Source organism: Amia ocellicauda, chromosome 6 (assembly GCF_036373705.1).
Source record: "Amia ocellicauda isolate fAmiCal2 chromosome 6, fAmiCal2.hap1, whole genome shotgun sequence".
Taxonomy (NCBI): Eukaryota; Metazoa; Chordata; class Actinopteri; order Amiiformes; family Amiidae; genus Amia; species Amia ocellicauda.
The window spans coordinates 35,269,371-35,341,459 of NC_089855.1; the positions used below are offsets into that span (position 1 = coordinate 35,269,371).

The following is a 72,089-nucleotide window of genomic DNA, read 5'->3' on the forward strand; positions in this document are numbered from 1 at the left end:
GACTACTCTATCTAAAATAGCATCCATCATCCCTTCCCTTACTTTGCGATCAAATTCATTAATGTTCACCAAACCATTAAATGCAAGAGCTGAGTAGAATAAATAAAGACATCAGAAAAATCTAACCAACTCTGCCATATACTAATACTTTTTCAAAAGTAAAAACACATTTGTCAAACCTGTCAATCTTTGCTGCTTGATTCCAACTGGAACAGTCCCAACAAAGGATAACGTTTTCTGCTCTGTAAAACAATTCTACAACACATTCTGTGTAACTGTTTATTCAAGTCATATTTTTAATTATTATAGTTCTGCTAAATTGGGGCAATTACTGGAAAACAAACAAAGGAAAAGTCAATAATTGAACACAATACTGAAAAAATCCTGCTTGGATTATAATTTTTTGTTTTCTCCGCCCATTTCACATTGTTTGATTTAGATGCCCCATGTAAATACCTGCTTTCATGGACCTCCATTAAAACATGTCTTTGACACCCCTACCTAAAATAACATTGATAAAAGTAAATACTTATTTCCCTCATTAACATGCAAATCAATTTATAACTTTTTTGAAATGCTTTTTTATTAAAAATTGTGTTTTTATTCTGTCTCTCACTGTTAAAATACACCTACCATTAAAATTATAGACTGATCATTTCTTTGTCAGTGGGCAAACGTACAAAATCAGCAGGGGATCAAATACTTTTTTCCCCCAGTGTATATATATATATATATATATATATATATATATATATATATATATATATATATATATATATATATATATTTTTTTTTTATTTTTATTTATTTATTTATTTATTTTAATCATTAGTAACCTTATAGAAACATCTTAGTTAATAAATATAATTCCAGTGTTTGAGTTTATCACTCCTGTAAGAAACAAAAGCTCACACACTCACAAAGTATACGAACAGTATAAACCCTTTCCTGGAATGGAATGGAACTTGCACAGAATAGTTATAAATTGACAGGGTACAAAAAAAGATGTTATGCTCTGGGCCTTTGGAGTTGGCTTCATACACCAGAGCCAACTCTATGCAAGGTGTCTGGTTTACAAATTTAATGTACCACACACAATACTTTACACTTTTACAGTATATGCATTTGTAATCAGCGGAGTGGCAAATTTGACACACCCTTGGCCTTAACTCAGTTCAGATAAAAAAAAAAAATATATATATATATATATATATATATATACACTCACCTAAAGGATTATTAGGAACACCATACTAATACTGTGTTTGACCCCCTTTCGCCTTCAGAACTGCCTTAATTCTACGTGGCATTGATTCAACAAGGTGCTGAAAGCATTCTTTAGAAATGTTGGCCCATATTGATAGGATAGCATCTTGCAGTTGATGGAGATTTGTGGGTACGAAGCTCCCGTTCCACCACATCCCAAAGATGCTCTATTGGGTTGAGATCTGGTGACTGTGGGGGCCAGTTTAGTACAGTAAACTCATTGTCATGTTCAAGAAACCAATTTGAAATGATTCGACCTTTGTGACATGGTGCATTATCCTGCTGGAAGTAGCCATCAGAGGATGGGTACATGGTGGTCATAAAGGGATGGACATGGTCAGAAACAATGCTCAGGTAGGCCGTGGCATTTAAACGATGCCCAATTGGCACTAAGGGGCCTAAAGTGTGCCAAGAAAACATCCCCCACACCATTACACCACCACCACCAGCCTGCACAGTGGTAACAAGGCATGATGGATCCATGTTCTCATTCTGTTTACGCCAAATTCTGACTCTGCCATCTGAATGTCTCAACAGAAATCGAGATTCATCAGACCAGGCAACATTTTTCCAGTCTTCAACTGTCCAATTTTAGTGAGCTTGTGCAAATTGTAGCCTCTTTTTCCTATTTGTAGTGGAGATGAGTGGTACCCGGTGAGGTCTTCTGCTGTTGTAGCCCATCCGCCTCAAGGTTGTACGTGTTGTGGCTTCACAAATGCTTTGCTGCATACCTCGGTTGTAACGAGTGGTTATTTCAGTCAAAGTTGCTCTTCTATCAGCTTGAATCAGTCGGTCCATTCTCCTCTGACCTCTAGCATCAACAAGGCATTTTCACCCACAGGACTGCCGCATACTGGATGTTTTTCCCTTTTCACACCATTCTTTGTAAACCCTAGAAATGGTTGTGCGTGAAAATCCCAGTAACTGAGCAGATTGTGAAATACTCAGACCGGCCCGTCTGGCACCAACAACCATGCCACGCTCAAAATTGCTTAAATCACCTTTCTTTCCCATTCAGACATTCAGTTTGGAGTTCAGGAGATTGTCTTGACCAGGACCACACCCCTAAATGCATTGAAGCAACTGCCATGTGATTGGTTGGTTAGATAATTGCATTAATGAGAAATTGAACAGGTGTTCCTAATAATCCTTTAGGTGAGTGTATATATATATATATATATATATACCAATCAGCCATAACTTTTTGACCACTGAGAGGTGAAGTGAATAACACTGATAATCTCGTTATCATGGCACCTGTCAGTGGGTGGGATATATTAGGCAGCAAGTGAACATTTTGTCCTCAAAGTTGATGTGTTAGAAGTAGGAAGAATGGGCAAGCATAAGGATCTGAGCGACTTTGACAAGGGCCAAATTGTGATGGCTAGATGACTGGGTCAGAGTATCTCCAATACTGCAGCTCTTGTGGGGTGTTCCCGGTCTGCAGTGGTCAGTACCTATCAAAAGTGGTCCAAGGAAGGAAAAGTGGTGAACCGGCGACAGGGTCATGGGCGGCCAAGGCTCATTGATGCACGTGGGGAGCGAAGGCTGGCCCGTGTGGTCCGATCCAACAGATGAGCTACTGTAGCTCAAATTGCTGAAAAAGTGAATGCTGGTTCTGATAGAAAGGTGTCAGAACACACAGTGCATCGCAGTTTGTTGCGTATGGGGCTGCGTAGCCGCAGACCAGTCAGGGTGCCCATGCTGACCTCTGTCCACTACAGAAAGCGCCTACAATGGGCACGTGAGCACCAGAACTGGATCACGGAACAATGGAAGAAGGTGGCCTGGTCTGATGAATCACAAGTTCAAGGTGTTGACTTGGCCTCCAAATTCCCCAGATCTCAATCCAATCGAGCATCTGTGGGATGTGTTGGCCAAACAAGTCCGATCCATGGAGGCCCCACCTCGCAACTTATGGGACTTAAAGGATCTGCTGCTAACGTCTTGGTGCCAGATACCACAGCACACCTTCAGAGGTCTAGTGGAGTCCATGCCTTGATGGGTCAGGGCTGTTTTGGCGGCAAAAGGGGGACCTACACAATATTAGGTAGGTGGTCATAATGTTATGACTGATCGGTGTATATTTGAACTATACCTATTTATCGATTATATATATATATATATATATATATATATATATAATCGATAAATAGGTATAGTTCAAATAACTCAGTGCACTTTGTATCAAATTGAAGGGTCTAACTTTATATAAATAGGGTTATTATAAAAGTAACATGCACCAAATGTGGTAAACTCTCATCATCCTATTTATGTCCCTATATATAAACATATAGGAAGCTATCAAATGGATCCCAAGAAATTAAAAAAGACCTAGAGGATTACATAAAAGAATAAAAAACTGCAGGCATGACAGAAAGAGGAAGCTAATGATGGAAGAAAGTGGAAACATCTTGGGGAGACCTTCATCCAGCAGTGGATCTATATAGGCTGCTGCTGATGTATATCTACATATACACTCACCTAAAGGATTATTAGGAACACCTGTTCAATTTCTCATTAATGCAATTATCTAACCAACTAATCACATGGCAGTTGCTTCAATGCATTTAGGGGTGTGGTCCTGGTCAAGACAATCTCCTGAACTCCAAACTGAATGTCTGAATGGGAAAGAAAGGTGATTTAAGCAATTTTGAGCGTGGCATGGTTGTTGGTGCCAGACGGGCCGGTCTGAGTATTTCACAATCTGCTCAGTTACTGGGATTTTCACGCACAACCATTTCTAGGGTTTACAAAGAATGGTGTGAAAAGGGAAAAACATCCAGTATGCGGCAGTCCTGTGGGCGAAAATGCCTTGTTGATGCTAGAGGTCAGAGGAGAATGGGCCGACTGATTCAAGCTGATAGAAGAGCAACTTTGACTGAAATAACCACTCGTTACAACCGAGGTATGCAGCAAAGCATTTGTGAAGCCACAACACGTACAACCTTGAGGCGGATGGGCTACAACAGCAGAAGACCCCACCGGGTACCACTCATCTCCACTACAAATAGGAAAAAGAGGCTACAATTTGCACAAGCTCACCATAATTGGACAGTTGAAGACTGGAAAAATGTTGCCTGGTCTGAGGAGTCTCGATTTCTGTTGAGACATTCAGATGGTAGAGTCAGAATTTGGCGTAAACAGAATGAGAACATGGATCCATCATGCCTTGTTACCACTGTGCAGGCTGGTGGTGGTGGTGTAATGGTGTGGGGGATGTTTTATTGGAACACTTTGGGCCCCTTAGTGCCAATTATGCATCGTTTAAATGCCACGGCCTACCTGAGCATTGTTTCTGACCATGTCCATCCCTTTATGACCACCATGTACCCATACTCTGATGGCTACTTCCAGCAGGATAATGCACCATGTCACAAAGGTCGAATCATTTCAAATTGGTTTCTTGAACATGACAATGAGTTCACTGTACTAAACTGGCCCTCACAGTCACCAGATCTCAACCCAATAGAGCATCTTTGGGATGTGGTGGAACGGGAGCTTCGTGCCCTGGATGTGCATCCCACAAATCTCCATCAACTGCAAGATGCTATCCTATCAATATGGGCCAACATTTCTAAAGAATGCTTTCAGCACCTTGTTGAATCAATGCCACGTAGAATTAAGGCAGTTCTGAAGGCGAAAGGGGGTCAAACACAGTATTAGTATGGTGTTCCTAATAATCCTTTAGGTGAGTGTACATTCATATAATAAAAACAGACAAGACAGAAACTCCTATATAAAAGGTTTATTTTTGTCATTTTAAATACAGAACATACAATTGTTTAGAAACAATATCACATTAATTATGAGCTGTTTTAATATTGCAAGTTATTAATATGATAGTGTAGACATTTGCAAATAGTACCTTAACACAAATATTCAGTTTCTCACATTTTCTTCAAATTTAAGTTAATGAAATAAGACATGAAACAAAGGCTCTTGAGTTTAAAAGATCAGGAAAGCAGACCTTAGGCAGGTCTGAATGTCTCTTAACTATTAACTACCACTATTGGATATAGATATCAGCAGCACAAAAAAGAAAAAAACTCCAACTTCTGACATGTCACTAACATTGTACAATTTGCCATTCCCTTAATCTATATTAGTAATTGAGAACTGTTCAGGCTCATGGACAAAAACAAATTATTTACAGCTGCGTATCAGGCATTTTAAGATGTGAAGTTCTCTTCAAGAAAAGGTGAGGTAAGACAACTTGTGAAACAGCTTTAGTGCGTGGCCTCATGTTCCTTGGTAAGCACCAAAACTAAAATATTGTCATGACAGCTCTTAATCTGTATCACCACTGCCTGTGTTTCTGACTAGTTTCTGTCAGGGTGTCCACATGACTCTGAAAACCGATTCTGTTCGATGCCAGCATCAGTATAAAATGTTGTAGTGCTTAATTACAGCAACACCAAACAGACTGTATGAGTCCAGGCCACTTGTGATGTGCTTGTCATCAGTACATCATACATCAAGTCCATTTAAAGATGTGTCATTTTCCCATTTGGTGTATTCTCTTCACTCTGAAATCCTCCATTCTTTGTTCCACATGATAGCTCCGGATTATCCTGAGGCGATTCTTTCTCACAGTCCTCCCACTGATCACTGCTGCAGCATTTTTTATACACCCGATAAGCTGGGGGAGAAAAGACACACACAAACCTGTTATTTCTAGCTCAAGTCTGTCTATGGTATCTTAACATTTAGGTTAAATGTAGTGCTTCTACTATGTGGAATTGGTTTCAGCGCATAAGCTCATCTGAGGCTTTGCTTCTTTCATACATTTTACTGTAGTTCTACTATGGTATATTAAATTAAGTTTTATAAAGGTTTGCAAATTATTTCCCCTTCCACATGTGATCTCTGAAGTATTTTATCAATTAGATATCTTTTTGAGGTTGATGGTTCAAAAGATTATTTTGACTCAAGGTACCCTACCTGTAACATAATTTGCAACCTGTAGAGAAGTTTAAATCCATCCAAGTAAATCAGTTAATCTGACCATTTAAGTAACTGGGAACTGGGCTGAAACAAAAGCCAGAAGATACTTTGGCCCTCCAGGATCTGAGATGGAGAGCCCTACACTATAATGTTAAGGTAATTTCCTTGCTACAATAAAAGACTCACCTCCAACAATACCGAAAGCAAACACCAGCTGGAAAATGCTGTAGATTAGAGGGAAGCTGAACATCACTTCAAGCTCCTCTGTAGTAAAAGACAGCTGGACAATTGTACTGCAAAGCTGCGCATTCTGGAAGCCTGTCTCCAAAGCAATTGTTCGACACCTGCCCAAAATGGTAAAACATTAGGTTTTTGCTTCAGTGTTCAAATGTTCTGTATAAGCAGTATGTTGTATGGCACTACATGTACTACTAAAAATAATAATACTATCACCATGACCCTGTACTGGACAAAGTGGTTATTGAAGATGGATGGAGGAATAATATCATTATTATGATGTCATTGTAAAGATCAAACAAAAACATGAAGAGAAATAAAACAGTGATTCTTACCTGTAGTAGGGCTGTCCGACAATACGAGCAAGAAGAAATCCAAGGATAAAGCCTACAGCTGGGTATATGGTTCCGATGATCCACAGAGAGGGAGCAATAACCCAGGAGGACTGATACAAGATGACTCCGACCACAGAGATGATGACAATCAGTAGTGTTCCCATAATGGCGCCAACCTGCAGGAAAACAAATGTAATTTTAATACTGAGAACCCTGTTCTGGTTCTGTAACAATGCATGCCTCCTAATGTATGTTGTATAGACTGTATTCAAGCAAAGTCTACCAACACGTGTTATTCTTAATTAGGATGAAAAAGCATGGAATGAGGAGAGCTATCATATATAACTTTCAGCAGTCTCATTTAAGTTCACAAAAATAAATCAAATACTTAAGAGATTTATTTTGTTTTTTAATATTTTTTTTTAAAGGGGGTTCGTTTACAGATGATGTTAAAGTTGTATGAGTTTATGAGCTCTACTTATTTATGTTCCAGTCACTGGCAGGATAAAAATCCTTTAATACATGCAACTCTAAACCCACTGAAATGTCATTAAGTCTTCTCATTCATACAAAAGAAATCCTCCCATTGTTCACTGACCTTTAGCATTTTCTTTGCTACCTTGGGCCACCTGTGCTTCACATAAATTCCAAGCCCCACAGGAATAAGAAGGGCCACCAATGTTATGCCTGGAGAAGAACATTGAGAAAGTGACAAGCAATTATTATCGCTCTTATGGGTATAATTCTTACATATATTGACATTTCTCAAAGTTTGAAATTGTTTGCAAACGCAAATATGAATGGTAATCAATTTTAATGTTTTTTGTGTGTGTACATATATGTGCATGTGTGAAGAGTGGCCATAGTAGTTATTAAGGACATGTTTTTTTAAAACAATATTTAAAAGTAAGATATTTAAAGTACTTTAAGCTCATAATTATCTGTCTCTCTGCTTCCATCTACACTACATAATTAAGCACTGAAAACAGTGGAACAGAGTATTTGAATGTATATTGCCTCGGTTCCACTGGCTTAAGCGTCCGTGTCGTGCCATGCCGTGCCGGACGCGTCCGTCCTGAGACGGTTTTTGCAAAATCAGGCCGCTGTGAAGTCCGTCCCTCTGATGGGAGGAGCAGCGACTGTGGGTTTGGTTTGTGTTTCGTTTTAAAAACAGAGACAGGAAACACTACGAGCGATACAGCCTGACGTGGAGAGGACCTTTGTGTCTGTTTTATTCTTTGTGCTTTACATGACTGTAAACAGCGTAATAAATACACGTTTCTGTTCAGAGATATTAGGAAGAGCTAAACGTGTAGAGAACATTATATTCAGACTAGCACGTCCCCATAAGAATACGTTTCCATGCGCAACAATAATACTAAATAGCAACTATGTATTATTATTATCGTCATCATTTGTGCTAGTATATATGTATTTTAAACAGCACAGCGTGACTCCCTTAATTTATTACTTACTACAGATTTGTAACTGCAAACGATACTATTTGCGTATTATTTATAATTTACTTATCAGACGTCCTTAACCTTGGCAAGTTAGTTGAAACAAAATACACACGTTTAACGATTAATTATCCAGCTACAATATAGCAGGTTTAATTTAACTAAAGTGTGCACGTCTCACTCATGGCGTTTATGGACGCATTTATTAAACCAGTCCTTATGTTTTAGAGGGAAACCCAGATGTGCTGTATTTATTTATTCATTCATTTATCTTGTAAATGGACACACGTTAACTGAATCATGTTCGCCTTCACACTGACTGTCTCTGCGGATTGTCCTGCACACCATTAATTAAACACAGCCCGAAACACCGTCCAGCTTTTCATACAATATTAATAACATCGGCTGCTACGATCCGATTATTATCCTTCAGTTTATTTTAACTAGTCACGGCACTGCACCGGTCCTGTGAAATCCAAGTGTTTAATGCACTCGGATATTAACTGTAAGCAGTCATTGTTTCTGTACGTGGATTTCACTCCATCTTCGTGATCGCACACGGCACTTGAGATTATATCTTCCGACACAATGCATCTGATCTCCTCCCTGTGTCTCAAGTCAAGCGCACACCTCCAATTCTGATAGTGAATCATGTCCTCAGTGGGGACGGACGCTTACGGACACGTCCAGCACCAGCAAGTTAACCGGCCACAAAACACGGACGCGTCCAGACGCTTAGCCAGTGGAAACACCCGTTTAAGCGTCCAGGGCCGGACGCGTCCGCCTGTGGAAACGGGGCATTTATACTACTGAGAACAGTACTTATTTTTCCTTTTCTGTAGAAGCAACAGCAATGGTTCTTAATCATCCACAATGACTGGCATTTGAGAAACGGTTACTTTTAGTAAAAACACAAGCAGGGGATTATAAATAAATAAACAGAACTCATGCAAGTACGGGACAGATCACACACAGTTGACTTGAAACACAGTCAAGGAGTAAATCAGCAATTTCTGGCCAATGTGCTTTTGGAACAGACATTTGCTGTTTGAATCAGTGAAGACTCCTATTGGATCTGATATGAGAATTGTTTTGTTAAATTCCAGCAGGTGAATGTTTTTAACACGTCTTACCAATGCTGTCGTAAGGTATCTGGACGGCGCTAGTTGAGGTCCACATTGTGGTGTAGATGAGAAGGCACAATGGCATCATTCCCATTGCCAGAATCGAGGAACAGGCGGTCATGCTTATGCTGCCATAAGGAAAATAACATATCAAGCGTCACACCAATACGCACCAAATATTCGTGAGTTAGTATATGGGTCCAAATATACATCTTCACTACAGTGTTGAAAGAAATTAGACAGGTTACTGTGGAAGATTGCTAGTAGCAAAATACAAACCAATACATATATACAAATGTGTTTTACACTTAATTAAGTCAATGCGATCGCGATACTAGTAAATGTAAACCGTTAAAGACAAATAAAATATCGATAAAGGATAGTTTATCAACATATTATATTTAATTGTGATGAATACTATGATGCTGAAAATCAATTTGACTGGGATAAGACAATCTTGTATTGTTTAATGAAGTATGTATTGTATTTCATTATGGCACAAAAAATTCGCTACATCCAGCAATGCAAAACCCCGATATTTTTTGGATTTCAACATTTTAGTTTGTAGTTTGGCACTAGAAAGTGTCCATTGTTTACTACCTATACCTATAATAAAAATATGCTGCATGTTAAATCCCACTGACTTTCGTGCAGCTTTCAATATCTAGTCTTTAGTTGTTATTGTGTTAAAATATGTGGTAATTGGCAACATGTTTCAATCCCAATTCAAGTCAACACATGTTTCTAAGTACATTTAAGGTATTTTATTTAAGTAAAAAAAAAAAACACACACCACAAAATTCCTTTAAAGTTACAGCTTCTGGCCGCAGACTTCACTTTAAACCTAAAATTTGGACCACTCAGTTATATTTGGTTGTTGTCCATAGTTTTTTAAATTTTAGAATTTGCTTTTGAAGAAATATATTATTATTATTATTATTATTATTATTATTATGCAGAAGCGCAAGTCTTTTACTGCATTTGGTAATGAATGTAAACCAGTTATTGAACAAGGTGATCCTACTACAATAGAACCATCATTTAAATATATCGTAGACGTTTTTATGAATTCATGCTTTGACTTCTAACTGTTATACTTTTTAGGCAATGATATGAAGTAGTCACAAAATAATTGAAATGCTTCTTACCTGAGGTCCATGTCCCCATCTAACCAGTAGGCTAAAATATTGGACCCAGAACCCCCAGGACAGCAGCCCATGACCAAGATCGCTACTGCCTGAATGGGCTGTACTTGGAAGGCGAGAGACAACAGAAACGCCACCATTGGCATGATACCGAACTGACAGAGAAAGCCGATGAAAATTCCCCAAGGCCTCTTGATGTGTCCCCACAGTTTTCTTGCCTCTACTGTACAGCCCATGGAGAACATCACTATTGCCAGCATTACTGTCAACACCGTGCTTAGAACCAGACTCAGAATCTCGTTAGCGTTGCTTGAAGGCTCCAGGCAAGACGTGCCACTGCAAACAGTGGCATTAGCCGAACAGTTCGGATAAGTCATTCTGACGACCACAGTAAACTGGAGCAACCAGATGTAACTGAATAGTTGCAATCAACCTTCATCCAAGGCGAATGCCTACAAACCGCCCGACGCTGCTCTTTTTAAACCGGCAATTCAAATTGATTAACTTGAACTTCTATTTTATGAGTCCAGCGTTCACAAATATTAAATGTCATTGTTAAAAAAAAAAAGAAAAAAAAAAGCCGCCAGGTACAATAAACATAATTGTTACTTCTTTGCTTTATCACCCTAGGTCTTAAATTTTATTGTCCTTTTAATGTATCACAGGTTAAAATGCATTTTTTTATAATGTCACACAAAGTGCGTCATGTCCAATGTGTTAATCAAAAAAGTCAGTAAAAAGATTATGAGAGTAGGTCAATCAAAAACATGTCATTGTAGGAACACGTGTAATTTACTTCCGTGTGTAATTCAAAGGCTCGGATTATCATGATTCCTACCAGATAAACTAAATTAAATTAAACAACAACAACAAGAAACAAACAAACAAACAAACGATCATACTACACAGAGTTGCTTCAGTGGTATTTTAGATTTAATCAATAACAACGACAGTTGTTTAGGTCAGAGATGTCACGATTAAACCAATGCTTTCACCTGCTTAAACAACTGGTGTCACCCTTGTTTGTGGTTTTCTTAAAATTGATTTCTTACATGGCTAATGTGGTAGTGCAGTATAACTTAGTTGTTGACATTCTGCAAAATACTATTGGTCAAGCTAACCACTTCTAAGTGCTAAATTTCTATTGTTTAATTAATTAAATGTTGGTCTGCAATTTTCTTATCCAAGCAAACATTGTGAGATACACACATTCAAACGCACACCAGTCTTGAAGTGTAACTAAAAGCCGATTTAGCATTAAAATGCAGGCATGCACTCAATATTTAAAGGTAACAATTAATATTAGAAAATGGCTGTGACTATCAACATTGCATGCTACATGTATTTCTAAATACATGATGTTAGTTAGACAGGTGGTGTTTCCTGTAGTGTAACAATATGTTTACCAACTTCTCATTAAAGTATTAAGGTCTGGAGATTGTGGTGGCCAAACATACACATAGCTTTTGTGCTAAATTAACCATCTGCTTGTAGACTTGGTTGTGTGCTGTATAGTCCATTTGGCACCAAGCTTGAGCTTCTTATCAGAGAGTGCAAGGCTGTTGGCTAAAATATCAGGGAATCCATTTGTCCCTCAATTTAACAAGGGAAACAGGACTGGAAAATGAAAAACAGCCAAATAGATGCTCTGCTTCACAGTGGGTATGACATTCTTCTTTAATTGTGCATCAAATAGACCATATAGATAATTTCAGCAACACTTCCTATGTAACAAAACATTATGAAAATAATAATTACTTTAGACATACTGTTGATCTCTTTTTAAAAATTACATAAGTTTTCTATATTACCTGAATTGCCATTTCAGCATTATTCTTGGGACCTCTCTTTAGCTCCAAATCATGGCATGAAACATGAACATATTGCAATTTAAAAGTTTTCACCTCATTGGAGACTTGAATCAGACTCATTGCTACATGGCTGTTGAATATATGATTTTTTTATTATGATTCAATTAATAAATATAGTGGTTTTGAGAGCAAAATCACATAAGAATATGCATACCTAAAACAACAGAGAGAGTACGAGACTTGTACACACTCAGCACATATCTGTAGCCTTCCTCTCTGAATCAGACGCCAGCTGGAGGTTTCCAGTCACATGGGCAATGAAACACCGGAGAAGATGTATCCCAGAATAGTGTGTTGAACTGGGAAATAAAAGCACAACACACAACGGTAAGTAATAGAACAAATAATTTGGCTTTGTTTGTATGAAAAGCCCTTTCTGATTTTGACTAAGAAAAGGCAGAACATTGCACCTTAAAAAACAACACATTTTAATCTGTATTAATTATTTCTTAGCAGGGTGTACAATGCTGTTCATCAGTAAAACAACATCCCAGACCTTCATCCTGTAGACCCTAGGTGGTCGCTTTTTCCACCTGAACACCCTGTACTCACCCTGTACTAAAATTACTCTACATTATATGGCATAACCCTCAAACTTTGCACAATGACTCTTTCACAATACTACAGTAAATTACTTGTATATTCCTATCCATTCATCAAGCACACAATGTGGTTTTAAAAGTTAAGTTGAAAGTGGGCTCATTCACATTACATTTTAAACGAGGAAAAAACAATGACATACTTTTCATACCTAGATATACTTTATTGCCTTAGAGAAGTCCTCATTAAATGTTACACAACTAAAGATTTGATAAAATATGCAATCTTGACAAGAACTTTCTCTTGTTCCCATTTGCTGTGACAACTGCCAATCTTTTGCTGTCAGGAATGGGGTGATGAAGTGACAATAATTGACCAGGAAAAAAAGAAGCCAACAGTTCTGTTGTAATAAAAAGTTAGACTATATGGAGCAGAGAATGTGTGTGACTAAGGGTGAAACTGGATTCAGTGGAAATGTATCCAGGGTTTGGTCTTGTAAGGTCTGAAAACAAACTATGTGATCAATTTTCTCTCAGTATACGTGCCTGGACAGAATTATTTGGCAGGTTTCCAGTTACTTTCTTTTTTCTAATTCACTGATGAAGGAAGAAGTCTGATACATCTCATTATCTCTTTGGTGGGAGTAAATTGGATTACACAATACTAGTAATTCCTCACTGACCAGTTATCACTAATATAGCTAAGAATTGGGATCAGGCCAACAGGACGCTCAACAGTCGCAAAAATATCACTCTCTAACCATAAATGTTGGAATATTTTATTCACCAGGAAGGGTTAAGCTGTTATTTGACTTCATTTCACCAACCAGTCTATTTCCTGGCATTGTATCTATGTCTACTTCACCTAATCTAATCAGCAAGGTTTTCTTAATTCTTAAGCAATGTTTAAGCACTCCTCTCTATTTCTTAATCAATGCTTATGCCTGTAGGAGATATTTACACAGTTTAGTCTAAAGTACGCACACACTTCATTTGAAAGAATTGTATTGTGTGATTGTTTTACTTTGAAATATTGTTAATTACACTATACTTATTTATGAATGCTATATTTTCAGTTTCTTGAGCACAGATTCAGCCTAGAGAAAACCATAAAATCCAGAAGACTGGAACTTTACATTGACTCTGTGTGACTTTGATTTGGAATCATTACAGTAAAGTGTCCTTCGTAAGTATAATTTATAAACAATATGTCTTAAACTAAATGAATCACAGAATAACTGTTTCATTTGAAGGATCTGAATGCTTTGGGATACAACAGGATTTGCCAAGAACAGTACACTGAGAAAATCTCCGCCATAACATACCTTACTAAAAAAGGCTGAGGAAAACATCCCGCTGTTTGTCTCTGGATGATGGCCTGCATCTCCAGGACTCGCTTCAGCAGCTCCCCTCGACTGCCCTTGTCAATCTTGGTCACCACCATCTGCACAAGACCAGTGATGAAACACACACTGAGGAAACAACACACACTGCAGAGAGGAACTGATGGCTGACTTGTTACTGTCACCTGCAGCATTTCATTTTAAATGCTTCTCAACCAAATACAATTCATTAGGACTTGACAGAATCAAACAAAACCCGTAGCTTAACAAATGGAATGGTGAGCTGTGGTGGCAGCTGCAGTAACAGCATGCAAAGCTTGATTTCAGTCTAAGACTTTTGCGTGTGTGTGTGTGTTTTTTGAAGCCAGATCACAATGGAATCATGCAACATTCCTGAAGGGCATATTCATTTTATTGCAGCTATGAGAACTTTTTCAGAAAAGTTCAGTTTGTTTTTCAGATAAAAGGTGTATTTTATAGGCTAGTACATCTACATCCATCCATTTTTGAAACCGCTTATCCTGGTGAGGGTCGCAGGGGAAGCCAGAACCGATTCCAGCAGGCATAGGGCGCAAGGCAGGAATACACCCAAGAAGGGACGCCAGTCCATCACTGGGCAACACACACACAGGGCAATTTAGAGAAGCCAATTAACCTAACCTGCATGTTTGTGCATGGTGGGAGGAAACCAGAGTGCCTGGAGAAAACCCATGCGGACACAAGGAGAACATGCAAAACTCCACACAGACAGGCACCCTGAGCCAGAACTCAAAATCTACATACACTCAATATTAATTTATGTTTTGGCAAAATGTGCTGAATATTTAGTTGAATACTGAATACTGATAACTTATTCATAATAATAATAATAATAATAATAATAATAATAATAATAATAATAATAATAATAATAATATAAGTGGGATTTCAGAACACAAATATATAAAAAAACATAATAAATAAATAGGATCCACATCTGTAATTTTAACAAAATGTATAAATTAATAAGTACAAAAGCAAATCATTAGCAGGATGCATTCAAGAAAGACAAATTGGGAAAATGTCTATGGGCTTTTTATGCCATCTACTGGACACTAATGAAATTACATAATACATACTGGAGTATACCAGGGTGAGCATCAACAATTTTTCCTGAATCTTTCTGGCAGGCTTCCCTGTCTCTTTGACGACCTGCTGAAGTATGATTCTGTTGACAAAATCTCAGCTATTATTAATGTGCCTAATAACCTGATAACATTAAATATTTAAGCAAAATGCATTAAACACAAGGCACTTCATGATTATTTCAAGAAGTAATATTTAGTCAGAATTGCAGAAGCCTTAAATAGTTCATAGTAAGTGCTGTTGTTAGACTGCAAGGCTGATTTGTATGGCATTCTGTACTTGGAGTCAACTTTGAGATATATTATAGAAAAACAGGCGGGGGGAAAGTTCTGAAATCGCTTCATCCACACAGAGATAGTACACTTCCCACATCTACCTTTCAGTTATCTCTAATTTGATTCAGTTGTATAGAAAATGTCAGAAAAACATGGTTAACATAAATATTAACATTTTAAAAACAAAACAGTATGCAACTTTGTCATATAAGAAAGCATACAATTTAAAAAAATATATTTTTAACATATAAACAGTTATCAAACACTAACTGAAGTTGAGATAAAGGACTTGTTGGAATAGTATTTATCTTAAAAGGCCAATTAGATAACTTATTGTTTCATGTTACTTACTACATATGGAAGCCCAAACTCTTCACACATCTCAATTGCTATTCTGTCTGCTTCTTGGAGCCCCACTGAGCCATCCACAAGGAGAAATGTCCTCTTCAAACTGGTGACAAAAATAATTCCATTAAAAGCTATTCATAAAACATTTGTAGATTCCCATTCATGTACATAGCTTTGCCAATACTTATTCTTCATTTCTATGGTTTACTATGCCTCTCAGTGATTTACCATTTCACTTTGTTTTCCCACGGTATGTTACATTAAACATTTATAAGGAATAACATAACATCAAGGTGATTATGCAGTGTGCAGTTCTGATGCTCACAGGCAGCTAATTCCACCACAGTGGCCACAAAGGTGAAAGAGTAAACCTTGGCAGTTGGACAATTGAGGGAAGGCAGGAATAATCAACCTCCTATGTCTGTCTGATGCCTCTATCCAAAGTAATTCACATTTAAAAATTGCACTATGGACTTAAAAGTCTTAAAACCTATATAAACCAAAACAATTGATACTATTGAGTGGTTTAACAAAAGGTAGAATATAACAAAATATAAGTCATGATACAGCAGTCATAGCAAATTATTATTATTAATTATTATTATTATTATTATTATTATTATTATTATTATTATTATTATATTTTGGCTGATTTAGTAATGGTTCAAATTAAATTAACTGTATAAAAGGTGATAGAGCAAACAAATCATTAATTGTTTTTTTTTTCCTTAAAGATATAAATGTTCAACACCCTACAAACTGGGTGTGTAAATATCTATGAGTGCAAGTGCTTAAAGTATACTAATCCAATATTCTGTAAAAACCATGTCAGCTTCTGGCTATGACTATCCATCTCAAAGTGTGCTTCTCCCATGAGAGATGTCAATGCTAACGCTCTTCAAAATAAATGCCTTTGAAGGAACACAAATACGTCAAACTCAGTTCTTACTTAGTTCTGGTTTCCAGATAGGATTCAACCATATCGACAAAATCTTTGGGGGCCTTATGTCCATAACCAGGCATGTCCACTAGAGTGAAAACTTTGCCAACAGAAAAGAAGTTCATTTTCTTGGTGTGCCCCTGTGTTAAACAAAAGACAACAAAACACAAGAGGACATAGTTTAGAGGATACTTTATTTAATTCCAGGAGTGATTAATGGCTTGTGCAGGGGTCTTTCTGTCAGCTTAAATAGGCTTTTATTTTATTTTAAATTCCACCAACATTGATATTATATCATGGCGGAATGTTATGTAAGATGAAAACTTTCCCCCCACTAAGGTGTAGTGTATGCCTTGGCTCAATTTAGGTTTAAGGTTTGGACAAGACTGATGAATGGACTGTTATGTTATGGTATATTATGGATATAGTTAATGGAAGGAATTTTACCATAACATGTAGGTTGTTTCTGAGTAATTCTTTTCAGTAGTTAAGCTGTGATTAAGATATAATTTGGTTTGGTGTATGGTGTAACATGTGCCAGTAAACGTTAACCTTCAAATAGGGGCAGAGATGCATTTCTAACAATTTCTTGAATTAACATGAATAGAGTTGTAGGACTGAACAAAGCTTCAAATTGTGAAGACAGCTTGTGTTAGGGCTGTGGTTAGGGATAATAATGTGGTAGGTACATAGTTACGTAGAATAACGCAGTGTTGCTGCAAATTACAATAAGGAGCTACCAATATAAAGTCAGTGGTTTCACTGTACTATACACAATTATAATAATTTGCATCTTTTACTTGCAAACAATATTTTTGTTCAGTCATTTACAGCATCTTAATTTTCTCTATATAGTCTAACAGCATCTGATTTTTTTCTAAATAGTCTAACTGTCTTTCAAATCATTTTTACTTACTGGCGTTTTGGAAATCCTGACTTCCACATCTGGGACCAAGGCAAACAATGCTTTTACTAAAGATGATTTCCCAACATTACTTCTGCCAATAAAGCACACCTAGTGACAGAGAAGGAATACTCAGTGTTTTTCCATACAAATGCATCAAAATGTAACAATATACCAACTCCTAAATACAATATATTCAAATTATTCATAAACATTTTAAATCCTCCTTTGCCTTTAATAACATGGATAAGGTACATCCTGTTGCCGTTTACACATAAATCACCATCATCATTTATTGATCCACTCCTGGATGAAGGCCACACCAAAATATTTCTACTTGTTAAGATATACAGCAACTCTTCCAGGTCATGCCATATATATACACCGATCAGCCATAACATTATGATCACCTGCCTAATATTGTGTAGGTCGCCCAGTTTTATTATTATTAATAATAATAATAATAATAATAATAATAATAATAATAATAATATTTTTATTTCTTGGCAGACGCCCTTATCCAGGGCGACTTACAACATAGTGCAATACAAAGTGCAAGAATACAGTACAAGGCATCAAACATTACAAATTCAAATTTACATTAAACATAGCAATTCAAAATAATACATTTTACAACTTCCAATTTACACAGTTAAGTACAGTAAGTGAGGTCATACATCCTGGAAAGTAAAAGCTAAGTGCTGTCAAAATGTAGGGTCACAGTCGAGGGCTACCGGAAAGGGAGCAAGGAAGAAATCAATCAATAACGCAAGAAGCATGATAAAACTCTGTGAAGTGCTATTTAACGGGGATAAAAGGACTCATTTGCCGGCAAAAGTCAACAGCCTTGACCAGTCGAGGCATGGACTCCACTAGACCTCTGAAGGTGTGCTGTGGTATCTGGCACCAAGACATTAGCAGCAGATCCTTTAAGTCCTGTAAGTTGCGAGGTGGGGCTTCCATGGATCGGACTCAATTGGATTGAGATCTGGGGAACTTGGAGGCCAAGTCAACACCTTGAACTCGTGATTCATCAGACCAGGCCACCTTCCTACATTGCTCCGTGGTCCAGTTCTGATGCTCACGTGCCCATTGTAGGCGCTTTCGGCAGTGGACAGGGGTCAGCATGGGCACCCTGACTGGTCTGCGGCTACACAACCCCATACACAACAAACTGCGATGCACTGTGTGTTCTGACACCTTTCTATCAGAACCAGCATTCACTTTTTCAGCAATTTGAGCTACAGTAGCTCAGGATCGGACCACGTGCATCAATGAGCCTTGGCCGCCCATGACCCTATCACCGGTTCACTGCTTTTCCTTCCTTGGACCACTTTTGATAGGTACTGACCACTGCAGACCGGGAACACCCCACAAGAGCTGCAGTTTTGGAGATGCTCTGACCCAGTCGTCTAGTCATCACAATCTGGCCCTTGTCAAAGTCGCTCGGATCCTTACGCTTGCCCATTTTTCCTGCTTTGAGGACAAAATGTTCACTTGCTGCATAATATTTCCCACCCACTGACAGGTGCCATGATAATGAGATTATCAGTGTTATTCACTTCACCTGTCAGTGGTCATAATGATATGGCTGATCGGTATGCATACATGTGTTTATTTTTAAGTAGGCCCTTTTATATCTTTTTGGTGGGAGAAAATTCTATATAGCCACATTATCTGTGCCTTCTTATGTCAGATCTTCTATCAGAAATCAGTCTGTGTAATCTGTACAACCCAAGGTATTGGAAGGCAAGTGCAGGGGTATCAATCTCTCCAGTCAGTAACACTTCACACTATTTGTACAAGGCTTTCTACAAGACCACATTGGCAAACAGGCACTTAAAATCAAGGCCATCGCAATGATTCAAAATTGTTTTTCTACACTGCTGATACTAGCAGACAGCCATAGCCACATCTTTTAGCTTTTTTCTATTGTGACCCTGGTTTGATATACACTCAGTATAATGCATCTGAGGAATACAGTAGGGATTTTTTCTCACTGACAGTTTGCAATTGTACTTGCTTGTTTGTCACGATCAACACGTAATTTACAGGGAGATGTCAAATCCAACAGGCTCTTATGAAGTGATCTAACAGCGCAGTTAGTTGGTAGCATTGCAATTCTTTAATCTCCAAAAGTCAATATAGGGTTTTAAGGTTTAATGAGTACCTAGTGCTCTTTCCACCAGGAATGCCTGTTAATAATAAATTATCCTTTTCAGGCAGGGGGATTAAATCACCAGTACAAGAAAACCCTGCTAAGCAGAACACCATTGAGACAGCTGATAATATGTATATTCTCCACTTCCTGCTGGAACAGTACAATCAATGCTGTGCTGCTTTCAAACCAGCTCCAGCCTGGAACAGACCTGGCATTTGAAGTCGCTGCTGAATCAGGAACACACTGGCAGTAACCATAAGTGAGGGGAGATGGGCAGCATCGCTTAGAAAACTTAGAAAGCAAAAATACAGTGTTAATGTGTTCTTATGTACTGACTACCTGTGTGACTACTTAAGTTCTCTAAATGGTTCATTATTGCATTGTAAAGAAATAGTGCTCCTTTAATGAAAACATGTAAGTCATTCTCAGTTGTCAATTCTACATATTCATTACTGAAGAAACAAAACCCTTAAGACACCACAAATGCTTTCACCACAATATATATATATATATATATAGTAGTATAGTCATCTGAAGCTGTCACAATTAAGGAACATAACTGGTGACTCTCCCTCACAATTATGATCCATTTGATACTGATACTGATAGTTGCAACTTCAAACACCAAGTCTTTTCCTGGCTGGAGGCTGTAGTTACAAAATTGGACAGAATTCCAGCAGGGGTACATTTTCACAGATGACTGAGCTTTATGGTTTTCACTGGTTTTGTACAGCTGGCACAATTTTCTTTAAATATACAGTATTTATAATAAAGAAAAGAAACATGAACCAAGACGAGAAGTGAGATAATACAAAAAAAAAAACACATGACCAAACTAAAACACAAAAACAAGTTTTTATTCTGCCAAATATTTTTTTTAGCACTGCCTTAAGGGTGCTGCTTTGTACCGTAATAACCATAAGATCCTACGACTTTTTTTTATTTAAAAAGAAAAGGAAACATGCCTTAATAGTGACACTGTCCGATTCCTCTCCTGCTTTTCCCAAGGCTTGCTGCTTGAGAAACTGGAAATGACTACAGTGGAAATTGCAGAAGGGGTAAGTATACCAACTGCAGGCCAAGCATACATTAACAACAACTAACAGCTGAAAAATTAAATCTTATTGAGTCTGAAGAACATCAGTTATATAAAAACCATTCAATTTTCATTTGGAACCAACAAAGTCATACTCTGTAATAAATGCAAGCAGAGAATATATTTTTTCCTTAAAAGCAGTCACATTACCAGACACAATTAATTACCCACTATCTTATGCATGAGAGTCCAGAGCTATTACTTGAGTTTAAGATATTTTTTTTTCTTCCACTGACCTCTGGTTGAGTTATTAATGGAGCGTGATCCATTCTTACAGCTGATGTGAAGTAATCAATCTTGTGTTTTCTGGAAGGGGAAAAGAGTGCCTCTGCCCTTTTAACGTCCTCCAGACTGGGCCAGAATAACTGGAAGTTTGTCTTGTTCACTCGGCTTGAGAGGTGATTCTCGAGCTCGCTGAAAGGGAAGACCAGGCCTCTGAGCTTCTTTTCAGGCATCTCCGGGGTCTGGAGAATGGAAGCCAGGGTGTGGGCACGGCGCTGGGAGACTCTCGCATACCCAGCCTTGGGTATTGTGGGCCACCCTCTGCTGTTGAGCAATCTGTGGAGTATCATTTTGTTTTTTTTCTGTAAAGACAAAGAATCACAAGAATGAAAAAAAAATACTGATAGGTGTTAAGCATTAATACATGATCTGATCAGAGGGAAAAATGTGTATGTGTTTGGCAGAGGGGAGGGGAGCCCAGTAACAGAGACAAGGTGTTGCAATGCTATTCTATACCAACACATTGATCATATTTTACCACAACTGGGACAAAACTGTAACTGTGAATAAATAATAATAATAATAATAATAATAATAATAATAATAATAATAATAATAATATGTAGCTACATAACTCCATTGACAGTCACTGACATGTGTAATAGTAGTAACTGAATTCAAAACGCACAATACAAACAAACAAAAAAATAAAACAATTACAATAAATGATTACTCTACAGTACATTTTTAAAGGGGAGTCACTTATCAGTTTGGGCACAAACAAACATTTATACTTGTGCTCTGAATATACTGGAAACAATTATAATCCCAGTGCTTTTGTAGCCTTGGTAGTTATAAGGGTTTAATATAAAACATCTGTAAACATACGATTTTTTTTTGACCACATGGTATCTTTGTGGATATTAACCAATGGTAAGTCATATTACACAATATTCTCTACAAACTACTGTACTGTAGAGGTATACTGATCAAACCTTCAGCACATCTTTCTAGTACTATTCACTATCCACGCAAAGCATTTGTAATTATCAAACAAAATATTCAGACGAGTTGCCAACAGTACTTTAATATCCCCCTTTACACCAATAGTCAAGTGTTTAATTCAGACAGCTGTAATCAGCTTCTGAAAAGCCGAAGTGACATTAAATAGCAAGATGTCACCTAAATTAGTTATTAATAATAATTTTTTAATTCTTATTTTTAATTCACCAGTTTGATTATGATTGATAGCGTTAACGCTCAGATTCGAATAGCCTACATTATTTTTTCTATAGCCTACATGTTTACTTTTGTTTGGGCTTTCCATTTACCTGGTACCGTATTACCTACAGCAATCTATGGCATTTTCTCATACCGTCCTAAGATTTCATTTTTATTTTTAAGCATGTAATGCAAATGTCACTAGACTACTGATGTTTTCCATAAGCATGTATCGCTTTGTCGTTAATCAAAGCATGAATGCTGTATACAGTATATATCGGAATTTATTTTACGTTTACATACCTGTGCAAAACTCAGTGGTATCAACTATTAATTACATTGCCACGATTGTACCTTATATGCAATGACTCCATTACACCCTCTGCAAATTCAAAACACTTCCCATGCTTTCGACCAGTGTACCCTTTAAGTGTGCTCTGCTGGAAACTGGAAATTGAAATATCAGTTCCGGTACAGTCCGATATTACAATAATGTAATGTACTCGTACTAAATTGTGGATTTTGGTATGTTTGTTAACTATGTACTATATTCTGTTATGCCATTAAACTTAAATAAAATGCACATCCCAGTGTATTTTTCTGTTGTCAATTCTTGTCATTGCAAAAAATATTGAACAAGATAGCTTAAACTGCCATAACATTTATTTTTAAAACCGGTCCTTTTAAATATCATGACATTAACTTTTCCAGTGAGTAGAAAAATACTTTATTTATTTTTTTAATCTGGCAACAAATATTTTTCCATGATTGATCTGGAAACAGTTTAAGTAACTAATGGTGGTTCAAAGTGTTAATACTGTATAGATTGTATTTTGATGTTGTGATTTTTTCTTCCACTATTTTCTATAGTCAGGTGCTTCCCAGACTTCGAATGTGATACAGTACATATTTGTTGAAGTTCTAAACACAACCTCCCAAGCTGAAAATGTGCAGCGTGATTCACAACCAGATAAGCAAAAACAACAGTGAATGTGCATGGAAAGAATGCATTGGAAATGAAAGATTGAGGCAGAGATGTCATTGACCTCAGCTTCATAGTGTCAATGAAGCGTTGAGGAGAAAAGCCTTCTAATCATGTTTGGAGGAAAGCCTGTTCATAGCTTTTCTTTTCTTTTCTTTTTTTGTAATAACAAAGGAATGGTTTTCCTGTCACACCTATGTGTAGGCTTACGTTTCTTATTCATATCAGATTTCTTTCAAGCTTTCTGTTCCTTAATGTGAACTGTCTGAACAATGCATGTTCCCAAAACTTGGGAAAGAGCAATACAGTATATTTTATATATATATTGATAGTCTACTATGGGTATTCATTTGGCATTAAAGTACCTTTGCATTTGTGCAGTGCTGTTGAGTACTAGTAGGCCTAACTATATAAAATATATTGTAATAAGTCATGTAGTACTAGTAAGCTAGTTTTGTGTATGCCTTTTATTCCTACCATAGCCAAACTGAATTGTTCAGGCAAATGTACAAATTAAAGTACATGAATTGGATAATATTTTCTTACACTCCTGAAGGTAATCATATATTAAAAGAAAAGGAAAATAAACTAGGCAGTTACTTGATCATGCTTCAATTGAATTCTCAAAGAGTGTTGAGACATTTTATATTATTTCTCAGTAGAGGATGGTGATATATATATACACTCACCTAAAGGATTATTAGGAACACCTGTTCAATTTCTCATTAATGCAATTATCTAACCAACCAATCACATGGCAGTTGCTTCAATGCATTTAGGGGTGTGGTCCTGGTCAAGACAATCTCCTGAACTCCAAACTGAATGTCTGAATGGGAAAGAAAGGTGATTTAAGCAATTTTGAGCGTGGCATGGTTGTTGGTGCCAGACGGGCCGGTCTGAGTATTTCACAATCTGCTCAGTTACTGGGATTTTCACGCACAACCATTTCTAGGGTTTACAAAGAATGGTGTGAAAAGGGAAAAACATCCAGTATGCGGCAGTCCTGTGGGCGAAAATGCCTTGTTGATGCTAGAGGTCAGAGGAGAATGGGCCGACTGATTCAAGCTGATAGAAGAGCAACTTTGACTGAAATAACCACTCGTTACAACCGAGGTATGCAGCAAAGCATTTGTGAAGCCACAACACGTACAACCTTGAGGCGGATGGGCTACAACAGCAGAAGACCCCACCGGGTACCACTCATCTCCACTACAAATAGGAAAAAGAGGCTACAATTTGCACAAGCTCACCAAAATTGGACAGTTGAAGACTGGAAAAATGTTGCCTGGTCTGATGAGTCTCGATTTCTGTTGAGACATTCAGATGGTAGAGTCAGAATTTGGCGTAAACAGAATGAGAACATGGATCCATCATGCCTTGTTACCACTGTGCAGGCTGGTGGTGGTGGTGTAATGGTGTGGGGGATGTTTTCTTGGCACACTTTAGGCCCCTTAGTGCCAATTGGGCATCGTTTAAATGCCACGGCCTACCTGAGCATTGTTTCTGACCATGTCCATCCCTTTATGACCACCATGTACCCATCCTCTGATGGCTACTTCCAGCAGGATAATGCACCATGTCACGCAGGTCGAATCATTTCAAATTGGTTTCTTGAACATGACAATGAGTTCACTGTACTAAACTGGCCCCCACAGTCACCAGATCTCAACCCAATAGAGCATCTTTGGGATGTGGTGGAACGGGAGCTTCGTGCCCTGGATGTGCATCCCACAAATCTCCATCAACTGCAAGATGCTATCCTATCAATATGGGCCAACATTTCTAAAGAATGCTTTCAGCACCTTGTTGAATCAATGCCATGTAGAATTAAGGCAGTTCTGAAGGCGAAAGGGGGTCAAACACAGTATTAGTATGGTGTTCCTAATAATCCTTTAGGTGAGTGTATATATATATATATATATATATATATATATATGTCCTAGAAATTGTGCTATGGTATGTCTATGTATCTTCATGCATACTGGTTGGAAATGACAAATCTACTAACCACTCTGGGTTAACCAGCCTGGGTGTCACTGGGCTATAATAGAATCTACTGAAAGGACTGTACAGGGACAGGACAAAATCTTAGTTTACCCGATTGCCTTCGACAGTAAATCATGTCTCTGAAAATAAAGGTTGTAGTAGAGGCATCTTCTTTAATACATCCTATACACTTGTGTAAATTGGAACTTGTAATTGCATTATACTTTGAACTGTACTGTATTATTGCACTTTGTATTACTTTTATATTCTGTAAGTCACCCTGGATAAGGGCATCTGGTAATAAATACATAATAATAATAATAACAGAGTTAGATATTGGCACAGCCAGAGATAGCTTCCATAACCAGAAAATCGAAGGAATTTGACAATACCAAAATAAAGAGGGATGAGAATGCTGTTCAATATATGTGCAGTTATCTATTAAATGCAGCTTTTTTACATGCAAGGGACACTGACAGACGTGGCGAGAAGACCACGTTTTCATAAATCATAAAGCCTAAAACTGAAAATACTTAGATGAAAGTAGAAAAGTCAACTGTATCAGGGAAATAAATAATGCTGAGAAATTATAGGAGTTTGTTTACTTGGCTTCTGATCATTAGTCAGAGTAGATATACTGTATCAGTCTACAACACATTGTATCCTACTCACTCTGAACAATATCATTCCCAGTGGTCAGTGCATAAAGAACTTCCAGATCTACCCTCCTTGAGCTTCTTGAGGGAGGTAGCTCAGAAAACATGTAGCTCAGCTTAATTCTAGCACATCTGCATTACTGATGAATGAGATGGAAAGCATGCAAACTTTGAAGCCTACTCCTGCTACATTTGGTGAGCTGGTTGATTCTCATTTGATTCTCACTTATATTTTGACTACAGCTAGGAAGTACAGATGCTCTAGAACTGACTTTGTTACTGACTCTTATTCTGATATTAATATAAAAAATGTGGAGAGAATAAGATGACTTGTGACACATGACTGGTGATCCTGTGTCCATGTTTATTTATCTATTTATCTATTTATCTATTTATTTATTTATTTCTCCATGCCTTAAACATTAGACTCAAAACAACCGGCTTTAGTTTAGAGCCCATTAGGCACAGAGAACAACAGAAAAACATTGACGTTTGTTAGTGGTGTGGCACTAGAAGGTATTATCAGAATGCATAGGGAATTCATATTAAATGTAATTTACCAAACCATAACCACATTTTTTGTTCTCACAATTACATTATGAAATGACCAAAAGCCACACATTGTGCATAATCTCTACCTTTCAACTCACTCAAGTGCAGTAAGAATAGCACAAACATAGCATATCAATAGCCTGTTAACATATAATAGTTTGTCACAGAGCTGCTAACCTTTCCTGACAACTTCGTCTGCATTTGCTAGGCGTCTCCTTGAATTAGAGCAAAAATGACATGGGAGTTAAAGGGATTTGATAGGATAGCATCGTGAACATGTCAGCATGCTGCTCATTAGGTTCTAATGAATTATCATCCAATAATTATTTAAGAATTTTTTTTTCGGAAACTAATTATTTAAGACCTGTCTGAACAACCAGGACAAGATGAAAGTCTCTCAGCTGCAAAATTCTCATCAAAAGAAAGAGTGAGTGTAACAGCACATTGTTAAAAATATGTTTGATGCTTGAAATCAGTTCATTAAAATCAGTAGACCAAAATTGTGGCATTTTTGTTTTAATGCTGTTTCTGCTGTGTGTTAATATACATGTCTAAACAAAACAAATTTTAAAGCATAGGCTACTGTTTTGGGGAAGAGGGAAGGATCGTTTGTGCATCCAGAAGTTCGTCAGTCTTGAGATTTTGATAAAAAGCAAGTCATATCCAATGTCTTATTGTGCTCTGATATTTCCTGGGAATGTTTGACAAATAAATCATGGAGGTAACACCCTTTAGCAGAATTAAATTACAGAGGGTATACAATTGGTCTGAATTAAGTCTCCCTAGAAATCCTCTTCTGCAGAATCTTCAGGGGTTAGGCCTACTTATTTTTGCTCACTGCCAATTTAGGTGTACTGAGCAGTATTTTGAAAAATGAATACTATTAATTTTAATTTTTACATATTAATATTAGGATTTTGTGTGACTTGCTTTATTGCATTCATAATGTAAACAAATAATAACATTTTAGATGCTTGAAGTGGATTAATGGATCGAGTTGTTTCTAGTCATCTGTGCGAGGTGTCTGGGTAACTCTCTCGCTCTCAGAAGGCACAGCATTGCACTCCCTGACCCCACAGTGTGTACAACAGAGAAAATTATTTCAGGGGAAGGGGAGTGACTTATTGCTTAGACTACTAGAAGCAGGTTGCTGATCATCTTTACAGTTGGGTTTCTAAAGTATAAAACTTCACTGCTTCCCATTCATCTTCTGAAGCCGGAATGTTTTTATCAGCATGGACAAAAATGTGTGTTACTGGAAAGTGAAGCCTGAGGAAAACTGTTTGGTGTCAGTGAGCTTGCAAGACACTGTGACGTGCAGATACATTTATAATTGAGGCTGAAAATTCAACTAAAAATTCCTTTGCATATTCAAATGATCCCCCCCCCCCCCTCATTAAAACTACTCACGCTTTTTTTTTTCTGGACCATGTTTTTTTTTCTTTTCCTTCACAGATGTATTTCTTCCTCATCCTGGTACACTAAGAGGGGTTAAAGTGAAGGCTGTGGTGAATTAAGTCTGACAATCCCCTCAGATCATTGAGACTGAAAGTAATAAATGAATAATGATTATAAATTAGTCAACACTGAGTGTACAGAGGAGCCAAATATCCCTTCCCAGAACAGACTTTCTTTTGCACACTTTCCAAACCAGCTATTGAGATCTACAAGGTTTACAAGGATTCAGTATATTCAATATACACTATATTTATCACATTACCACCTGTACATTTGTATGGATACAAAGAAGAAGGCTACATTGAACAAAGTGTAAATGCAGAAATGCAAAGGACATATTGACAATAGTGGTGGTAAACAAAAAGTTAATCAGTTAATAACCCTGCAGAGCAGTATAGCAGTTTGAGTCAAGGGTGAAGATTTGCAGTGTCCCCAAGTGTTTTCTAATAATCCTTATTTTTTTAAGTACTAAAGCATTTGAAAAGCTTTGAACATGGTTTCTCCATCTGCTTTTTCTTATACATCTGCTAATCTCAAAATATATTGAATAAAAAGTTACCATTGGTGACAGGCTTACTTACTTTTTTGTACTTTCTTAGGTGCTAATCACTCACACCTAAGCTACCTCTCAATTACAAAACAATATGAACAACTAATCACCCAGTTCACAATATTGTTGTGTTTTTAGCTTCTGGTTCTGGAGTACTTCTATAAAAGCAATAAATAGCACAGCGCAGACACAGAAATACAAGGAAAACAAACCCCACAGGGTCTCATGTATTTATTTCCTCTGAATACAAACTAGCTCACTGGATGATGCTGATTACACAAAACAACAAACCATGCCTCCCTCTCTGCAGGTCTGACCCTGTTCCCACTTCCCCCTACCTTTATATCACCCCATTTCCCTGCATCCTGGCAAATAACACAACCCCCCCCCCCCAAACACACACACTTTTCAACCAAGAATAACCCTCTAATCCTGTACCCCTGCTAGTTCTCCCCTGCCTCCCCCTGCCCAAACTACATTTTGTGAGCTCACACCCAGTACCATCAGAACAGGGAACCATGTGTCAGTCTCATGGACGCCGGGTGATCCCCCCAAGCTGCAGAATGATATTTACTGATTCACATCCTTTGTGTTGTTTCAGTATTTTCTATATAGCCTGGTTGTGGACAACCCTGATCTAGAAAGGTTGCAGTCATCCAGGTTTTACACATCTTTGTAACTCCTAGTTTGCTTGCCACAAGGCAAGGGCTTGCTTGTCACAAGGCTTCATTATAAGTGAGCAAACAAACAGTTTAAGTTAGTGAGAGCTCAGCTTTTTATACCAGGCCTTAATTAGTTGTTTATTGCAATATACCTCTAAAGCCTCCAGTAATTTGGCCTTTTAGGACTGGAAATGACCGACAAATATAGCATGACACTGACACTTGCAACTGCTATAAGAGTTTGTGTTGATTCATCAAGTGTTACAAAATGAGGGAAACCTGGTGAGAGAGACATATAAACTCTGAAATTGTGGTTGTGTGAATAATTCCTCTCATCTCTTGCCAGCTAAAACATTTCACCCTCATTTCCTTCCACAGCACTGATTAATCAATACGACACGTTGCAGCTTCAATTACAAGTGTCAATCAGCTCAGTCAGTGACATACAGTAAAACACTGAATAGGCAACTAATTGCATTGTGCCACAATAATCTGTAGTAGCTTTCACTCCTAAAATCCTGCAGCATTTTTATTTATTGTTTTTTATTTGCTGTAACACTCTTAAATTCATTTATTTTATTAAGTCATCAGCTGTAAGAGACATGGAACACATCTTAGATGTATCAAACTGAAGGTGAAAAGCCCTGCTGCCCTGCATGGTTTGACACCTCTTTTTGAGCTTTGTGGGCAGGCTGTAGGGAAGCAGTAAGAGTCTGTCAATGAGGGCTCTATCTTGTGATAAGTTGCTAACAAAAGTTAAGTTTATCTATCTAAAAGTCTGTCTATCGATCCATAGTCAAGTCTATCCACATAAAGAAGGCTTTTTTACTATTAGAAAACTATGCATTTGTTTATTTGTATTAATAAAGCATCAATGTTAAAACAAGTTTACCTGAATACAGTCCCTAGCATAATTAGAAAAGAAAAAAATGACTTACACATAGATTATTGATATACACATACTTTTATGTATATACACTCACCTAAAGGATTATTAGGAACACCTGTTCAATTTCTCATTAATGCAATTATCTAACCAACCAATCACATGGCAGTTGCTTCAATGCATTTAGGGGTGTGGTCCTGGTCAAGACAATCTCCTGAACTCCAAACTGAATGTCTGAATGGGAAAGAAAGGTGATTTAAGCAATTTTGAGCGTGGCATGGTTGTTGGTGCCAGACGGGCCGGTCTGAGTATTTCACAATCTGCTCAGTTACTGGGATTTTCACGCACAACCATTTCTAGGGTTTACAAAGAATGGTGTGAAAAGGGAAAAACATCCAGTATGCGGCAGTCCTGTGGGCGAAAATGCTTTGTTGATGCTAGAGGTCAGAGGAGAATGGGCCGACTGATTCAAGCTGATAGAAGAGCAACTTTGACTGAAATAACCACTCGTTACAACCGAGGTATGCAGCAAAGCATTTGTGAAGCCACAACACGTACAACCTTGAGGCGGATGGGCTACAACAGCAGAAGACCCCACCGGGTACCACTCATCTCCACTACAAATAGGAAAAAGAGGCTACAATTTGCACAAGCTCACCAAAATTGGACAGTTGATGTTGCCTGGTCTGATGAGTCTCGATTTCTGTTGAGACATTCAGATGGTAGAGTCAGAATTTGGCGTAAACAGAATGAGAACATGGATCCATCATGCCTTGTTACCACTGTGCAGGCTGGTGGTGGTGGTGTAATGGTGTGGGGGATGTTTTCTTGGCACACTTTAGGCCCCTTAGTGCCAATTGGGCATCGTTTAAATGCCACGGCCTACCTGAGCATTGTTTCTGACCATGTCCATCCCTTTATGACCACCATGTACCCATTCTCTGATGGCTACTTCCAGCAGGATAATGCACCATGTCACAAAGGTCGAATCATTTCAAATTGGTTTCTTGAACATGACAATGAGTTCACTGTACTAAACTGGCCCCCACAGTCACCAGATCTCAACCCAATAGAGCATCTTTGGGATGTGGTGGAACGGGAGCTTCGTGCCCTGGATGTGCATCCCACAAATCTCCATCAACTGCAAGATGCTATCCTATCAATATGGGCTAACATTTCTAAAGAATGCTTTCAGCACCTTGTTGAATCAATGCCACGTAGAATTAAGGCAGTTCTGAAGGCGAAAGGGGGTCAAACACAGTATTAGTATGGTGTTCCTAATAATCCTTTAGGTGAGTGTATAATACATTAAAAAAAAAAATGTGTTTTCCTTTTAGTATTTATCTGGATGTTGCCAGAAAAAAGTAAAAGGACAGTTATTGAACACTCCCATAAGAACTGAGTTGGAAGAATTGAGTGGATTGGTTGGTGAAGCAACTATATTATGACTGGCTGGCGTTGTATTGCATTGTTTTGGCATTTCTAACATAGACCTAAAAGTGCCTAAGTTACTTGTTTAACAGCATTGTACTAGTGATTTCAAGTTCTGTATCATACTGCTTTTCAGCTATTATGTACTGTTGGTACAATGGAACCTGACAGATGGATGTAGGAAATACCATTAAAAGGCCACATTAATGTTATATGTAGCCATTTTTCATCTTTCTGCAGGACTTTATTGTCCTTTTGTAAAATAAATAGACACACATAGACACACATCTTCCAACACCTCTACATCTTCATTGTTCACAGGCTATATATCATCTATAGCTTCAAACTCCCAATTGTAATCTTTGGATAGAACTTAAAACAAGATACAGTTGCCTTATGTTTTCATTTGAACGCTGGTCCTAAAGTCTCTGTGTCATTTGGTTTGCATTCCAACTTCATTGCATCCCTATTATTGACTTGAATTTTATTGAATAGATTTTAACCAGTCCTTGACTTTAGAATGTCTGTACGTTTGTGTATTATGACAACACATTTAGCAAACAACTTCAACCTACCTTCGGTTTTAATATTTATTTGATTCTCCCCTCTGTCCTAGGTTTTCCACTCCTGGTCCTTGGTTTCTGTGTCATTTTAGGACTAGATTTGTATGCCTAAACAACTCTCAAAATCTTACCAGTGGATATTGTCAACAGCAGTACTTAATAATAAGGACCCTTAGGAATGTAAAGATTAAAGGACATGCTTCAATTCTATACAGCTTGTCATGGACAAAACAGAGCCAGATGAAAAGCTGGAAGGCACATGCGTTATCCTGACTAACTGTTTTAAAAGATGAACAAGCTAAAAGTTGATACATCTAATCCAGCCAATAAGGACACCTTATAAATAAAAGGCATTGATTAGCCTTAGTAGTTAAGGACTTAGTAGACATGGAAATAAAGAGAGATAAAGAAACTCGACCTGTTTTGTTTTTCCTCTTCCAACACTGGGTGGCACTGTTGGCTTTGGAAAAAACAAAAATAGTCTCAGTGACTGTAATAATGAAAACTGCTTGGTACGATTTTAAAATACGTTCAAAAATTACACACCAAAGGCCCTTGTGTGTGAATGTGTTCTGCATATGGCGCAAGACAGGAATACACCCAGGATGGGATGCCAGTCCACCGCTGGGCAAAACACATACAGGGCAATTTAGAGTGACCAAACAATCTAATCTGCATGTCTTTGGACGGTGGGATTAAAATGGAGTGCCCAGAGGAAACCCACGCAAGCTCAACACAGACAGGCCCCCCCTGAACTGGGACTTCAGCCCAGGGCCTCTAGCGCTGTGAAGCAGTGGCGCTAACCACCATGCCACCATGCCGCCCATGTATTATTATATAAAAAAATATTTTGGCAGATGCCTTTACAACATAATTAATACATACCATATTCACAACATCATATTTTAACATGTTTATGTAAAGATACACAGGCTGGGATTAAATATAAACTTTGTCCCAGTTGCTAACTGCACAAATTGCACCCTGTACTTGATGGTGTTGTTCATGTGTACAACACAGAAGCCTCTGACAAAAGCAAAACATTTTTAATTTGGTATTAGGTAGGTCAAACTTGTGACTCGACTTCGCAGCCAAAATAAATAATTTGGGATTATTGTGAATAAAGTGCAATGCCTCATTATACATCTCCAGTTCTTTCTCCAAAGATCTTTCGTAACACATTATCATCAACATGCCTTTGTAAAATGTTGAATTCAACTTGAAATCTATTTCAAATTAAACCTTTTTCCCTCTTCTTTAGCTTAGATCTGTCCTTTGGTTGTAGTCTCAGTTTTGAGATTCTAGAAGAAGTCTCCCCTGTCAGACCCTTTTCAAAATTGTGAAGGCCTCATTCAGATGCACTCATTATTTTTGGTTGTGACATATCTTCTAGTTTTCAAAAAGCAATTTTGCTCATCATTCCCTGCATTCTCTCAGGATCACCGATGACTTTTTATTTTTTGATGAAAGAAAAAGCAAACTTAACACAGCAGTTTGTATCAGATCCTTATACTTTGCAGGATTATGAAATAATAATACAAAGAACTACCCTAAAGCAATCAACCTAAAATAAACATACATAATCAAAATTAAAGATTTTTAGATTTTGGACTACATTTGTAAGGCCCTAGGAATAAACATTTCATATAGTGAATAAGAAAACTAGTTAAATCTGCAATGCCAGTTGTTATAGATATAGGTCCACAATCCCTTATCCACAATTCTGAAATTCAAAAAGTTCTAAATACTGTAAAACCGAAGGTGCGTTGTGTCAGTAGTATCAAGGATCTCATTCGTGTAGCGCAGATGTCCACAGTTCTGCACAGATCTGCAGAATTCAATCCAATGGCTATATGTTTGGAAAAATACAATAATTGAAGTGCATATTGAAGAGTGAAATAAATCAAAATCCATTTGTAAACTTTTTGTGTTTATTTATTTCTTAGACAAACCTTTGTAGGTTTTGGAGGTAACAAAAAATATTTAGAATGTAAGAGTTTCTTATTCTTAGAGTAATATTTAAATGTAATATAAATTTAGGTAATATGACGAAATTAAATAGCATTACTAAAATGTGACTAAAACTAATGCAATTTTAGTTGGTAAAAATTAACAAAGATTCTAGTAATTTTTTTGCTGACTAAAAATAAAGAAGAGTGCATGACTAAAATGTGACTATTTCTCATAGAAATTTTAGTTGACCTCACTAAGATTAGACTAAATCAAAAACTGATTACTAACTGTCTCAGCGCTCCTAGCAGTCACACGTGTGTCAGGTGCTCTGCAATATTGTTTGCTTTTTTGTTTTAAGTTTTAAGTTTCATTTAATGTATATGTTTGAAGTATGAAATATGAATGTGTTTGCTTTATTCCATAAACAGAAAACAAGAACTAAATTATCCTGTTACACCTATGCAATTTTATTGACATAGTGAGTTACATATAAATAATTAAAAAAAACATGTTTCAATACTTGTTCAATTTAAAATAAAACTTGCAAATTTTTAAGAGGATTACTATGTCTGCCATATTGTGAGGTTACTAGGCCCAGCCTTTATATGTAATTTAAACAAAGAAAAAAGCACTGTATAAAAACTTTATTTTTAAATTGTGTTATTTTCCTCATATCTGTTTGAGTAAATAGTAAATATTGTTAATATGGATGTGTTCTATAAATATAGTCCTGTGAGTTACAGCTTTTCTGGTTTTCATTCCATTTGAACTACTAATTGGTTAAAGGGAATAATTATTTACTTAACTGAACCAATTAGACCCCTTTGCTAGGTCTAATTCAGATTATATTTTTAAGAGTCCTATATAACCTGCTGAATTGTGGCCCTCAAGGACTGGATTTAAAGAATACAGTAATATGGCCTTATTTCCTAAAGTGTGTCAATCTCAATTACTTTCTTGTCTTCTTGAAACTTATTGGCTTCTGGTTTTACTTTCTGTTCTGGGCTGCAAGCTGTTTTGGTAAATATGCAGAACATAGGAATTTTCTTTTTCAGCTTGAGATATTTATCAGACTTGTTCAATATCCACTAGCAGACTTTGTGAATAAAGACTGATTAGAAAACAAGAAAACAAGTCTAAACTTGCTGTGGAACACCAAGAGAGTAATCTTTCAACAAGAAAGCAACCACAATCACACAGGTGTAAATAGATTGAACGTCTGCGCAAAAGAATGCATTGATGAACCACATGCTTTTTTTCTGTGCTATCTTTAAATCAAGCAACAAAAATACATTGACCAGATTGTTAATTAACTTTACTTGAATGATTGAGAAACTAAGTCATCCGATTTCTTTACTTTACTTTGATTTCTAAAGATTTTTTTTAATTCTTTATACAAAAGGGGTGACAACATGGATGAAACATTTTACATAATTTCATGGCTTTAAAAATAAAATAAAAAATTATATATATATATATATATATATATATATATATATACCATTTTATATTTAAAATAACTCCTTTGTCATCAATTACTGTTTTTAGTTTTGGTTACTAACAGATACTTTTAGCACACAAGTTGCTTGCATTCACTCTGCATTGGATGAAAAAAACAATATCCAACAGAACCACAGAACCACTCACAAAACAAATTGCAGTGGCTCCCAATCAATTTGTGACCTCATTTGCAGATATTCCACAAACATTAAACTTCTTGTACTGTGAAAAATCACATCCACAGATTACTCCAACTAAAGCCTGCAGTTGTTTTTATGGATGAAGGTATTAAATGCAATGACCCGAGGTAGCTCCTACTATCTCAGATAGCAAAAAAAGAAAGAAAGAAAGGAACCGATAAATGTAACTATACTGCCACTTATGCAAATATATAAGCATATATGAGAACGATATAGCATGAAGCAAACCATTGCTGGTGTACCAACTCACATTTCACGACACAAGATCAAATGTTAGACCGATCAATCTTGAATGCAGATGTCTTTTCTCAAAGCATGAATGCATTTTCCACATATCAATATACATAAAATAAATCAAAACCATTGTCCTCTTATGGCCTTCCCAAGTCTCATTCCCCAAAGTTCTTGTGTTGTTCTCGACCTCTGATCTTTTATTTCTGGATCTCTAAGTAAGATTTACCGCTGGGCATTATTATCAGACCTACTGGCCAGTTCATCTTTCTGTCAGTGCGATATTGTGGTGGAGCGCGGGGCCAGCTGCAGCAAGGGAGCAGGAACAGCACAGGCGATATGCTCCACAGATCAGCCAATTATTAATTTTTGCTCGAGCTGATGCTAAATAATAGGCCATCTGCCCTAGTCCATAACCCGATTAATTTGCATGTTAACCATCAATGTGTTTTAAGCTTGTCATACATTACAATAAGCAAGTTCTGCCACATGCCGCCAAACGCTGCCTATTTCTGAAGTGATAAATGGACAGGAACAGAATCAGAGAGGGATAAATATGACAAGAAGCCTCAAGCCCCAAGCCTTCCTTGCCCCCCAACTCCTTTGCCTTGCTTGCCAAGCAACTTATTAAAAGGAAGCCCACTGTGAACTCATACACAAGTAAAGTATTTATTGTTCTTTGCAATTGCTATCCCTTTTGTTCTTCAATTTACCAGAACTAAATACGTCTGTCCTTGACATTCCCTCCTGCACTCATGTGAGATTCTTACATCACTCATGTCTGAGGGATCAAAGGTTAATCAAAGCTGTATTTGTTTTGGTTCCTGCATGACACATTTTCTAAACATTTTCAGACAACACAAGGCACTCGGGGAGAGTGATACTGAACAATTAAGAAAGACTTCAGAGTTTATAGTCACCTTCATAGCTGTAACACTGCCAGGCAGATCATCTGTTACACAAAGGGAGGATTAATCATGAAATGATACAGGCTGTTGTGTCTTTTTGTAATGAAAATGTATGCATTTATATATTTTAACTAGCTGGCTAACAGAAAATGTGTCAGATATTAAGGAGTGATATTCATTCTAGTGACAATATTGATTTACCCATGACAACCAAGAACCCAGCTTTTGTAGCATTCAATATTAGAAGCAATAAGAAAATGTATGGCATTGGATCAGCAAATGGGGAAATATCTGAAGGAAGCAAAACATTTAAATAAAAAAATAAATGAGAAATACCAGAAACCTGCAGGAGTTAGCAGTCAGAATGTCAGTGACAGTGATGTAAGCCTTTCTGTGCATAAAGTCTGAAGCACCCTGGTGTAGGCCTGCGAGCTTGTATATTTATAAATCACCCCAAACTGAGCTTCAGGATGTTAAGAAAGGACACATGCTGATAGAATCTTAAATCTTCTAGGATAATTGACAGGTTAATGACCATACGTAAAGCTTTGGAAAAGTGGCCATAATAACCTGTGCCTTGCACTGACATATTGTTGATTGGGGCTGACTGCCTGGGCTTTGAGCAGATGCTGAATTAGGACCTTTGCATAATCATAACAATTCCATTATGAACTATGGAATAGGGGATAGTGCACGTCATTGTTCACAATAGCTTTTTCACATCAAGAATAATAATGATTGAAGTCACTGGTAAAGATCTGAGAACTGCCTACAGCTGACTCTATTCCCTTCCACAAGTTACAAAACCACACAAAAGCACTCCTTACTCTTTGACCCTAAGAATGAATCAGATGCTGAGAGAGCTATAGGTTGAGCTTGAGTAAGTTGTAAAAAGCAAACAGACATGTTGGCTGAAAAGTGCACAAAAAATACTTTTTGTTCTGCATTTGTTTAACATTTCTGTAAAATGTGAATATACTGAAAATGTACAAGCATTTTCAAGAGCTATTTATCACTATTCATGGGAGAGGCACTGTGCACTTATGTGTAAACACTGGTTAGCACATTGACCTATGCTCAACATGTGTAAACAAGCCTAGATAAGTGTGTGCACTTGCCATAGTGAAAACCAACTGCTCAATTTAATTTCAATTACACACATAAACAATGCATTGTTATGTTGTTCAACAGCTCATGATAGCTCAGCTCTCACATTGTCAAGAAAATAAATCATATATATGCACTAGAGGCCATAATGTGGAAAGCAAAGAATGTGGTAGACGCTGACTGGGGGAGAGCACATAATCGTTTCCTTCACTATTTGGATTTCTAATGGATTTGTGTGCCTGAACAGATTACAGTACCCTCTTTTCACATACGCTATACACACAGTTTAACAAGCTGTTTTAGAAGTATAATGACAGCATAATCTGTCCTCCTTTTCTCAGAAAACTTGGGAGGGTTTGTGCACTCTAAATAATCTTTACTGCATGGAATGATAAGGTTTGTGTTTAGTTAAATGCCAATTGATAGATACATATATGTTTATATACATCATAGCTTGCAATTAAATGATCAAATCACAGGAATATCTTCAGATAAAGATCATGACTGTTCAGTTCACAAATGTCCAACTCTAGTCCTCAAGAACTAATGTCTAGTAAGGTTTATAGGTTGGTGAATTCTTAACGACTTAAGACCTGGTTCTGTTAAACAACAAATTACTCCAAATTAGTATTTTTTAGCTCTGCTACAATGGAAATAAAAAAGATGGTAGTTAAAAATCAGTGGTTTAGATAAGATCTATGAAATAAAATACAACAGGAAAGTGGCATCTATGACAGAAAAACTTCATACATAAAACACTGCGAGTGAAAGCAGTGAAGCACAAAATAAGAGGATGATTTTTTTTGTTTCACTGAAGCAATTATTCCTTGTTTAGTACCACCCTTGGTATTAGTAATCCACCCCCCACCCCCACAAATTGGAATGTGATCTGTATTACAAGGTTCAGGAGTTTCTGCAAAACATTAAGTTTGTTTCCTAAGTTGTGCAGTCCCACAGCTTCCAATATGTATGTGTTTAATAACTCCACTCCCATTACTCGTTTACACCCCCAAGGGTAAGAAAATGCCTTATTATTCTGTGTAAAATGTTAATCCTTCCATGCAGGTTTATTGCCACTGCTACAGGGGGAAAGTAAATAAATGGTACAACTTCCTTAATTTAAATATCGGATTAAATAAAATTTACTTTTTCCCCCTTCTTCCTTTGAAGAAATCAAATGGTTCCCGGAGGGTAGAAAACTTGCCACTTCATTCTCCTTAAGCTCTCAGTTTGAATGGAAGCAATTTAAAACCCAGAATGTCTCAGTGATTTATTAAAGGCAAGATAGATGACAGGCATAGACTGAATCCTCCACTGAGGTGAGAAAAAAACAGGATGGCAATGAACCAGTCAGAGCACATAAAAGGAGAAAGGACACATAATTAGGTTTCAGTCACTCATTGCATTTCAGGCCTTCATCCAATTTTGTCGGTTGGTGTTAAGATTGGCAGTTGTCTTGTTACCGGACTTAGATGCAACCTGAGGAAGAGGAAGAGGGGGAAAAAACAACAAAATGAACATTTTCAGTTGATAAATGAGATTTTGTACTTATTCCTGTTGGGAAAACAACTAAATAACAAAACAATCTCCCCCTCCCCCCCCCCAAACATTTCTTACTGGAAAGGGGTTCAAGAAAGAAAGAGGTAATTACTATGGCAGCTTCCCGCCATTTTGGAGATGAAGGTTGAAAAGCAGAAAGGGAGAAGGTCAAATGTGACATAGCCGACTTTCTTCACAGATCCCTGCCTCCCAGGAGGAGACTGCCGCTGTCTTGAATTGTTCAAGGAGACAGAAGCAGTAGGAAGTCATTTCCCTCAAAAGCCAGGGCTCACAGACAAGAAATGCTCCACCCGGTGCAGTGCCCACAGTCATTCCATTTCTCATTCAGAAGCGCTGGACTCTGACTGAAGGAGATAATACTAACAATGTTCTTAATGGACAACGCTACATGCGTCCGCTTCACGGTTCAGACTGTCGTCAGAATACGCAGCTCTTAACCTTGAGCTGTAAAGTAACACCAGCTTATGAAAGAGTCTACGAGCACAAAGGAAATGACAGGGTGAGGCATTTAGGACAAAAAAGCAAAGCAAAAGAAACATGGGAGGACAACCCTTGGCTGAGTAAAATACCTATCTTTTCTGAGGGAGACAAAAGTGTTGCGCTTCAGACAAGGCCCTGCTTCTTCCAGACTGATTTACAGCTAGACACAACATAGGGTGCTAAATGGCCCCATAAATCAATGCCTGATTAGGGAGCTTTGTACACTTTTACAGTCTGAAAGTAGTAAATGCAAACTGCACAAATCATAATTAAAGAGAGATAGACTGTGTGTACAAAATGAACACGTGCATATCTGTCTGGATGTAGCTTGGTCTTGGGCATAACATAGCCAATACACTGAACAACCCAGCTGTCTACACTAATATTGATTATTTATTAATTTGGCAGATACCATTTTCTGATCAACAAGGTTTACAATAACATATAATACAATATTATACTATACATGTACAATACTATATATACACTATAATACACTCTACTATATAAAAATATACAGATTATACTGCATTTGCAATCCATGGGGTGTCAATCAAGTTCCACCCAACCCCCCATTTCTAAACTCAACTGAAATATTTACAATTTTCTTTACGCTAATCTGTGTTCAGCAAACTCTGAAAAGATGTCACTGATAAGTGAGTTAAATGAACAGTATTCTACTAAATGAAGCATTAAATAACATGGAGTTAATACAATTTAATTAAATAAAATGGAGTTTGTTAATATGTTTGACTACATCTGAATCAACAAAAGAAAGGAAAGGTCAAGACAAAAAGGCAGATGCCCCCCAAAAAACCTTCCATAATATTACATATTTGAATTGTGAAGAAATAGTGCAAAACTGGATAATTTGTTTGAAGTGAATGAATATGGCCTGCTTTGAGTATAATGTGTACATCTCAACCTGCATATTAATCTGTTTCTCAATCAGAAAATAATATCATTTTTATTAAACTGAATCTGCTTGATTTCCACATTTTAAATATAAATCAGAGAAGATGAATGCTCTTGTTTTATAATAAGTCACAAGCAGCAAGTAGGATGGATATTTAGATTTGTTGTATCAATAGTCAAACAAAAACAGCTGCAATAATTTTAAGCAACGTGACTTGATACAATCTCACCTGAAGTACAATAGCTAGGACTGAAAAGTAACAATATAATCAGCACCTGATATGCTTAAATCTTGTGTTGTTTATAACATAAAATATCTCTCTCTACCCATCCATCCATCTATCTTTCACTATTATACATACTCACATACACACACACATATTTGTTTTTGTATGTTTTTATTTATTTTGAGAAATTACAATCACTTTATGAAGATATACAGCGTTTCACTTAATAATTGGCCCTCCAAATGTAGGCTTATCATTTGTCTGCATATGTATGAATAACTGATCTGCAATATTACAAGAAAAAATATTAAAACTGGACAAGAAGACCACCACAGTTATGGCTCCGTAATTGCAGCAAACCCACTAAGATGAAAGAACATTTAATTCATATTTTTCCTTAATGCTGCACTGTCAGTTTTCATCTACAGAGGGCAGGAAAGCTCCATAAATAATGCATCTGTTGGAGTCATTCAGAGTTTATCAACTGTTGAATTGTATGTGGTCTTGAAAGCAAAACACATAAATCTCAAACCATGGTACATTTCTTGATTTACAGAAAGATGAGCATTAGTAACTTTTAAATGAATGTACGCATAAATAGTAAATGTCTCTTGATGGCTTTCCATATGCTCAAAAAAACCTCAACAACCAAACAAGTAATACATAAATAAATAAGAAGGAAATACACTATGCACACCTGCCTTTCATTTGAGTTCATGCTTTTCTTATGGGAAAAGCGATCTCCTTATGAATTCTCTATTTAGTTTGAAATGTTTATAGAAATATAGGCAATTCATTTTAGACTCATTTTAAAACTCTGAAATACAGCACACATTTCGTAGGTTGGAGAAAATGTAACCTTTTCAGTTCAGTAAAGAAGAATACATTACTTAATTACATTTTTTTCATTAAGATTAACAATTTCTTTAGGTTGCTCTGGAGTAAGTGTAAGCTTAAACAATTTTTAACAATGCAGACAAATTTAATATACAAAAGGTAAATAGAAACCAAATGGAACACTGTTGAATGAGTATTTTATTGCAATATGGCTTAGACTAGTGAAAATGAAATATAATAAGCCTTCTAGTATATTTAAGTTTTATTTTATTTTTTCTGTAATATATATTATTTTTATATTAGTGTGACATTGCAAATTATAATAATTGAGTTTGCAAAAAAAAAAAAAAGGTAAAATTATAGATATGATTTATAACTTTGAAGCTTACCGACTTTGATTCTACTTTGCCCAAAAATGAAAGTGCTTTGGCAGGAATAACATGTGGACTGTCAAATTACTGTCTGGTGTTGGATTTGGCCAATTGAAACATTTATTGTGGGTTTGGCATGGCATCATTGCAAAAAAGAGAACAGTAGGCTGATTTTCTGCGGTTTGTCATTATCCAGTTTGAAAAGTCTAGCATTAAATGTCCAGACCATTTTCATAATGTGGTTTAAAGAATGTAAGCACACTTGGCAAAATTCCTGCACACAATCTCCCTAGGAAAACACTTTATTTTTTGTCAAGCAGGTGTTGTATTTTAGAAGTAGACAAACATACATAGCTTTTCAGGGTTATATATGTATTTTGCTGGTTATGTATAAATGTGATTATAAAAGTACTTGAAGAACTGATCCCATAATCCATTGCGCAATGTCTCCCTAATATACTAAAACATTTTGCAGAAACTTTCTGAAAATAAATTATGAATTAATTACATTAATAAAATGTTATACTATTAAACCTTGTACTCACTCTGGATATCTGCAATATGAAAAAAAAAACAAAAAAAACATAAATAGCCTAGTTTTCCCAAGCATTTCCCAAATGTTGACACAAAGTCTATTGTTTTGGAATGACTTGTCTCCTTAAGGTAGCTTACAGGAATATATATATATATATATATATATATATATATATATATATATATATATATATATATATATATATATATATATATATGTATTATTATTATTATTATTATTATTATTATTATTATTATTATTATTATTATTATTTTGCTGGACTTATGATTTAAACATAGTTTAACATTTACTTGTCAATCAAGATCATAGCCAAAGGGTTTGGTATTTTCTGAAAAACATTTCATATTAAGCTCTTAAATATAATCATGTCTTATAGCATTTTCACTTGTTTAAATATCCTTGAATAAATATAAAAAACACAGTTGCACACTTGAACATTTGTTTGTGCCTTTTATTGCTACACAAGTAAGCAATTCTCACACATAAGTTTGAGATGAGCAGGAAAGAAAGATGATGAATGCATACAATTCGATTTCTCATTATTACACTTAAAATCAAAGTGGGACCAAGGAGATTGTTACAAAAACAAATGCAATTTCTGTTTTGGATTAGCCTGCTATTTAACTTTCACTAGCTCTGTGCTTTTAGACATGCTATAATGCAGAAAGGGACATTCAAAAGACACTTTATGCTTGTCATTCCTCGTGTGTGGTGTTACCTAGCCATAAAATAAATGGAAATGCAAAAACAAAAAAACAACAAAACCAACAACAACAACAAACAGCTTGGGTTTTCTGAAGTATGAACAAGAAAATGCTAAATTAGTTGGGTTACAAAAATGGACAAACCTCGTCTTCTAATGTCAACTAATTAATGCAGAACTGTGAGTGGAGCACCTGTTTCAGAGAACCAAAAAGACTGCTGAGTTCATTGCTAATTTACACAGATATCATAAAGCCACATGCTTTATGGTTTCCACCACCTGACAAAGCAAGCTGCTACATTAGATTCTGCCAATACAACACTAGCAGTAACAGGACTCCATCTTTACAAGCTCCATCTTGCTTGTGCTCCTGTATATCCAGTCTACATAATGAACAATGAGTCAATGTATGAGGATAAATAAGAAGGAAGTGTATATGATTCTTCTGCTATCTCCTATCACCTCCTTTCACTTTTTTTCCTATGCACAACAATGCTCTCCTTTCAGAATCCCCACTGACATTGAAATTTGTATGGAAACAGTAGGTGAAACATTTAGCCTCCTGTGATCACTGTGTGCACACCTCTTCAATTGATTTATGCCTGTGGAGCTTTAAATAAAGAAGAGCATGCACATCGACAGCTCTGCCTTACATAGTGAAATCAGTCAGTTTACATGCAATTCTACCAGGCATTAAATATTATCCAGCTGTTTAATTTTCAAATTAAAATATGAATTTATGAAGGATATTAACAAGAATAATAATAGAATAAAAATGTTAAGAAGTCTGTGTACCTCTTAATGGTAAATTCAGTTACTGAAACCATAAGAGATTCTCTGTACATTTTACAAGTGGGTAAACATTTTCTAAATAAATAAATCTTTCCATTGTGAGCGATACAGAAATGCCATATACTTATTATGTCTCGGGACATCAGATAGATGAAGACTCAGATTTATTTATTTGAGAAGGTCACATACACTTCAATGGTAACTTTTTTGTGTTGCCTACAGTATATAAACCATCAGTTATGTTTATATATCAATTACAGGCCTGCAACATTAAATTCACTTATAAAATCAACAATTGTAAAATGTGTCTCTCATATGGAATTCCAGTAATATCAGGGAATATAAACACTTCCAAGGGATAATTATGGTTTAAATGTCTGTCAAAGGCTATATATCAAGACATTTTCATTTAAGAATTATTTATGGGGGAATGGGTGTGTCTAGATTTTGTTTGGTAGATTTGTTAATGCCTGCTGACTAACAATTTACTTCAAGAAAAAAGAAGTGTCAGCACAAAAAATTGTTCTCAGGGACTTTATATACAGAGAAAATGTGCTTTACAGAACACAAATACCAAAATGTCAGTGGTTGATTTAACAGCACTGCTAGAAGGGAAAATGGGGCTTTTTGTGAAGCCAGCAAGTATCACCAAATAAAGCTTCATTAAGACCTCTGATATAAAAATAAATAATCTGCAACAAATGTTTTGACTGCTGTCTTCAGCACTGAAAACCCGTCACAGAATGTGGTGTTGACGCTTGGCCAATAAAAAATGTACAGCACATTTATACTGTGTGGGCTAAGCTTCGAGTCATCCTGAAATGGTTAAGGCACAACTAAATGGCGATAACACAGCACGTCCTATCACACCTGGGCAGCACACAAGTGTTTATCAACAGATGCGGTACTGAAATTAAGCCACAGCCAGAAGCTAGAGGGGAATGCACAGATAGAAAGGAATAAGACTTGTTTTGGATTACATTAAGAGATTTATGTTGCAGTGGGGTTACAGCCTAACTTCTAGCACAAATCCTAATAATAATAATAATAATAATAATAATAATACAAACAACTGTGACCCTGTACTGCATGAAATGAATATTGAAAATGCATGAATGGATAGAATGATACAAAAGCACAAAATAAATATACTAGTAACCTTTGATGAGAGGTTACTTGCTCTCCCTGAAAGCATCTCAGGAAGTGATCTTGATGATGTTGAGATCAGGGCTCTGTGGGGGCCATACCATCACTTCCAGGACTCCTTGTTCTTCTTTACACTGAAGATAGTTCTTAATGACTTTCGCTGTATGTTTGGGGTCATTGTCACGCTGCAGAATAAATTTGGGGCCAATCAGATGCCTCTCTGATGGTATTGCATGATGGATAACTATCTGCCTGTACTTCTAAGCATTGAGGAGACCATTAATTCTGACCAAATCCCCATCTCCATCTTGCAGAAATGCAGCCCCAAACTTGAAAGGAACCTCCACCATGCTTCACTGTTGCCTGTAGACATTCATTCGTGTACCGCTCTCCAGCTCTTCGGTGAACAAACTGTGAAATTTTGACTAATCAGTCCAGAGCACCTGCTGTAATTTTTCTGCACCCCAGTTCCTGTGTTTGCCATATTGGAGGTATGGGTTTTTGGCCGCTTCTGACCAGACTTCTCCGGACAGTAGATGGGTGTACCAGGGTCCCACTGGTTTCTGCCAATTCTGAGCTGATGGCACTGCTGGACATCTACCGTTTGCGAATACCTGACAATATAACTACAAAATCTCTGACTTTGTGCAAGTGTACCTAGAAGAATTGATGCTGTTTTGAAGGCAAAGGGTGATCACACCAAATATTGATTTGATGTAGATTTTTCTTCTGTTCAGTCACTTTGCATTTAGTTTTAAATTGATAAATATAATCTATTAACATGTCTATTTTTGAAAGCATTCTTACTTTACAGCATTTTTTCACACCTGCCTAACCCAGCTCAGGGTGCCTGTCTGTGTGGAGTTTGCCTGCAGCCACATGGGTTTTCTCCAGGCACTCTGGTTTCCTCCCACCATCCAAAGACATACAGGTTAGGTTAATGGTCCTATCTAAACTGCCATGTGTGTCTGTGTTGCCCAGCAAGGGACTGGTGTCCTGTCCTGGGTGTATTCCTACCTTGTGCTCTATGCCTGCTGGGATCAGCTCTGGCTTCCCCACAACCCTTGCCAGGATAAGTGGTTTCAAAAATGGATGGATATAATTATGATTTCTGCTGTGGCAAATATATATATATATATATATATATATATATACATTTGGCACATTGAATGATTTGAACTTTGAAAGAATGGTGCAAGAAAATAAATATTGTTGTGTGCTGTCATCATTCCGCTTTAGAAAACAAACGCTAACCCATCTGTAGCTCATTACTCAAGTCAAGTCAATGTTTTTCATCGTAATCATGGAAGCCTGTGATTAATGAATGAGTTTGGGGGCCAGTGTGTAAGTTAATGTGTGTATTTTGTAGTGTATTATTATATTTACTTGGGGAGACGACATTAGCAGAGAAATAGACAATACGAAGTAAAAGCTTAAACATAAACATTAGTTTTCTCATTGCAGTGTAACAAAGGCCTATACCATCAAAACTTTGATCTACCCTTGAACTGCAAATCACAATCAGGGTTTATTTTATTGTCAGAAGCCACTTTTTTTAATAAATAAAAGGCATTTTAAATACATACATAAATACAGTGAGGGAAAAAAGTTTGCCCACTGACAAAGAAATGATCAGTCTATAATTTTAATGGTAGGTGTATTTTAACAGTGACAGACAGAATAACAAAAAAAAATCCAGAAAAACGCATTTCAAAAAAGTTATAAATTGATTTGCATGTTAATGAGGGAAATAAGTATTTGACCCCTTCCACTTAGTACTTGGTGGCAAAACCCTTGTTGGCAATCACAGAGGTCAGTCTTGTAGTTGGCCACCAGGTTTGCACACATCTCAGGAGGGATTTTGTCCCACTCCTCTTTGCAGATCCTCTCCAAGTCATTAAGGTTTCGAGGCTGACGTTTGGCAACTCGAACCTTCAGCTCCCTCCACAGATTTTCTATGGGATTAAGATCTGGAGACTGGCTAGGCCATTCCAGGACCTCACTGTATATGCATACACACATTTGAGCAGAAAAATCTGACATTGTATACATGCTCTCATTTAACTTTAACTCTGTACGATTGCATAATTATTATACATTTTAAAATCAGGCTTTTCCTTAGATTTTTTAAATGTGAAATTCAAATTCTGTCACACTAAAACATCTGTAGTATAATAAACCCCACTGCTTTCCCATGTCAGACACATAACCAATATCTCTTCCTCAAGAGGGAATATTGTCAGTTACAACATACTGTATTTTAATCTGTGAGATGCTTTAGACAGGCATCTTTTTGATTGTCTATCTGTCTGTAAGTGTGGTTTTATAAACTGCAATATATTTAAGAAGTTCAATGTTTTATTACAGAAGTACCATGACAATCCAAGGCAGAATAAGTTTATTTATTATAATTCACCATATATCTAGTTTTGTGACATGAAAACCTAATTAAAGTTGTATGTTTATTGCTTCTCAGCTTTACACTTCCGAGTTAATTGGAATTTGAGTATCCAGGCCTTTGCAGACCATTGTATTATTAATTTTTTTTCCTCTTTCAACACTTGACCATTTAGGCCTGACATATATACAAAATATAAAATAATAAAATATTAGCTCTTGCTGTATTAGTGCAGATGTTTATGACTTTAGTAGCTTTTGAATGCATTTTTGCATTGTTTTACATTTTCTCCAGTGTATTGCGGCACTTGATAATGCTTTATTATTATTATTATTATTATTATTATTATTATTATTATTATTATTATTATTATTATTTTTAAGTACTTCTCATATTGCACTCACTGGGGGAAATTTGTTAAGACGAACAAAATCTTCCATCTTCCCTACTGCACTAAAGAGGGCCCTCGAGGACTGTAAATACCCTTTTCTATTTTATATTTTTAAAAGGCATATATTACAGTATAATTTCCATCACACTTTAGCTTTACTGGCTTTACATCTATATCAGGAGCCAAAGAAGGGAATTTTTATATTGATGTACCATTTTAATGCTGCCAAGTATAATTGTTTCCTGAGGCAGTTAGCTGTGGTAAAATACTATGCCCCAGAGCCATTATGGTGGGCCTTCCCCAAACTGTAAATCTATCAAAAAAATCAAAACAATAGGATCCAATTCATAATGTTGGCATTAACAATTAAATTGGACATAGAGTACTGCAACTGGAGCTGCAGTGTTGCCACAAGAATATGCAACATTTGAAAAGGATGAATTTATGTCACCTTACTTTTTGTCCTGTTCAGCATTTTCACTCACCTTTTTTGTGAGTCAGTCTGCTGACACTGTAGTGTGCCAATGGACTTTGAACCAAGGCAACTGGCCAAGAAAATGAAATTAGAGAAATCCACTCCATAAATCTAATATTAGGATAACAATCTCAACACTGTGGGCCCATTTTGGGCAATGTCAAAGGAGGAAATGATATTTGGTCATGGTGATAGGAATTGGGTCTAAAAGGTCTGTGCTCTCAGTGTCAGATAAGAGGCATACTGGATTATCCATGGAGAGACATATACTGCTTTCGGCCATTATGCAGCAGAACTGAATTCAGAACGACTGAAGATGTATCCTTTTAATAAACAGCTCAGATTTAGCTAAAACAAATGGAAATGGGATGGAAATATATAATTAGAACAGCCCTCAGCCACCCTAGTAGATCACAAGTTTCTCTCGAACACATTCACAGCTGATGAATATTAGTTTCAAGGAAGAAACACTATTTTAATTTTGAGCATAACTGAAGTCACAGTAAGCTTAAAAGTGGAAACCACAAGACACTGAAATTTATTCTTTATGAACAAAGCGTGCTGTGCATTGCACCTCAGCAGATGGCAGGTTGTGCCCCTCTTAATTAGACTTTTCTTATATACATTTTTATATAAAGTTTTTTAGGTTGTTTTTTTTGGCTGGTGAAAGCTTAAAAAAAATCTCTGATTTGCATAAATCCAGTACAGTGTTGCTGCACATGCATAATTCTAAAACTGCAGGTCACTTGCTGCACCCGAAGTATAGGTTTTATATGGTGGAAGGGCATTGATTTACACACTAAACTATCTCACCAGGCCAGGCATAGTCCATTTTTATCACTGATGCAATTTATGAAAAGGGAAAGAAGCAGTTGCTCTTGATAATCCATGAGTTCCTGTGATGGGGGAATGGCAACAGCAAAGACTCAATACCTACAGTACAGTACAGTCCAGTCCACATAGGAGTCAATGGAGGAGCCTTCCATAATTTCTCCACTAATTGGCTTGCAACCTCCATTTCCTCTCTGCAGACTCCAATACACAGGGCAGCTAATAAATACTATTATAAATATTATGATTTCTGCTACTACTACTGCTAATAATAATAATAATAATAATAATAATAATAATAATAATAATAATAATACATCTAACCATCCATTATCATATCCACTACATCCAGTACAGGGTAACAGTTGAAAACCCAGTGGGCACAGGGCACAAGTCATGGGACATAAGTCCATCGCAGGGCAGCAGACACACATATAAATGCACACCACACTCATGCAATTGTAGGGGAATTTGGAGTAGTCAATCAAACAATCAACCTCTGTGTAGACTCCGCAGAGGCAGACACCCAAGACTGGAATTGAACTTGGGTCCCAGGAGCTGTGAGGCAATAATAATAATAATAATAATAATAATAATAATAATAATAATAATAATAATAATAGTTACAAACAGGAATTTTCCCAGGCCAGTCAAGCATACATTTCATTATGACTGGATAAGGACATATAAAAGTTATATAGGTTCATATTTATGAGTCATCCAACATAGCATCGAGACTCTAAATCAACTTGTTTTTAACAAACCTGAATCTGAGAAACGAGCCAATTATTTACAGCAAGTTCCACATTTTGCAATATGTTTTTTCTGACAAAAACATGTTTTAATTCCAACCATCTGACCAAACAGCTTTATTCAGTTGTTGACACTTCTTCCTGTTTATCCCCAACACTCTCTGAAGTGTAATGAGTCTATTACATTCTAATATAAATAAATACTGCAAATATATATGCAAATAGGCCAATGTTTGTATTTGACTAGCACAAGTATGCAATTTTTTAAATACCGTACAAACATAATTCAAACAAAACTTCATGCAACACAATAGGAGCTTGATCAGGATCAACTTTCAGCCGCCATAAGGGTCTTCGCCTGCGCACTACCACCAAAGTCCAAATTGAATTATATACATATATTAAATTAGTCCTTTAGAACACAGCTATATTAAAAACTGTATTTTTATCTTGGAACAAATTATTCACTTTACTTTTCACAGCCAAAATATTGTAATAGTTTATATTTTTGCTAACATAAAGTAATAAGCCATTTATTGTTAATTTTAACAATATTTTGTTTATAATAGGGGAATTTGTGAAGGGCCTCTTATCTGCACCACTGACGTCTGCTGGCTGCCTTTAAAACAAACAGCACCGCACTAGCTTGTAAGTCCAAATTTAATTATATATATATATATATATATATATATATATATATATATATATATATATATTACATTAGTCCTTCACAACAGAGAGCTATATTGAAAACTGTATTTATCTCATTACGAATGATTCTAACAAGTAAAACCAATGCACATGCCTATTTCTTCAAAACCAAAGCATTTCAAATAAAAATACAATTATATATTTTTGCTAATATAAAATAACAAGTCATTTAGTGTTAACTTTAACAATATTTTATTTACAATGTGGGCAGTGGGGAAGTGTTCTCTTATCTGCTCCATTGATGCGAAGGGTGTTTGTCTGCACTCCTGCCTCTAACACAAATGCCGCCGCAGTGCATGCCAGAACTTGAGCTGGTCGAGCATTTACACTGTCTCTGTACCATCTCCCTGAGAGGTACATTTGATCTGATCCTAGGTACTTGTTGGGCTCAATTCACTTTTCATTATAATTGTCTCCATTTCTTTCATTTATTTGTATTTTTCAATCAGTTTTTCACTAATTGTTTAATTCTTCATGTGTGTTTGCACAAGTTTGCACAAGTTTTTCATAGCACTTAACAAGGCACACCTGCCTGGACTAAGCAGCGTCCTCCCTTCTACCGACCAGAGCACCTTTTCTATCTACTCTTGCTCAGAGACTCCCTGGATATAAAGACTGCTTGAAAAAAAAAAGTAAAATAAGTGCAGACAGCACCTGTTAATCTCTCCTTTTGGACAGTCTTACAATGTCACTCTCCCCCTCCAGGACCACGGGCAGTTAGATCTTACCCTAAGGGTGGGGGAGTGTCAGGAGATTTGTTGTACTCCTTTGTACTTTTCCCATTGCACTGTTCTTCCTTTATTTTGAAGCATCCATGCAGGCCCAGACAACATTCATACCCTTTGGGTTTCCTCCCAAAAATCTAAAACATCCAGCAGGCTGCCATTGACTATAAGAGAAGAGAACTCCTCCAGCGGCGGAAACGTCTGCAGCCACGTCTCAGGATCAGATGGCAGCCACAGGTGCTTGGTCCCAGCGCACCCATTCTTGGGGCATTGACAGGTGGTCAGTGGCACTGTATCCGTCGTGCCCTGCTCTTCCACCTACTGTGCCCTGGGTGGGGAGTCAAGCTTTTCGCCCCCCTCCATCGATGCTTCCATCCATCCATCCAACTTGCCGACCATCCTGACGATGACGTGTCTGCCGCTGACTGCCGTTCAGTCTGTTTCCTGCACTGCCACTGCCTGCTCCTTCCTTCCTGTCTCCTCACCCATGATCTCCAGTCCCTTTTAAGTCCTCAAGCACATACAGTCAGGCTCAGGTGTGTTATGCTAATTAACCAATTTCTGGACACCACCCCCAGCTGCAGATATAAGCCTGTACATGCATGCTGCTAACTAAACCAATAAATTAATCAAGATCCATGAAACAATTATACATCTAATTATACATTGTTTTAAAGAATGGATTTTTCAACCTGCCCAGCAATGGACTGGTGTCCCATCCTGGGTGTATTCCGCCCTATGCCTGCCAGGATCGGCTCCAGCTTCCCCATGACCCTCACCAGGATAAGCGGTTTTGAAAATGGATGGATGGATGGATGGATTCTTCAACCTCTATTCCAGTTTGCCTTTGTTAACACCTTGGGACATTTTTTAAGTAATATATTCAGACATTTACCAACAAATAAATGTTTTTTATTTTTTAAAAGTTTATTAACGACTGATTAATTACATTTAACAGAGCTGGGATAAGAAAATAATGTCAAAAACTCATGTTGCATTCCAATCCAGAAAATCTTCTGCTACCCTTGTAGAACTCCAAAGTAACATTTTAAAATTGTCCTTAAACTGAGCATTAAATTATTGATTTGTTACAATCCAGCCAGCAAGCATCATAATGATACTTTGTAAAAAACTAAATCCCAGAAATAAAGTATTTTTATTTACATTATTTATTTGTTTGTGTAGTCTTTATCATGCTTGCTATATTGTTACAAAATGTAACAGGATTCATAGCCTTTTGGCATATCACTTATGTTGCCAATCAGTAATAATTGTTTTGTTTTGCGTATGAGTGTGATGCACTTAAAGTAATACATATTTTGTGTCAAATTATGAATATAGTAATAATAATATTTAAAATGTTCTGGTTTTTAATCATAAAAGGGAATGTTGTCAGGTACAGGCGCATGCTACTTATAAAGCAGGTCCTGAGTCCCGACTAAATAACATGGGTTATCTTTCAAGTCGGAAGCACTGCCCAAGGGGGAGGGGTTTCTGCGCACTTCCGTAGGAACCTGATCGAAACGTCACTCTATCAAAGCTGCCATTGGCTCCTGCACTCGTCACTCAGAACAGGTCCCTTCCCACTTCCTGTTCTATAAAATGTGACATCAGCGCAGGTTCGTCCTCTTTTGCCTCTTCGCCTGGACCTGAGAACGTGAGCTCTCCATGTCTTGTCTTGTGCATTAGACCATAATTGTTTTATTAACAATTATTATTATTATTATTATTATTATTATTATTATTATTATTATTATTATCGGTTGGTTGGTTTCACGGCTGTGCTGTCACCACCGTTATTATTATCGTCTGTGTCTATTTGTGTTATTAGTTATTATTATTGATAGCTAATCCGACTCTGTTCCGTCCACGCTCCGGGGCTCTGGTGCGCTTTCGGTTTCAGTTTCGGCTACAAATAGCACACTTTAAATATAATAGTTGTGTTAATATAGTGCCTTATATATTCTGACTGCTTGCTGTGTTGGTTTTTAGTCCACAGGGCTTTTTCCTCCACAGCAGGAGCGCTAGCAGTGGCAGTAAATCCAAGGCCCGGCTGTCCGGCCTGAGCCTTGGTGTAAGAGATCTCGCCTGCGTGAGGTGCTCCTCCGCCAGCTTGCGCCCACACTACAGCCCGCGGCTGCGGCTGCAGGAGCTCTCACTCTCTCAGTTCCCTGAAAACGAGCACTGCTAACCCTCCCGGTCCGTGCGTGTGTGCCTCAGTTTTAGATCTTGCTATGGCTGGTCTACTACCCTCGGCCCCCACCGACCCTGGACTCCGCATTAGAAGTTATAAGACTAACTCTACCTCCTCTTCACTCTCCTTCCTCCAGAGCCCGCTCCTTCTTATCCCTGGCCCCTAAATGGTGGAACGATCTGCCCACCAAAGTCAAAGCGGCACAGTCCTTGACCTCATTCCGGCGCTTACTCAAGACTCATCTTTTCCAACAGTACTTGGCGTCTGCCAAGAAATAATAATAATAATAATCACCCGGTGTCCCCGAAAACCCCGGCACACATGGTGTGGTTAGGCCTTGTATCCAGCACCTGGTGCTTGGTATACACAGTGTTCAGTCCGGCAACAGCAAGGTTGCGTGTGGTTGGTGTTGCAGTGCCCCTGTGTATATAAATGTTGCCGGGTGGAGACGCACTTACAGCGTTGGGCCTGCTAGGTGCTCCACTTGTTGCAGAGGTGTTCCAGTTGTTGTGTGCCCCCGGTGCAAACACTGATCAGCGCCTCTGCTGCATGTTTCCCTGTGCACGTGCGTGTGGGCTCGGCTTGGCGATGAGCTCTTCTCGCCCCCGGCACTATGCTGCTTGCAGCCAGCGCACCTTGTGGGGAGGTCCTATGCGCTGTCTGTCTGGGCACCGACAGCGAGCGCAGTTTGGCCGCGACTTCCGGGTCCACTATGGCACATTCGGAGGTCCGCCGTTTCACGGGGCGCCACCGTAATCGCCGCCGTGTCCAGAGAACACCCACTCCGGCGAGTGACAGGGGTGCCTTGGTGGTCCTGGATCTCCACCTCTCCCCGAGCCCCTCTATCTCCTCCTCCAGGGCTGCAGGGACGGAGACAGCCGGTGGAGACTGAGGGGAGTCTGTCTGCCCCATCCCAGGAGGAGGGCAGCAGACGGGCCACCTGAGAGGAAGACCGCCTGTCTCTGGGTCCTCACGAGGACTCAGAGCTCGAGATGGAGCTCATGGAGGAGGAGCTGGTTGCTCCCACCCCTCCTCCTCCGTTGAGTGTGGACGCCCATCCTGCTCACACAGGACAGGACAGGGAGTTCTGGGGAGTCATCCAGAGGGCTCTTCAGCTCCCCTGGCCCTCTGATCCTGCCCCGCAGTGCTCCAGGTTCGAGAGGGGTCAGCGCGCGCAGCGGCCCACACGGGCCCTCCTGCTGCTGCCTGACCTCCTCGATGAGCTGAGGGCTACCTGGGACCATCTGGCAATAACCCCCGGCACTTGCCAGGAGAGGGGAGGCATATGCCAAGACCCAGGGCGCGGCAGAAGCGGGCTTGGTGGATTTTCCACGTGTAAATTCCACCATAGCAAAGCTCGTCTCCCTACCTCCGCTGTCCACAGAGCCACACGACCTGGCCTGCCCCAACAGGCAGTGTCGCGTCATGGAGACGCTGGTCTGGAGGGCGTATGAGGCTGGAGCCCAAACGGCTCGCCTCCAAAATACGGAAAGTCTGCTGGCCTTGTACTTGGCTTAGCTGGCGGAGTCCTCGGAGCAACATGGTGCATCACCCACCCCGCCCCCTATCTCGGAGATAACGGCGGCGGCGGATCAGCTGGTCACGGTGATGCGCCAGGTGGCAAGGGCGACAGGTTGAACCCTGGCAGCCATTGTGGGGCACACCGCCAGCATTGGCTGTCCCAGGCACGGCGGGTCCCTGAGGCGGACAGGACTTGCCTCATGACACCCCTATCTCGCCGGACTTTACTTTTGGCCCCTCTGTGGAGAAGATGCTCTCACGCACCCTTCAGGAGAGGGAGCAGTCCCTGCAGCTGGCCCAAGTGTACCCAGTGGTACCTCAGGTCCAGCAAATTATATCAGTTGGCTACTCCCTGCAATTTCAGACACGTCCACCCCCCTTCCAGGGCATGGTGTGGACGCAAGTGAGGGACCCGTTGCAGTGTGCGGCGCTTCGTGTGGAAATCGCCGCTCTCCTGGAGAAGCGAGCAATCCGCGAAGTGGCCCCACTGGGACAGCACGAGGGATTTTATTCCCCATACTTCCTTGTGCCCAAAAAAGATGGCGGTTTCTTGGATCTGAGGCGCCTGAACCGCCACCTCAAGGTGCTGTGCTTCAAGATGCTCAACCTGCGCACCATGTCCCAGTCCATCAAGCCCGGCGACTGGTTCACCACGGTAGATCTGAAAGATGCTTACTTTCACATCCCCATTGCACAGGCGCACAGGAAGTTTCTCCACTATGCCTTCAAGGGCCGAGCGTTCGAGTTTGCTGTTCTCCCCTTCGGCCTGTCGCTAGCGCCACGCACTTTTTCCAAGCGCATGGACATCGTGTTGCGTTGCCAGGGGGTCCGCGTCCTCAATTATCTAGACGACTAGCTGGTTTGTTCTCACTCGAGGGAGCAGGTTCGGATGTACACGGACCTGATTTTAGGCCGCCTCTCCGAATTGGGCCTTCGGGTGAATTGAGAGAAGAGCCGCCTGACGCCAACTCAGCAGGCACAGTTCCTCGGACTGCACCTCGATTCTGTTGCCATGCTTGCCACGCTGGCGCCAGACAGAGTTGCCTCAATACACACGTGTCTCTTCCTCTTCCGACTGAGAGCTCGTGTCAGGCTGTCCCTTTGCCAGAGGCTGCTGGTCCTCCTAGCGGCTGCATCACAGATCCTCCCCCTCGGCCTCCTCCAGTTGAGGCTGTTGGAGTGGTGGTTCAGGTCTCTCAGGATGCACCCTTGCCGCGATCGAGCACGCTGAGTCACAGTCACTCCGGCGTGCTGGAAGGCGCTCTGTTGGTGGCGGAGCCCCCACAATTTGACCCTCGGTGTGCCCCTGGGGCCAGTTTACCACCGAGCAGTCATGACAACAGAGGGTTGGGGAGCAGTCTGCGATGGACGTGGAAACCTCCCTTTTCAGCCAGGTTGACATCACAATCGGTGACAGACTTATTAGCCAGAGCAACAACTGTTATCCGTACAGGGCTATAATAGAATCCATTCTCAACTACAGTGAAAGCACCCTAAACACACAATACTCTGCAGGCCTTTATGTCAAGGACACAGCCAGCCAGCATGAAGTAACCGCACTGAACGGTGCAAACCTGGGGTTCAGAAATAGAGCGGCCTATACAGCAGGAAGCCAAAAACTGGAATTGTTGGGGTGTATTCATGCAGACCTGTTTTTTAAAGACAAATGAATGCTGAACGGCGTTGATATAAAAATTAAACTCACCTGTAACAGAGAAGTGTTCTGCCTCATGAGCAATGCTGAGGATTTCAAACTCTCAATTCTCTCAGCAGCTCTGTTTGTGAAGAGGGTCCGGGTGGCCCCCACCCCGGCTGGGTCTTGCCGATATACTGCAGGTGGCTAATGCAAAATACCCTGTAGATAGGGTTCAGATGAAAGTGTTCAGTCTGGCCAGAGGAAGCCGGTTGTGCAACCAGGAAAATTTGTTTCTGGGCCAATTGCCTAAAATAATAGTATTTGGTTTTGTGGATAACGCCACATTCAGTGGTGACGTTACACAAAACCCCTTCAACTTTAAACATTGTGATATTAATTTCCTGGCCCTGTATGCAGATGGGGAACAGATCCCCTCTAAACTGCTACAACCGGATTTCACAAATGGTAACTGTGTCCGGGAGTACTTTAACCTGGTGGAAACAGCTGGAAAGCCCCTCAAAGACAAGCCTCTGGTAGTGGACTGTAAGGAGTTTGCCAGAGGTTACACCCTGTTTGCATTCAACCTCAGCCCGGATCAAGAGTGCACCGGGCACTATTCACTCATAAAAACAGGGAACCTGGGAGCAGAAATTAATTTTGCCCAGCCATTACCAACCACAGTGAATATGATAGTGAATGCTGTTTTTGACAACATTGTTGAAATTAACATGAGACACCAAGTCCTTTACGACTACAGTTGAAAAACAATTGCCTTTCCCCAGACCGTAGAGAACATTTAACAAAAGGATCTGCGGAGAATAGGGAATATTTTTCCCCAGAACATTGGACAGAGCAAACCCTATGCCAAAATATAGCCATACCTGGACATTCCCATACCATATGAAAAAAGGTGTCTGTTGCTCAGTGCACATACCGGTGTGTCAGTGAGTCCCATTAGAAATCATCTTTGAGGAATCAAGTATATTCTGTGGATGAAGTTAAAATGGATTAACCGATGATTAGGATTTTGGGAAGCACAACTCAAATTGTTCCAGACAGTATTCCAAGAAATATCTTGACCATCGGGGGGAAAGTCTTTATTCCAGATGCCGTTAATTGTTAGTGGTTTATACGAGGCTCTCAGCAGAAGAGTATAGAGAGCAGAAACCAGACCAGATGTTCTACCCCTCACATTTAAAATATTGTGCAGAGGATGAGATGGTAGTTCTGAGCCCCAAGGAACACCATAAGCATGCACTGCAGAACAAAGGTGTAAATAATAAAAAAAAGAAGTACCAGCCAAGTTATATTGTGATTGGAGGTCCTGGAATGCGCAAAGGTAGTTGTCTTTCATAACATCTACCAGAATGTGAATACCGTTATTAGACCATTGAGGAAGTAAAGGGGCGACCCCCAGATAACAGAGCAGTATTGTGAAAAATGGGAGAATGTGAATACCACTTGGTTCCAACTTTAATATGTCTCTCCACCAGACGCCACTCTGTGATCAAATAAGAAATAATAGGACCAAATCGCAATTTACATTGTCTGAGGGAAACACCAGAATAAAGCAGGTCTTGTAATCTGTAAGGGAAGACTAGGTTCTCTTCTAGTTGTCGCCAAGATACAGGAGCATCAGCCTCCAGCCATACTGTAGCCGGACGCAGCACAAATGACCAAAAATAAAATTTGAAATTTGGAAGAGATAATCCTCCTGATGATCTTTCAGGATGCAAAATATGGGGTTTAAGACGTGGCCATTTAGAATTGGCATATAACATTTTTATCATTTTAATGAAGTCAATGCCCAATACCATATGTTCCAACACAGACCAGAGATAGTCCCATTTGACGCAGTCGAAAGCCTTCTCAGCATCCAAAGAAAAAACTGTGCATTAAGTTTTGGTGTCCATGGCAGTATGGACTATATGTAGGAGACGTCGAACATTATCTGTCCACCAAACCGAGGTCAAGTGTAAATCTCCGTAGAGCTGCAGATGCTGCGTGTTGGGAACTGGCCTGCTGCATAGAAGATCTGTCTACCACTGGATCTACTACCGAATTCATATCAGCACCCACAATTAAGCTATAGTCAGATAGGTCTGATAACAGTTTGGTAATTGAATTGAAAAAATCAATATCATATGTCGTAGGGGCATAAACCGAGACAAATGCAATTTTCTTGTCCGAAATACTAGCTTTTAAAAATGCTATTCTGCCCTCTGCATCACCACCCGTGCCTAAAACAGTAAACTGGGACTTACGGCGCAATAAAATCAAAGACCCATGCGTCTTATTACGTACAGAGGAAGACGCGGCCACGTAATAGTGTTTGTTCGCAAATCTATGAACATCTTGCTGTTTGAGATGAGACTCCTGTATCATGGCATAATCTATTTTCTTTCTTTGCAAAAGATCAAGACAACTAACCCGCTTGTTGGGAATATTTAAACCTCGCGCATTCCAGGACAAAAGTTTAATATTACTAATATTATTAATCATGAGTATATTGCCAATATGTTATATACACTAGCACATCAAATTTGTGTAGTGTATATTGAAAGAGCTATCAAAGAGACCCGTATCATGACTGGTTATGATTTTTTTTTGACAAATTCGCATCCTGACAGTAAACACAACAGTTGAATAAGAAAGCAAATAGAACGCTGTGCTTATTTCCTCAAGACAGAAAAACTACAGCGGTGTAAAAGAGCAAGATAACTGTGTATAACATGAAGATGCTCATTTACTGATAATACCATACATCACCACAACAAGATCAGTCCATCTTCTCCTCCGGGGGGAAACGCAGGGCTTTGCACGCAGAGCGATCCGTGGCGACTGCCGCATCCTGGAAATGCTGGTCAAGGAAAGCGGAGACTTCATCCTGTGTATTAAAGGACAGTCACTCCCCACCATGGTTAACCTTCAAAACAGCAGGGTACACTAAAAAGTTTTCCACTCCGTGGGAACGAAGTTTCGCCCTGGCCCCTCCAAGCGCTCTCCTCTTCGCAGCGGTAAAGGCAGAATAATCGACATAAAAAGATAACTTGCGACATTGCACAATCACTGGATCTGACTGTCGAGTAGCCTGGAGGATGAGCTGTCGGTCAGTGTAGCGGAGACATTGGAAGATCAAGGTACGGGGCCGACCGGCATCTTTAGAGCCACCAGAATAAACACGATGCGCTCTGTTTAACTCCAATAATGGCTGATCAGTTTTTGACTTCATTACTGGGAACCAACGAGGAATTTCTTGCTGAAGGAAACAGATCGGGTCATCACCCTCAACTTCATCCGGCAGACCCATTACCCTGACATTGCAGCAGCGACCTATAAATGTTCTGATGTTTAAAATCCCGTAGTAATGTTGTTCGTGGTGTAACACAAACAGGACTTTAGAATTTATAGGTGTAGGCCCGGTAGTAAAATTTTCCCACCCGTTTCCATAGTACAATACCTTGATAACGACCCCCAATAGTCTTTCATACGCCTGGATGTCTGAAAAACTAACATGTTTCTGAATTGAAAACCCTAGCTGACTATGTATTCGTTTGGCACCATCTAACATTTCTGCATCTGTGCATTCTTTACCCTTCCACAAGCGGTACACATATAAAACGACTTTTTCCACACTTACACACATTGAAAACAAACTGTACTGTCCCGAATAATAAGAAAATCAGTTCTCGGTTATTGGACTCTTCCATATCCAGTCAATGAGATTCAGTCCAATGAGAATAGTGGATTGTCAAATAGCAGCGTCTGTTAAAGCCACTAATTGGTAGTTTCAGACCAAAATACACAGCATGTGAGGTGATAATTACGGTAAAATAAATACATAAGAATAACTTGCAGCTCCAAAATGTCATCGAGTCGTGGGAATGAGCTCGCCAGGAATCTGCTACAATATTTTGGAAACGTATTAACATAGAAATATATATATAATTAGGGATGAGACCGAATAGTTGAAAATATATATAAAATGGGTAAAATTGTATGAAATGGAAAGAGGGCATTAATGTATCTTCAGGCTCACCCGTCTCATTAATTTGAGTGAGCAGCACTAGATGGAGTAAGAATAGGTTCATGCAGAGAGATTCCAATGTAAATGGCCAAATAAAATAGTGAAAAGTGAAATGCAAACAAGTATTAATGTGTATTCATCCTTGTTAAGCATTAGGGCTTTCAAAAAAATAAATGTTAATATAAATATGACTGTGTGAGACATGGGGGGGGAGTGAGCTGTGACTCAAATGTTTTTTGGGGGGTGCCACCCAGTAAGTTTGGGAAATGCTGATCTATGCCATCATCTCAGCTGGCACATACTTGTAAAAGTACTCATATGGGTTCAGGGGAGGAGTTTTTTCAAATGATGGGATCTCAGTGTTGACTTTTGCAAATGTCACCATTTGATTTAAGCCGGCCTGGAGCTAGAACTGAGACTCTGGAGCCACTCCAGAGCCAGAGCCAGCAAACCTGGAGCATTGCCTACCCTACTGCACAGGACAACATAATTAGTGCTACGTTAACTGAGATGTTTACTACAAAATGGAACTTCACAACAAGTTACAAGAATCGGGGCAGGATGCGCTAGGAAGGCATAAAAAGTATATCCAAGATTTTTGTAAATACAGGCTCGTTCAGTTCCATACCCACCCTCTCCCCCCACACACAAATAAAATGCAAGGTGTGTAATGAACTGTAAAAAAAAATAAAAAATAAAAAATACAAACCTTTTGAAATTCCCCTCTAAATGTCAAGTTGTGGACACATAGTTGGATGCATTTGTAATCAAACCAGTTCAAGAAAATGGAATAACAAAGATGGAAAACAAGAACCACAATATATATATATATTGTGGTTCTTGTTTTCCATATATATATATTTACTCTTTTATTAGAAATTTGATTTTCCATTTGTTTTTTCTATTTATTGCCCCAAACAGGCACTCCAATTCTGCTGCAAGAAGCTCCGCAGCACGGGCCCCATGCACACGTCTAGTGCCTGGATCTGGGAGGTGCCGAATGGTGGCCACCAGGAAGCCTTCACCCCCTCTGTCACTCTTGGGGATCACGATTGACAAGAGAGAAGGGGATTGAAGTGCATGTAGTGGAAATATGTCAGAAAACTGACTGAGGGTCAGGAATCCGGTGCGTGGTACAATAGGGCTAGGCAAGAGGCGTAGTGGAGTCACAGTCGGCAGGTCAGGAGATCGAATGAACAAGACAATCAAGGAAATCCAAAAGGCGTCATCAAAAGAGAAAGCATGGGTCAAATACACTTGGACTCGGGGATGTAGGAGGGAGGGCAGCAGCTGGGCCTGGCCTTGAAGGAGAGGAGGAAGCTGCTGTCTGCCTCCACAGTGAGGTTGAGATCTTCATCTCTTCCTCCTCCGTGAAGCCCTCCGGCTGAGCCTCCAGCAGCACAGCCTCGGGGACGGAAGAGAGAGACCAGCAGATGGGCCTGGCCTTGAAGGAGAGGAGCATGAGCAGGAGGTTGCTGTCTGCCTCCACAGTGAGGTCCAGATCTTCATCTCCTACTCCTCCGTGAAGCCCTCCGGCTGAGCCTCCAGCAGCACAGCCTCGGGAACGGAGGAGGGAGGCCAACAGATGGACCTGGCCTTGAAGGAGAGGACCATGCCCAGTTAACGGTGTCAGTATGGGCGCATTCTGTGGCTCCATCTTCTCCTGGACTTGTACTTGAGTGGAATAGTCAGGGGAGCCACAGTCAACATTTCCACATCTACAGGAAATTTAAAATCAATCTCCATGGGTTCTTCCTCCATTTCATCGATCTCCATGGGTACTCCTATAGCCATTTGGATCTGTTTTATTTGGAAGTGGCCAAAAAAGTCTTTAACTTTCTGTGTTACAAAAACTCTACACATCTTGGCGCTCTCTTTAGGTTCTCTGTATGGTCTGGTTAACAATGAGAAGGTGTGGCTCTCTCTGTATGGACTGGTTGACCATTAGAATAAATGTGAAGCATTCTAAAGCTGTTGTCATGGATAACGCATGTGCAATACACCATGGTACAGTAAGGCAGTGATGTCACTCTAATTCGCTCTGGCCAATCATAATGCAGGATTTGGACCTTTCCTATCTTCATCTATATGGCATATTAAAACTAAACTGATTTTAACTGGTCGGGCAATATTCATAATTTTTCATGATTTTTTTCTTAAACATCCACATTTTCAGTTGATGCTGATACGGGAATGAATCAGCTTAAGTTCCAAGTCATGTTCAATCGTTAGAGTGGAGAGACTATTCACTATAACCCACTGTATTACAACAACAGGGTACGGGCCTCATAGGTGTCCAATGATTGATAAATAAATAATTGAATGCTAAATGATTGTACCCTAATTGAAGTAGCTGTTTAGTAGGATCATGATTTTGCATACCATTGCATGAATTTATTATATTTATGATTAACAATCAAATGATTCATTACTTAGAATCTAGTTGCTATGAATAAAGGTGCCATCAGTTGTCTTCTTATGAATGACTTGTCTGTCATTGAGTCAGTGTTGCTGATGAAAAGTAGGCCCTTCATTACCAAACACCAAGTAACTAAATTAGGATACAATTATGAGTCATTAGCAAACTGTTAGTTAAACATTAAACTGTTGGTTACTTTAAAACTAACCTTCATCTGGGTGATCACAAGGATATGTGAATATTTGATCTGTTAACTGGTTGCATATGTCAGATTTATTGCACGACTTGTTAGGCAGAGGAAAGCTGTTGCTATCAAACATTGTCTACTTAATCAGCTGAGTCAGTTTACTGGCGAAGGGATAGATCAAATAGGCCGAGAGAAGGAAGGTTTGCAAAGTGATTTCATGCTCGCTTGTAAAAGTATTTTTAGTATTTTTAAAATACAAAAATATAGTAGTTTATTTTGATACATGGTATGGCTGCTGTATTTTGTAGTTTATTTTGATACTTAAAATTAAGGTATTTGGTATCTTATTTTAAAATACATTTTGATGTATCTTTGCCCATCCCTGCCAGTAGCTTCCTGATCAACACATCCAGTTTTCTGCAGAAGTGGGCCCCTCGCCCCCCCTTTCACTGGCCTCTGTAAGGTGCCTGCTTGCCCTGTCCGCAAAGCGTTTTCTGCTATAAGAAACACATAGAAGGTGTTATGGTATCTTGCTTTGCACAGTAACTATCATGGCATTTGGAAAACAAGAAACAATAATAAAAACACATCAGTAACCCAATGAATGTTACATACTGCCATTACAAGTCTGCTCTGAAACTTGGACAGTGCATAGGTATGCGGGTTAAAGGTTGCCTGGCCGGTCTCCCTCTCTGAAAATACATGTTGTTTATTCCCAATGCATTTATCCCCCGCAACTGTCAACATGAAAAGTGAAAACAGAGATTGATACCGTAACTTTACACATTATTTGTCATTATGTTTTAGAAGATACAATGTATAATTATTTCATAATATGAAATACCTTGTTCTATGTCATAAAGTCTGTATTGCGTTGTGTGGCATTGAACGCATTGCTCAGCCCTACCTTCAGAACTCGTGCTTCCCGCGGTTTGGAAGGCGCTGTTGGTGGCGGATGCGTGGCAGGCTGTGAGTGCCACTCTGCGGGTCGAGCAGCTGGCTGTTTGGTCCAGCAGTGATGGCTCTGTTATTCTATGCTGCAGCTCTTTGCTCAGCTCTTTGCAAGCCCACAGCCGGTAATTTCGCTATGTACCATACTAATACTTTTGAACCAGACTATATTAATATACATACCCAGCCCCAATTTATTGCTTATTTATTGGGCCAGAATGTGTGTGCGTTTTACATTACAGTATCATGACTTAGCAATGATGACTTACATTTTTACCTTACTGGAGCCATATAATTATATAACTTGTATAACATTGTATAACAGCATTACTACACCTAGGGTTTGAACTCACCGGTTATGAGTCCAGAGCCCTAACCGCTACTCCACAGTGCTACCTATTTTAAAACACACCTATTTCACAACTTGTATTCTGTAACACATTCCGAGCAACCGCCAATAATGTTTTTGTCCCCCAACCCAACGGTTTGAGAAAAAAATATACACGCCTCCAACTCCGCCTACCCCCCCACCTCCTCAAAAGAACCCTCCACCCCACTTTTACTGTATAAAACATGAGCATGCAGACATTGAAAACATGTCATCAGGTCGGCTCGGCCAGCTATCAGCTAACACCTGGAAGGAGCACTGCTCGCTATGGCAACACCAACCAAGAAGTAGAGCCCTGCATTTCAGCCCGAGCCCGATGGGCCCTGATTTATTTACACCCTTAGGGCCGGGCTTCGGGCCAATTTTCAGGTCATAGTTCACACGCGGGCTGGGCATCGGGCCTGTTTTAGGCTCCTCCTCCTTTTTATATTTTAGAAATTAATTAATTAAAAGAAACTATGAGAAGTTGATGATGATAAAACAAACATAGAAAGACGTTTTTTAACCTATCACACTGACACGCATGACACAGTCTGCTCACGCACACACACGCACACAGGTTTCCCACGGAGAGCATGATACGCACCTATGCAGACCGGCTCGCACGGTGTTTAGTGTCCCCGCCAGCAGCAGCAGCAGCAGCGTGTCTTCAGCGCAGCTGGAAGAGTACAGAAGAAAGCAGGACTGGACTGAAACCATCCACTGTGGATGCTGTGCTTTTTCTCCACAATGCTCTGTAAAAGACAGTTCTTCTGGCTGTAGCCATGTTAAGACTAGGAGGCTGTCTTGTTTTTCGTTTGATTGGAGTTTATTTTCATTTGTCTAACTGTTGGAAACTATTGAACATAAGAATTGCCATGTTCTGTGGTGACGCCTTGATTTTTGAGGTAAGGTGAGATAACCTGCGTGTTTTATTTTATGTGTTTAGATCGTACAGCCCGTTAGTTAGTTTTTCCGCATGCCATTGCGAGCAGCAGAGCAGCCTTTTTACTGTGGTGGTGATAATAAACATTTCAACTAACATTGTGTGATATGCTTTAAGTGTTTTATATCTATGGATTTTACTGTAGGCAAGTCAAGTGTTGATTTGAGAGGCTAAATTGATCAAACGTGATCAACTCACTGTCGGCCGCTGGCCGCTTGGTCATCACTTTAAAAAACAAAAACTTTAACAAACATAAAATGCTACAAATTTGTCTAAATTAACTTAATAAAGAAACAAAAATAAATATAAATACTTTGCCATTAAAAACAAAACTGAACTATTTTAATGGCTGCAACAGTAGTATAGGCTGTGTTATGGGGAAAAAAAAAAACACGGGCTCCAGTTGGACTCGGGCCGAGAATTGTGGTAAGCTGTCGGACAAGGGCCAGGCTGGGGCCTGAGCGTTTACTTAGCAAAAATGTGTTTAGAATATTATTATTATTTTTAAACTTATGCTGGTGTTTACATGCTGTTAAGTTGTATACATTTCAAAGCCCCAGTGAAGCGGCCCAGATGTCTGATGAAGATGAAGGCGTCAACACTGCTGATGAGTCTGACGAGGACCCTGACCATGGCAGTGAGGATGATAATAGCACCTCTGACACTGACGGGGGAGTTGGACCACCAACGGAAAGAGAGGTAACTATAAAGGCCCTAGAACCTTCTATAGTCATGTGCTTATGTACTTAGAGACTCATTTCAGTTTTAAGTGTTATTTTCTTTTCTCTTCATTAGAATAATGGAGGCCCTGACACAAGTGATATTGATCCCTCTGTCAGCTCTTTAAGATCCTGAACAAGACTGAACATTGCATGCTTCTGCTCTTGCCTTGCTAGAACTCACAAGAGTTTTGATTCAGACAGTGAAGGTGTGAGATATAATTGTAAAAACCAGGATAAGCATGTTAGACTGGTGATGACACATACAGTAAAGGCCAGTGTCGCTCTAGTGTTACAACATTTTATAGGACGTGAATTAGTTGATAAATGTGAAGCCTGTCTGATAGGAGACCCCAGCCAAATACATCACATCTGCCTAACTTTAGTTCATGAGCAAGGAAGTGTCTGGAGTAGTATAGCTCTTATATGCGACAAAATAAGTGTCACACATGTGCTAAACGTTGTGTTATGTGTTGATTGTACCCTACGTGGAATGAGTATCAACAGGCAGACTGAGAAAGAAGTGAAAACTCTTTTGCATAGCCTAGAAATATGCACTCTACCTTCAAGACTTGTTAGAAAGTGTGGACAAGAAAGTAATGCAAATAGTTGAGAAGGTTATAAAAAACAAGGCTTATCAAGTGTTTTACAAACATAAATAAAATACTGTTTGTGTCTGCTCTGCTTTTCTGTACAATAACACATTACATTTTCATTCCTATATTTTTTCAGAGAAAGAAACCCCCGGGGACCTAGGAATTACGTTTACGTATGTTTGAGGAATCTTTGCTTGAAAATGTCATCCTCACTCTAATAGCTCGCAAGATTGGTGATTTGTATGATACTGGTAATTCTGATGTGAAATCACTAGTTGCTGATGTTGAGAAAAACATGGAGGCCCTCCCCAATGTGCTCAAGAGAATGCTGTATAAAGAGTCACCACCTGGTGAATCTGCTTTTACAGCTGTCCAAAAAGTTCTGCAGAGTTCTTTTGGAAATACTATTCCTATCATGACCAAACACAATTTCTACACTGTGCTAGACAGAATAGCCATGATCAGTATCACAGCCCTGGCCAATAAACAAGTAGAGGGAATTGCTAGTGCGGTGCAGTTCAGTTGTTTCTTCCTGGCTGCTGTAGGTGTTGGGGAGGCGGGGTCATTGGTCACCCGTGTCAGTATCTAATCTCACTGTCTACATCTGACCTGATACCTTGTTGTAATTTTTAGAGCTGTCACAATAAAATACTGACATTGATGCATATTTTAATGAGTCTCATTTTTTGAATGTCTATACCTTTCTTTTTCATTTATTTTCCTAACACTGTACCATCCCAAACCTAATCATAAAATATATAACCTAAAATCATCACACTCACATCACTAAACATCACTAAAACTTTTTTTAATTAAAACTTTATGTTGTTGTTCTCTTTTTATTATAATGTATTTTATTTTGCTAACATCATACAAAACCTAATCATAAAACATATAACCTAAAACAAATAATAATAAGTTTAAACTCTTAAACATTACACACACACACACACACACACACACACACACACACCATCAGGGTGACTTGGCGGTGAACAGTTGTCAAGAATACCTGTGCCCTTTCCAAAATGCCTGTCAACTTAACAAGATGGAGGTCATCCTAACAAGATGGCTGACTGGAGAGGGTCAAAGGGTAAACCCGGGGGGTGGTGGGAAGGAGGAGAGGGTTCCGGTTCAAAGGGCCACCGGGGGTAAGGAGGGGCTTCCTGGCCCATGGGGCTTCTGAGTAAGGTGGGGCTTCCTGGCCCATGGGGCTTCTGGGTAGGGGCAGGGCTTCCAGCTGTCACTTTGACATGAAGTACCATTATCACTACTGACATATTCTGTTAAAAATGTTATAAATGATACTTTCATATGCAGATTATAGATTATAATATAATATTATATAGACTATATAATATGTATACCTGTATACCTTTACTCTCGTGTTGATGGTGTTAAACTAAAATTTTACTAAAAAATTGAATGTAGGCTATAATAAACTTGTGCTGTTTGTCAGTTAAGCTGGTTCCTGGTTTTATTCTATTTTAAGTAATTATGTCTGCAGCATTTTCATTATTATAATGGATACAAGGTAGGGCCTACTTAATTTATAAAGTACTGATTTCCTTGCTCCCTTGGGGTAGGTTATGAGTGGAGTGCACCTGTACCACCAACATTTAGTGTTCAGTTTATGCATTCATTACCTTCATTTGCTACCGGGTAGCAATCCTATAAACAGCAGCTGATTCAACACACCTTGATCTTTTCACTAATTACAATAAAAATACCAGTGAGAATTAAGGCAGTACAAAAGCTGCAAATGCTATAAGCTGCAAATAGGAGCTTCTTCTTTCATTCATAAATTATTTTAATTGAATTCACTCACTGAATCATGTAAATCTTTTAATTATTTTTGTCTAGTCAAACAACAAAAGACAATTCTTTAAATGTATTATTCTTTAGATTATATACATATATTTTCAAAATAATTGAATCAAGGCAAAATTATGGGATTCATTTTTTAAATGGCAACATTGTTTTGTTCAAATGATCTATCATTCATAGTTATTGAGGGTTCTAAGGTTCACAATTACAAATCTGACTCAATGTTCAATTTGCTCTACCACCAAGTCTATTTCATATAATGATACCTTAGCAAAACTGCAGGATAGAAAATAAAAGGCCAAAATCTGAAGAACATTAACTGTGTGTGTAGCATAAAAACAAAAAAATTACTTTGCTCAAAAAACACTTTAAGCCTTTATGTATAAATGCATAAAAATACATTCTTAATAATATATTTCAATAGCCAAGGTGGATGCGACTGTATGAATGCCAAGCACACAGAAGTAAAGTAACCTGTAAGACAGAGTTGCATGGCCATTTAACCATGTTAAGACAGAAATTTACAGTGAAATTACATTTAATCTGTTGTTGTTGTAAACCTTCTCTGACAGTACAATGTTTTCATTCAAGATGGCAGTTTTTTGCAATTGAAAACAGGTAAGACAGTTCCCAGAAGAATTGGTTGTTTTTTAAAATGAGCTAACATTGATTTGTCCTAGATGCTGTAAAACAGAAATCTGCAGCTTTTGATTATAATTACAGACAAAGCATACATTGAAGAAAAGCAACAACTGTCACAAACAAGGGACAAGAAAAGTATATATTAATTTTGTTTTGACTTACCATTAAGTACCTATAGGTGTATAGAAAAGGAAGACGCTAAGTAAAAAGGTCAGTTCCTAATTAGCTGAACTTTTTCATGCATGGATTTGTGTCCAAAACAGTAAATTTGCTAAAAATAATCCAAGGTGGTCAGATTTACAGTTGTTCTTTCTTCTTCTTTTTTTGCAAAACAGGATGTTGTCTTTAAGACTGGAAGAAAAAATACAAGCTTAACAAGTCAGAGTTTGTATACACCTAGGGTCAAGTGCAAAGTTTAGAAAACACACCGATACTTTTACAACTTTGTTTATAAAAGTAAGATTTAATTATTATGTTTTAATGTTTTAAATGAAATATTGCTTTGCTGTAGGTCAGCATTCCTTCATATCAAAGCATGTTGTGCTGATTGAGGCGTTCATAGCGTGTTTTCACAGATTTTCTTTTCAGCAGCAATTACCCTGAAGCTGTTCGTCAGTAAATCTTTCCCCAAGCCTGCTGTGATGGTTGCTTACCTTGGAACCCCACCAAGAGTGGTGCATCAATACATCATCTGGATTTTGTTTCAGGGGCAAATTAGGACTTACATTAAAAAGAATGAAAAAAACTAAACTAAACTAAAACATAAAATAGTGTACTTTGTAAATTTCTATGGATGGAGGTTAAAGCACAACCCATGAAGCACTCAGTCGGTAAGATAATAGGAAATCAATTTTATTTGGCTGACTGTAAAGGTAGCTTAAGGAATAATTACAAGGATGAAAGGTGTGCTTATCCAGTGCCTTCTGTTCTTTATCCACGTGTAACAAACACCCAGCTAAGTGGCTGTCTAATGTCTTGGAGGGAGGTGGCAGAGGCATCAATTCAGTCTGAGCCCCGGGTAGAATGCACAGCATCTAGCGTTTCCAGAAAATTCCAGGCCCGGGTTTTTGGAGTTGGGGCACCCGGTCTTGATGACAAATTATTTCAAAGGCATATAAATAGAAAAAATAAGCAATATGGAAACAAAAATAAGTAACTAAAAAACACTAAGCTCAGTCTAAACTTTGCCAATCTCTCTCTCTCAGGGGCGTTGCTAGACTTCAGCTCACCCGGGGCCTGCGGTGATTTCTCCGGTAGGAGCGGGGGGGGGGGGGGGGTGGTTGTGCTGACGGTGATTTCTCTGGTACGAGCGGGGGAGGGTCAAAAGATCCGGGGCTATTACTAGGAGATCCGGGGCTTCAGCGAGTCTAACGATGCCGATGCTCTCTCTGTCTCTCTCTCTCTCAAATGCGATTAAAACGCTTTCAGCACTGCGTACACTCCACGGTATCTTGCAGGCGCATGCCTCACCCTGTCAGACAATGTTGGACACATACAACTTATTGGTTGACTGAACTCCTGAAATCTTATTTTTTCCCCCTTATTTTATTAATTAAACTATAACCCCTGGCCATATCAACAAGGTAATACTAAATAAGTAAAATAATAAACACCTTTTCTGTGTCTGTACTTTATGTGGAGCAGAAATTAAACACAAACTCAGTTATACTGCATTATTATTATTATTTATTAATTCACATAGTTATTATGTATTGATAATTTGTATAAACTGAAGCGACCTTGTAGAGCCCCCAGCTGTTTGCAATATCTTGTTTGTATACTTTTTGAATTTGGCTGATTGGCCATTTGCTTCTTGTAGGAAGTAGAACCAAACTGATTTTGCAATTGTGCTCAATTATATTGTAGGTTTTGCCAGCAGGTTAATTAATGAACATTCCCGCTTCAATATTCTCATCAGATGAAAAAATACACTAAAGAATATACAAGAGTTCGCTGTTGTGTTGTGCATGCAAGTATGATTTTTATTTTTATTTTATTTTTTC

At 38.6% G+C, this 72,089-nt stretch overlaps 2 protein-coding genes across 4 annotated transcripts; both read right to left on the reverse strand.

Annotated features, from left to right (window-relative positions):
- Positions 1-4,999: 4,999 nt before the first annotated feature.
- On the reverse strand, positions 5,000-11,163 carry slc10a2 (solute carrier family 10 member 2). The gene is made up of 6 exons (XM_066707058.1): positions 10,518-11,163; positions 9,379-9,497; positions 7,384-7,472; positions 6,786-6,961; positions 6,400-6,557; positions 5,000-5,908 (listed from the first exon to the last, which is right to left on the reverse strand). Exons 1-6 carry the CDS (start codon positions 10,889-10,891, stop codon positions 5,754-5,756), a joined length of 1,071 nt encoding a protein of 356 aa, XP_066563155.1. The 5' UTR covers positions 10,892-11,163; the 3' UTR covers positions 5,000-5,753.
- A 1,295-nt stretch (positions 11,164-12,458) lies between these two features.
- On the reverse strand, positions 12,459-22,988 carry gtpbp8 (GTP binding protein 8). 3 transcript variants are annotated; one of them, XM_066707060.1, is made up of 7 exons: positions 22,914-22,988; positions 21,353-21,700; positions 17,872-17,970; positions 16,965-17,095; positions 16,019-16,118; positions 14,250-14,368; positions 12,459-12,684 (listed from the first exon to the last, which is right to left on the reverse strand). In XM_066707060.1, the coding sequence occupies exons 2-7, from the start codon at positions 21,686-21,688 to the stop codon at positions 12,576-12,578; spliced, it is 894 nt and encodes a 297-aa protein (XP_066563157.1). In that variant the 5' UTR covers positions 21,689-21,700; positions 22,914-22,988; the 3' UTR covers positions 12,459-12,575. The 3 variants fall into 3 exon arrangements, with proteins under 3 accessions (XP_066563157.1, XP_066563156.1, XP_066563158.1); XM_066707059.1 differs by having other exon boundaries at positions 22,863-22,980; XM_066707061.1 differs by lacking the exon at positions 12,459-12,684 and adding an exon at positions 15,386-15,474 and having other exon boundaries at positions 14,278-14,368; positions 22,863-22,983.
- Between the last annotated feature and the right edge of the window lie 49,101 nt (positions 22,989-72,089).

Excerpts from the sequence above, each read along its gene's own strand:
- slc10a2 (XM_066707058.1), bottom strand. The coding sequence starts at position 10,891 with ATGACTTATCCGAACTGTTCGGCTAATGCCACTGTTTGCAGTGGCACG. Across the intron at positions 9,498-10,517 it reads GATGGGGACATGGACCTCAG|CATAAGCATGACCGCCTGTT; the intron begins GTAAGAAGCATT and ends TCCTTATGGCAG. Across the intron at positions 7,473-9,378 it reads GATACCTTACGACAGCATTG|GCATAACATTGGTGGCCCTT; the intron begins GTAAGACGTGTT and ends GTTCTTCTCCAG.
- gtpbp8 (XM_066707060.1), bottom strand. The coding sequence starts at position 21,688 with ATGATACTCCACAGATTGCTCAACAGCAGAGGGTGGCCCACAATACCC. Across the intron at positions 17,096-17,871 it reads TCAGGATTTCCAAAACGCCA|GGGCACACCAAGAAAATGAA; the intron begins GTAAGTAAAAAT and ends TGTTTAACACAG. Across the intron at positions 12,685-14,249 it reads CCTCAGCCTTTTTTAGTAAG|TTCAACACACTATTCTGGGA; the intron begins GTATGTTATGGC and ends TTTATTTCCCAG.